At 44.0% G+C, this 72,089-nt stretch overlaps 2 protein-coding genes and 1 non-coding gene across 4 annotated transcripts; 1 reads left to right on the forward strand and 2 right to left on the reverse strand.

Moving 5' to 3' along the window:
• Nucleotides 1-33,013: 33,013 nt before the first annotated feature.
• On the forward strand, nucleotides 33,014-36,655 carry LOC123444073 (protein DEHYDRATION-INDUCED 19 homolog 3-like). 2 transcript variants are annotated; one of them, XM_045120682.1, is made up of 5 exons: nucleotides 33,014-33,498; nucleotides 33,604-33,809; nucleotides 34,873-34,950; nucleotides 35,160-35,359; nucleotides 36,015-36,655. In XM_045120682.1, exons 1-5 carry the CDS (start codon nucleotides 33,423-33,425, stop codon nucleotides 36,124-36,126), a joined length of 672 nt encoding a protein of 223 aa, XP_044976617.1. In that variant the 5' UTR covers nucleotides 33,014-33,422; the 3' UTR covers nucleotides 36,127-36,655. The 2 variants fall into 2 exon arrangements, with proteins under 2 accessions (XP_044976617.1, XP_044976616.1); XM_045120681.1 differs by having other exon boundaries at nucleotides 33,019-33,498; nucleotides 35,073-35,359.
• Nucleotides 36,656-39,490: 2,835 nt separating this feature from the next.
• Nucleotides 39,491-45,623, reverse strand: LOC123444075 (callose synthase 12-like). The gene is given in 4 exon segments (XM_045120683.1): nucleotides 39,491-39,868; nucleotides 39,948-40,021; nucleotides 40,437-41,006; nucleotides 41,009-45,623. Coding segments are annotated over 2 exon segments (5,118 nt in total). The 5' UTR covers nucleotides 45,558-45,623; the 3' UTR covers nucleotides 39,491-39,868; nucleotides 39,948-40,021; nucleotide 40,437.
• On the reverse strand, nucleotides 42,750-42,829 carry LOC123445796. The gene has a single exon (XR_006631168.1). It is a non-coding gene; the product is annotated as a small nucleolar RNA J33 (small nucleolar RNA).
• Nucleotides 45,624-72,089: the final 26,466 nt, after the last annotated feature.

The following is a 72,089-nucleotide window of genomic DNA, read 5'->3' on the forward strand; positions in this document are numbered from 1 at the left end:
TAGGACGTTTCCGGTGCGTCCGATCGCAATCGGAGGGCCCGAAAACGCCCGAAACTCTAACCCTAACCCCTTTGTCTATAAATAGACAGCCAATCACTTCTTCCCCTCAATTTCCGCGCCCTGCCTAACCCTAGCCGTCACTTGGCGTTCCCTGATCCTCCCAGTCTGCTCCTCCCCCCACCTCCAACCTCAGGCCCGTCACGACCCAAATCGGGCCCTGGAAAGCCCATCTGGGCCCGACCCCGAGCTCCCTTGCGTCCCTCCCATGGCAGCCCTTGCCTGCCCGAGAGCCTCCCACGGCCTCCTTGCCCTGTCTCCTCCCGAGCACCTCCACGGCCGTGCGCCACCCTCGCCAGAGGTCCTCGCCGGCCGCCGCCGCCGCGCCCTGCTGCCATCCCGTCGCCGGCCGGAGCCCTCTGCTTCCCGTCAGCGCCAGTTTCCCCGCTCGCCGCCGGCAGGCCGCCGGTTTGAGCCGACCCCGCCCGCGCCAGATCTCACCGCTCGCCGGCCTCCTTCGCCAGATCCCGCCGAATCCCGCCGTCCTCGTGCGCCCCGGCAGCCTGCAGCGCCGCTGCCTCCCTCCTGCGGTTCGTGCGCCATGCACGAGGTCGAAGACCCTCGTTCGCCTGGCAGCGCCCTCGCGTCGGCCGCCCGAGCGCCTGCAGGCGAGTTGTCGCGTGGATTCGGCCCAGGCCAGGCGCCGGCCTGGCTCGCCCCGCCGGCCCAGCTCGCAGCCTCGCCAAGACTGCCTCGCCTCCCGGCCCGAGCAGCTTCTCCTCGGCCCACCACTGCATCGCCTCCACAGCCCAGTCGAGGCCGGCCCAAACCGAGGTGAGCTGAGATCAATCCCTCGCCCCCGTGCAATTTTCTTATGTAACACCCTTGCCTCTGTAGCCCATTAGGAAAGGATTTCGGCCCGCTAGTAATTTTTTCTTTTTAAGTTATTTTCGGAATTTAATAAAATTCCAGAAATAGACATATATTAGAGTCCCCGTATCTTTTAATCCGTTGATCGGATCGCGACGTATTAGATATGTTTTTCTTGTAGTTTTTCGCGTAGAATCCGAATATTTAACTTGCTTAAACGTTTGATGATATTTAGCGTGTTGAGTGCATGGATTAACGTGCTGTCCTATAATGTTTGTGTCCCGTATTATTTTTTTCGCGCGTGCCCGGACTGCCCGTATACCGTAGATTAAATGTCCACGTTTTAGGAATCATTTTTGCATGTATTTTAGAGTGGTCGCGTATTTTTGTGTGTAGGGATTTGCCGCTAGATTATTTCTCGTGCTTAGGACAATGTCTCGCATTTATGTGCGGTATTATTTTGTGTTGCAAACCCCATTTATTTTATATGTTTCCGGGGTAGAAAAATCCCATTGATTTTTCTGTGCAATTAGTTTTAGCTTTCGAGTAAGTTAGTTCGCGAGGTATTTTGCTATGTTGCCCTTTTGATTAATTCGTAGGATTTATTCTGTGCGTCGTTTGACGGAGTTGTCAACTAGAGAGTTGATCTGTTTTGTTTAGCCGCTGGTATTTTTGGTTGCCATAGAAATGCATGTTTAGGTGTTGCTTGCTTGCTCTCAAATTGCTAGAAATAGTGCTGTTTGGAGGAGCTGAAATATTTCTAAGTCTGGAATCTGTTATATTTTGTTGATGTCTTGTCCTGCTTGCATCTTGTGATCTGTAGCTCTTTTGAGGTTGGTCCGATGGAGTAAGTTGTAGCCCTTGTGTTTCTCTAGCATGCTGTGAAGTTTCATGCCGTTTGGAGTCCTGTAGATATAGGTTTTTCTGCTGTCAATATTGCTTCAGATCGAAAACTGCACTTTCATGAGGTGTTATTTTCACTAAGTCTGAAATAGTGTGTGCGATGCCATGTTGTGTCTTCTTTTCCTAGTGTTCCTTGCTGCCATGCTAGATGATGTTAGTTGTTTGTAGTAGTGCTTCTTGCCCTCTTCCGTGCCATGCTTTGCTTGAGTTTATCTGAGTTGTGTAGCCGTAGTTGTGGGGCGTAGAAAGTGCTATGTGGCTGATTTTGGCAGATTGTAGTCAGTTCTTGTTTTGCTCGTAGTTTTCGGACCGTAGCTCCGTTTTGATCGTGTCCTACATGAAACTTGCTTAGAATCTCGGGTAGTTTCATGTTCTCTTGCTGTTTGTATGTTTTGAAGCGCCCGTGACCGTCGTTGCACACATTTTGCATTCATGCCATCATATCTTGCGGTGCTTGTATCTTTTGATCCGTAGCTCCGTTGGAGATGTTCTTTATGTGTAGATTGCTTGAAATGACACGTAGAATCACGTGAACCTATTTGGTTTGCTGTTTAACAACTAATTAAAAGCATTAGTTCAGATCTGGACAGAATTGTAAATTAACATGTGAGGTCATCTCGGAGGTGCTATATGTCATTTCCGACCTCATTTGAAATGCCTAGATAAGTAGTTTAATTACGCTTCACCTTTTGCCATGTTTAACAACATTTAATATTGACGTGTACCCAATCGGGATAGAACTAAATAATTAAACGTGGAGTTTCGCCAATATGCAACTCGTTGCAAATTGAACTTCACTTAATGTGTAGTGTTTGATTGTTGTGATTGTCATGCCTTGCATTAGACCGTTCATGCATCATATGTGTTGTGCACCGTGTGGTGAATTCTCTGTGTTGATGCTTGTTTCTGTTTTCCTCCGTCTCGATAGAGTTCCGCAAGCGTGTCGGATGTGAGGACCCGTTCGACTACGTCGGTTCGTCTGCTTCACAGAGGCATTCTTCTTCCAAGCGGGATCTCAGGCAAGATGATCATTTCCCCAGATACCATTACTATCATTGCCATGCTAGTTTTATCGCTTCTACCATTCATGTCTCGATGGCTACCACATGTTAAATATCAGCCTCTCAACAATGCCATGAAACCTTCAACCTGTTCAACCTAGCAAACCACTGATTGGCTATGTTACTGCTTGCTTAACCCTGTTGATAGCGTTGCTAGTTGCAGGTGCAGATGCTTCCATGTGAAATCATGGGTTCCTTGTTATATCACCCTATTAATGCTATTTAATTTAATGCACCTATATACTTGGTAAAAGGTGGAAGGCTCGGCCTTCCTAGCCTGGTGTTTTGTTCCACCTTTGCCCCCTTAGTTTCGGTTACCGGTGTTATGTTCCATAATTGAGCGCTCCTAACACGATCGGGGTTGTTATGGGGACCCCCTTGATAATTCGTTTTAGATTAAAGCTGGTCTGGAGAGGCCCAACTTTGGTACTACATTTGCCTAAACACCTAATAAAATTGCATAAGGACTTTCCGGACCCCGAGGATAATTTAATCAACCCCCGGCCAGTGCTCCTCATGAGTGTTGGTCCCACCTGAGCGATGTCCGGCGCCCCTCTGGTCACTCGGAGGTTTAGCGATCCCGACGTCTAGCTCATCCGCCGTGTCCTGAGAACGAGGTACGCGACTCCTATCGGGATCGTCGACACGTCGGGCGGCCTTGCTGGATTAGTTTTACCTTCGACGAGATATCTTGTGCATCGGGATTCCGGTGATGCTTTGGGTAATCTCAGAGTTGAGGTTTTCCACTAGGGAATCCGACGAGATCGCGAGCTTCGTGATTGAGGATTTCTATGCGGCTTGTGGTAATTTGTGATGGACTAGTTGGAGCACCCCTGCAGGGTTTAATCTTTCGGAAAGCCGTGCCCGCGGTTATGTGGCAACGTGGATACTTTGTTTAACACTGGTTCTAGATAACTTGAAGTTAATTTAATTAAAACTTGCCAACTATGTGCGTAACCGTGATTGTCTCTTTCGTGAGTTCCTTCTCCGATCGAGGACACGGTGGGGTTATGTCTGACGTAGGTAGGTGCTCAGGATCATTCATTTGATCATCTGTAGTTCACGTCCGCTATGCATAGATCTTCCCCCTCTTTATTCTTGTACTCGTAAGTTTAGCCACCAAATATATGCTTAGCCGCTGCTGCAACCTCACCACTTAACCATACCTCACCCATTAAGCTTTGTTAGTCTTGATACCTTTGGAAATGAGATTGCTGAGTCCCCTGTGGCTCACAGATTACTACAACACCAGTTGCAGGTACAGGTAAAGGTTACTTGACGTGAGCGCGTTGATTGTTCATTTGGAGTTGCTTCTTCTTCTTCGTCGTCATCGATCTAAGATGGGTTCCAGGCCGGCAGCCTGGGATAGCAAGGATGGACGTCGTTCTTTCTTTTCTCGTTTGTATTCGTCCGTAGTCGGACCCTGCTCTTACTCTTGATGATTATGTAATGTACTGATGTGACTCTGATGTAGCTTGTGGCGAGTGTAAGCCAACTCTTCATATATCTCTTCTTTTCAGTACATGTACTTGTAACGATATCCATTCTTGCGACACGACGAGATGCGCTTCTATCCCTGACGAGGCCCTCGTGCCAAATTGAGGATAGGGTCGCATCTTGGGCGTGACATCAAGGCCCCCGAATAGGAAAGAAGCGCATCTAAGCGTTTCGCAAGCAAGTAACATAGCACAAAATAATACAAGTAGACAATTCGGGATTCAACTGTCTTCTTATTAATAACTCAGAGTACATCACAGATACAATCAAGGTAGTTCCGCTACGGACTACAAAACATGGAAATGATATGCTACCCTGCCTGCAGGCCCACGATCACGACCAAGCCTCAGTCCTCTGGATAGTTCACGTAGAGGCGGTCTGTCTCCTCGTCGTACTGCCACGCCAGCTGCGTGCCGTCGGGATCATCTGTCTCTAGGGTACCTGTACCTGCTGGGAGTTTCGGAGGAATACGTGAGCCACGGGGACTCAGCAATCTAAGACCTTGGTGCCAGAACTAGTCATGTCATTGGGTAGGGTAAGGGTGAAGTGTATCAGGCTGCAGCATCCTAAGCTGATTAAGTGGCTAACTTACGCGAAGTAATTGTGAAGGTGGTCTACACTAGCGGTCGGAACTACTTGATCAGTAAGTGATCCTCAACACCTACCTACGGCATTCATAACCCCACCGTGTTCCCGATCAAAGAGAGATTTTCGAAGGGACAGTCACGGTTACGCACACAGTTGGCAATTTTATTAGCTTATGTTTAAGTTCTCTAATACCGGATGTTAACAAAATATTCCAAGTTGCCACATAACCGCGGACACGGCTTTCCGAAAGATTAAACCCTGCCGGGGTGCTCCAACTAGTCCATCACAAACGAACACAGGCCGCAAAGGCATCCTCTATCACGAATCTCGTGATCTCGTCGGATTCCTTAGAGGAAAACCTCAACTCTGGGGGAAACCAAAGCTTCACTAGGATTCCTATACGCAAGATATACCGCTAAGGTAAGACAAGGCTAGCAGGACCTCCCGACGTGTCGACGACCATGATAAGAGCCACGTATCTCAGTCTCAGGACACACCGGATGAGCGATGGTTACCACGCCAAAACACCGAGTTGCCCCGGGGAGCGTAATAAGCTGCTCTGGGTTGGACCAACACTCATGAGGAGCACTGGCCCGGGTTGTTGATTAAAATCCTCGGGGTAGCTATTCCCTATGCAGTTTATTATTAAGTGATTAGCAAGTTAACACCAAAGTTGGGTCCTACCGGACAAGCCTTAGCACTACGCGATTTATCAAGGGGGTCCCCATAACAACCCCGAACGTGTTAGGAGCGATCATTATGGAATCAAACACCGGTAACCGGTAACTACGGCGGCAATAACGGAACAAAGCACCCGGCAAAAGGCTAGGCCTCCCGTCATTTACCAAGTATATAGGTGCATTAATTAAATAACAGAATATAAGATAGTGATATCAAGCTCATGTTATCACATGAGTCAAAGCACCTGCATCTAGCAACGCTATCATTAGTAGCAGAGCAAAGCCTACTTAGCCATACAAGTTTTGCTAGGAAGGGGAACGGTGTTTGGGCTCATGGCATATCAAGAGGCAATTTAATACAGTGGTAGGCAGCGAGCAATATGACATGGAAACGAAACTAGCATAACAAGTCTAGAGATGGAATCAAGGTCATATCATCTTGCCTGTGATATCCTCAGCTTGGAATGGTTCTGGTTCGTCCTGCACGTACTCTCCTGACTCCACGTATTCGTTCTCCGATCCCGGTGCTACCCAACATGAGAATAACACTCAATGAACAGCAGCACCACAAGATGCAACAATCACATGATGCATGAGATGAAAATTGAGCATGCACCACTATCTCTATCTCTAGCACAAGCAAATAAGACTACTGCAAGCTTCTGGACAGAACTGTACACTAAGCTATTTTGACATGCATGAGGATAGAATGAACAGATGCGGCTCGTGAAAACGATGCAAAACCATATAAAGAACATTGCAAACGGAGCTATGGATCAACGGGAATAAACGAAAACAAGATGTGAGGCTCTACGTGGAAGAATCAACACCACACTCACAATTGGCACAAATCTGGGATTCCCAGGTTGCCAAGACATGTATCATTCCAACATGAATGGAATGGAGCAAGGAATAATACCACAACATCCCCTAAGCTCACACAATGATCAAAATGACAAAACTACATAATCTGCCATAATCTGCATCTTAGCTCTTTGGGAGCTACATGCAACATAGCTACAGGCCTCCAAACATGACAAATAATATATGTGTCTGTAGCCCACCAAGAACACTACAAGCACCAGCAATAATCACAGCAAAAGGAATTAAACTCTAGAAGATACAAGGCCACAAACTTTCCCAAAACCATCAGATCTCAGGGACTTAGTGAAAATTCCTGCACCTGAGTTTCTGTCTTTATACTGAAGCTTTTTGACAGCAACCAAAACACAACGTACCGGACTCCAAATTATTTGAAATTTGACAGGGAGCTTCACAAACCTATCAGGTCCAAAATCCTAGCACTGAGCTAAGGATAGTTCTCAACACAATGACCAGCACATCCTCATCTATAGGAGAAGAAAATGTTTCCAGAATCTCAGACTTAGTGAAATTCCAGATTCCACTAAGCTGGACTTTTTCAGCCACATGCCCACTTTGTCTAGGCATAGTTTGCACACAAATAGCACCAAGTGATAAATGACACCACTATGATGTAGAGCAAAACTCCTACTACTACCACACAAAATCTCATGCCCTTGGGCTCCACCTATTCCATGGAATCAAGGAGCAAACTTGCAACAAATCTGAATATGTCAACTCCACAAAGTATCCTAGTGGCAAAACTAACTTCACCACTAGATTCCTTGGGATATTCTACCCCAAAATCATATATAATATGTGGGAACTTACTTGGAACAAGTGGCCACAAATTTAAGGAAGAGGAAACTACTCCAAATCATGCCTAGTAATTAGTGCATCATTTCATCTAGTTCCTACTAAGACAACAACTACAAAGGTTGAGTTCATGTGCACAATGACAAAGTGACATGGGGGTTTTAACCCCATGTTTGTCTCATGCACATCAACTTCACAACCACTTCTACCAAGCTATCCACACATACAAATCACCATGCCCTCTCACATATGGTCATGTGAAGGTGCAAAGCTTGCTTGCAAAGGTGGGATGCTTCTCACACACACATCTACTCCACATAACCCACAAGAACATCATGCTCTAGATCAAAACACATACCTACACATGTTATCATAGCAATCATCACTAGAACAAGCTCACACACACAAGGTATATGTGGTGAGGGGGAGACCCTCCACACACACATACACACTCCTCTAAAACTTATAAGATCACTACACAAGAAAAATGGGCAGCACACATGATCAAGCTAGACTTGCATTCCTACTAACATAAAACAACCTACACAACTCTACTCAAAGCAACTACATACACACACAAAGTATCAACACCATGTATGCCCACATAAACACACATACACCACACCACCTATGTTGCCATCAACAAAATAAGTGTTAGACAGGGAAGAAAAAGAAGATGCACAACCTCATGTCTATTATTTAGTCACAAGGTGTAGCAAGCATATAGCAAGGCAAAAAAATAAAAGAAAGAAAGGAAAATTAAAAGGGCAGGCCTGGGTTTCGAACCCCAGTGCCCCTGGTACTGCCCTGTGGTGCAAACCACCCTGCTACCATGCACAAGCAAGACAGGGAAGGTTAGCTAAGCAGGTAAAATTGCACTGCTGCTGTAATCGCTACTATCAGGATAAAATGCAAAAAAAGGGGGAGGTGTATCCCCTGGAAATCGAACTGACAACCTCTCGAGAACAAATACTGGCTGCTACCACTGCGCTACGATATGGACTACTGACATAACAGGGATCTGTAACAAGGTAACTAGCACATGATCCATACCCTGCTCTACACCAGCAAGCCGGCGACAGAGAGATCACCGGTGTTGGTCTCTCTCTACAGCTCAACGTCGACGAGGAGAACCAACCTAGCCTCGGCGCTGCTACCACGAGGGGGGGGAAGCCCTTCTCTTGCACCCATGCAACCGAACGCATGTAACAGAACAACACGATGCATTGGACCGATCTACCTCTCGGAGCAGAGAAACTCTGGCGAACTACAAGCGATCCTAGCGAGGAGGAAGGATAGAGGAGAGATGCCTCACCTTGGGATGGAAGGGAAGACGCCTCCCCGCTCGAAGGAGTAGCCAGAGGGGAAGAAGACGCGTCGGATCACTATTGCCGACGAAGTAGAGGAAGACGACGGAGAACTCCGGGGCCGAGGTGATGGCGAGCCCCTGGCCGTCGTTGTGCTCGCTCCTCGACCTCAACGAAGGCGGGAATGGGGCACGGGGAGCCTCCCCGAGCTCCTGGACATGGCGGCGACGCCGGACGCCGACGGGAACGGGGGAAGACGCCAGCGAGGCTTCCCTACTCTCTCTGATCTGAGGGTGCAGAAGCTTACCTACGGGGAAGGAAGAAGAGAGGGAGATGGAGAGAGGTGGCGGCGGCGGATGGGGAAGGATGGAAACCCTAGGGAGGGAGAGGGCACGGCCATCCACTTATATGAGGGGGGACCTCGACGGTTATGCCCTCACGGCGTAGCTCGTGCTCTCTCTGGTGATGGAGACGGAAAGAGGCAGAGAGGGGAAACGCCGTCAGGGAGGACGAGGGGACACGCTTGGGCTGCCAGCGCACACGGGAGGGGAATTGGGCCAAGCTGCGCGGGAGTGAGCCCACCAGTGCGCCACTTAGGAGAAAAATAATTCCCTGGTGCTTTTCTTTTTAACAGAAAGTACCAGAGAAGATAGAATTGCACAAGGGAATCTACAAGAGCAAAAAATAAGGCTAGCACGTCCCTGGTCATGAAAATTCATGACCTATTTGAATAAAATGCAACATGAATATATGGGGCAAATTAATATTTACAAAACAGCCATTGTTTGACCTGTTTTGTAATTATTTGCACCTCTTGAACCCCTCCTTAAAACAGCATCTATACACTACAAATCCACCACAAACAAGAGCTAAAACAGCAACTTTTTAAAAACAGAAAAGGAAGAAGTGAATCTTGACATAGGAGGAATAGAAAGAGGGGTGAAGATGATTTGAAACCTAAGCATTCTCATGGTATCCTACTAGCACAAGCAACCTAGTAGAGTTGCACCACACCACACATATGTCCGCAAGATCACAAACACCACATGAAAGCATAAGACCACAATGCAACATCACAAGACATGGGCATGAAATGTTATGCTATGCATGAATGCAAGGGAAGGAAAAGTTAAGGGACATCACATGGAATCATGGCATTAATCTCTCTCATAGCATTGACATGGTGGTCCCACATGGAAGGTTCCATATAGGGAAGGCTTTACACTTGGGGCACTACATCATAGTTATTCGGATTAGTGTCAAAGCTTGCATCGACATAACCCTTTATGACGAACTCTTTAACCACCTCCATAATCGAGAAAAATTCCTTAGTCCATTAGTTACTAAGGATAACTTTGACCGCTGATCAGTGATTCAATCCTGGATCACTCTGTGTACCTCTTAACAGACTTGTAGCAAGGCACACATCAGGTGCGGTACTCAGCATGGCATACTTTAGAGTCTACGGCTAAGGTATAGAAGATGACCTTCGCCTATTCTCTTTATTTTGCTGGGGTCAGGTTTTGAGTCTTACTCAAATTCACACCTTACAACACAACCAAGAACCCCTTCTTTGCTGATCAATTTTGAACTCCTTCAAAAACTTGTCAACGCATGCATCTTGTTGAAACTTCTATTAAGCGTTTCGATCTATCTCCATAGATCTTGATGCTCAATGTTCAAGTAGCGCAATCCAGGTATTCCTTTGAAAAACTCCTTTCAAACAACCTTTTATGCTTTACAGAAATTCTACATTACTTCTGATCCACAATATGTCAACCACATATACTTATTAGAAATTCTATAGTGCTCCCACTCACTTCTTTGGAAATACAAGTTTCTCACAAACCTTGTATAAACCCAAAAGCATCGATCAACTCATCAAAGCATATATTCCAACACCGAGATGCTTGCACCAGTCCTTAGAAGGATCGCTGGAGCTTGCATGCTTGTTAGCATCCTTAGGATCGACAAAACCTTCCGGTTGTATCACATACAACCTTTCCGTCGAGGAATACAATGTTTTGACATCCTATGTGCAATATTTCATAAATAATGCAGCAACTGCTAACATAATTCCAACAAACCTCTAGCATCACTATGAGTGAGAAAGTCTCATCATACTCAACTCTTTGAACGTGTCGGAAAACATCCTTGCGACAAGTCGAGCTTTACCTAATGGTGACGACACCATCATCGTATGTCTTCCTTATATAGATCCATCTTTACTTAATAGTCCTACGACCATCAAGTAGTTCTTCCAAAGTCTATACTTTGTTCTCACACATGGACTCTCTCTCGGATTTCATGGCCTCCAGCCATTTGTCGGAATCCGGGCCCACCATTGCTTCTCCATAACTCGTAGGTTCATTGTTGTTCAACAACATGACCTCCAAGACATGGTTACCGTACCACTCTGTAGTAGTATGCGACCTTGTCAACCTGCGAGGTTTGTAGTAACTTGATCCAATGCTCAATGATCACCATCATCAGCTTCCACTTCAATTGGTGTAGGCGCCACAGGAACAACTTCCTGCGCCCTGCTACACACTGGTTGAAGTGACGGTTCAATAACATCATCAAGTTCCACCACTCTCCCACTCAATTCTTTTGAGAGAAACCTTTCCTCGAGAAAGGATCCGTTTCTAGAAACAAACACTTTGCTTCCGGATCTGAGATAGGAGATGTATCCAACTGTTTTGGATATCCTATGAAGATGCATTTATCCGCTTTGGGTTCGAGCTTATCAGACTGAAACCTTTTCACATAAGCATCACAGCCCCAAACTTTCAAGAAACGACAGTTTAGATTTCTCTAAACCTCAGTCTATACTGTGTCATCTCAACGAAATTACGCGATGCCCTATTTAAAGTGAATGCGGTTGTCTCTAATGCATAACCCATAAATGATAGTGGTAACTCCATAAGAGACATCATAGTATGCACCATATCAAATAGGTCGCGGCTATGACGTTCGGACACACCATCACACCATGGTGTTCCTGGTGGCATGAATTGCGAAAAAACTTCTACATTGTCTCAACTGTGTACCAAAACTCGCAACTCAGATCTCTACGATCATATCGTAGACAGTTTATCCTCTTGTTACGACGAACTTCACTCTGAAACAGAATTGAACTTTTCAAAATTTTAGACTTGTGATTCATTAAGTAAACACTCCTGTATCTACTCAACTCGTCATTGAAGTAAGAACATAATGATATCCACTGCGTGCCTCAGCACTCATTGGACGACATACATCAAAATTTATTACTTCCAACAAGTTACTTTCTTGTTTCATCTCAATGAAAACAAGGCCTTGCTCATGTGGTATGATTTGCATGTCTCAAGTGATTCAAAATCAAGTGAGATTTAAAGATCCATCAGCATGGAGCCTTTCATGCAATTTACACAAACATGACTCAAGCGGCAGTGCCACAAGTAGGTGGTACTTATCATCATTACCTTCTATCTTTTGGCACCAATATCATGAACATGTGTAACACTACGACCGAGATTCAATAAACCATTGAAGGTGATTATTCAAGCAAATAGAGTAACCATTATTCTCTTTAAATGAATAATCGTATTGCAATAAACACGATCCAATCATGTTCATGCTCAACGCAAGCACCAAATAACAATTATTTAGGTTTAACACCAAACCCGATGGTAGAGGGAGCGTGCGACGTTTGATCACATCAACCTTGGAAACACTTCCAACACGTATCGTCACCTCGCCTTTAGCTAGTTTCCGTTTATACCGTAGCTTTCATTTCGAGTTACTAATCACTTAGCAACCGAACCGGTATCTAATACCCTCGCGCTACTAGGAGTACTAGTAAAGTACACATCAATATCATGTATATCAAATATACTTATGTCGACTTAGCCAGCCTTCTTATCTAGCAAGCATCTAGGGTAGCTCCGCCTGAGTGACCGTTCCCCTCACAACAGAAGCACTCAGTCTCGGCTTTGGGTTCAATCTTGGGTTTCAATAGAGCAGCAACTGGTTTGACGTTTCATGAAGTATCCCTTTTAGCCCTTGCCTTTCTTGAAACTTAGTGGTTTTACTAACCATCAACTATTGATGCTCCTTCTTGATTTCTACTTTCGCAGTGTCAAACATCGCGAATCGCTCAAGGATCATTGTATCTATCCTTGATTTGTTATAGTTCATCACGAAGCTCTCACAGCTTAGTGGCAGTGACTTTGGAGAACCATCACTATCTTATCTGGAAGATTAACTCCCACTTGATTCAAGAGATTGTTGTACTCAGACAATCTAAGAACATGCTCAATGATTTGAGCTTTTCTCCTTTACTTTGTAGGCAAAGAATCTTGTCGTAGGTCTTATACCTCTCAACAAGGGCATGAGCATGAAATCTCAATTTCATATCTTTGAACATCTCTTATGTTCTGCGACGTTTTCAAAATGTCTTTGGCGCCTTGCTACTAATCCATTAAGTATTGCGCACTGAACTATCATGTAGTCATCAAAGACGTGTATGTCAGATGTTCGCAACATCCACAGACGACGCCCGAGGTGCAGCACACCGAGTGGTGCATTAAGGACATAAGCCTTCTGCGTAGCAATGAGGACAATCCTCAGTTTTACGAACTCAGTCCGCAAAGTTGCTACTATCAACTTTCAACTAAATTTTCTCTAGGAACATATAAAACAGTAGAGCTATAGCGCAATCTACATCGTAATTTGCAAAGACCATTAGACTATGTTCATGATAATTAGTTCAATTAATCATATTACTTAAGGACTCCCACTCAAAAAGTACATCTCTCTAGTCATTTGAGTGGTACATGATCCAAATCCACTATATCAAGTCCGATCATCACGTGAGTCGAGAATAGTTTCAGTGGTAAGCATCTCTATGCTAATCATATCAACTATATGATTCATGCTCGAACTTTCGGTCTCATGTGTTCCGAGGCCATGTCTGTACATGCTAGGCTCGTCAAGTTTAACCCGAGTGTTCCACGCGTGCAACTGTTTTGCACCCATTGTATGTGAACGTTGAGTCTATCACACCCGATCATGACGTGGTGTCTCGAAACGACGAACTGTCGCAACGGTGCACAGTAGGGGAGAACAAAATTTGAGCTTGAAATTTTAGTGAGAGATCACCTCATAATGCTACCGTCGTTCTAAGCAAGATAAGGTGCATAAAGGATTAACATCACATGCAATTCATAAGTGACATGATATGGCCATCATCAAGTGCTCCTTGATCTCCATCACCAAAGCACCGGTATGATCTTCTTATCACCAGTGCCACACCATGATCCCCATCATCATGATCTCCATCATCGTGTCGCCATCGAGGTTGTCGTGTATGTTATGCTATTACTACTAAAGCTACGTCCTAGCAATATACTAAATGCATCTGGAAACACAAATGTTAGTTTAAAGACAACCCTATGGCTCCTGTCGGTTGCCGTAGCATCGACGTGCAAGTCGATATTAACTATTACAACATGATTATCTCATACATCCAATATATCACATCACGTCGTTGGCCATATCACATCACAAGCATACCCTGCAAAAACAAGTTAGACGTCCTCTAATTGTTGTTGCATGTTGTACGTGGTTGCCATGGGTATCTAGTAGGATCGCATCTTACTCACGCAAACACCACAACGGAGATGTATGAATTGCTATTTAACCTCTCTCCAAGGACCTCCTCGGTCAAATCCGATTCAACTAAAGTTGGAGAAACCGACACTCGTCGGTCATCTTTGAGCAACGGGGTTGCTCGTAGCGATGAAACCAGTCTCTCGTAAGCGTACGAGTAATGTTGGTCTGAGCCGCTTCGATCCAATAATACCGCGGAATCAAGAAAAGACTAAGGAGGGCAGCAAATCGCACATCACCGCCCACAAAAACTTTTGTGTTCTACTCGAGATAACATCTACGCACGAACCTAGCTCATGATGCCACTGTTGGGGAACGTCACATGGGAAACAAAATTTTCCTACGCGCACGAAGACCTATCATGGTGGTGTCCATCTACGAGAGGAGACTTGGATCTACGTACCCTTGTAGATCACACAGTAGGAAGCGTTAAGAAACGCGGTTGATGTAGTGGAACGTCTTCACATCCCTAGAACCGCCCCACGAACTGTCCCACGAACCATCCCGCGATCCATCTCGTGATCCGTTGCATGAACCGTCCTGCGATCCATCACACGAACCGTCTCGCGATACGTTGCACGAACCGTCTTGCGATCCGTCTCATGATCCGTTCCGATCTAGTGCCGAACGGACGGCACCTCCGTGTTCAACACACGTACAACGCGACGATGATCTCGGCCTTCTTGATCCAGCAAGAGAGACGGAGAGGTAGATGAGTTCTCCGGCAGCGTGACGGCGCTCCAGAGGTTGGTGGTGATCTATTCCAGCAGGGCTCCGCCCAAGCTCCGCAGAAACACGATCTAGAGGAAAAACCGTGGAGGTATGTGGTCGGACTGCCGTGGCAAAGTTGTCTCAAATCAGCCCTAATACCTCAGTATATATAGGAGGGAGGGGGAGGCCTTGCCTTGAGGCTCAAGAGAGCCCCAAGGGGTCGGCGGAAGCAAGGGAGGAGGAATACTCCTCCAATCCTAGTCCAACTAGGATTGGAAGGTGGAGTCCTTCCCTTCCTTCCCACTTTCCCCTTTTTTTTCTTTTCCCTTTGATTTCTTTATCTCCTACGCAAGGGCCCTCTTGGGCTTCCCACCAGCCCACTAAGGGCTGGTGTGCCCCCACAAAGCCTTTGGACTTCTTCCCGGGTGGGTGAGCCCCTCCCGGTAGAACTCCGGAACCCATTCGTCATTCCCGGTACGATGCCGGTAATGCCCGAAAACCTTCCGGTAACCAAATGAGACAAACCTATATATCAATCTTCGTTTTCGGACCATTCCGTAAACCCTCGTGATGTTCGTGATCCCATCCGGGACTCCGAACAACATTCGGTAACCAACCATATAACTCAAATACGCATAAAACATCGTCGAACCTTAAGTGTGCACACCCTGCGGGTTCGAGAACTATGTAGACATGACCCGAGACACTCCTCGGTCAATATCCAATAGCGGGACCTGGATGCCCATATTGGATCCTACATATTCCGAAGATCTTTATCAGTTGAACCTCACTGCCAAGGATTCATATAATCCCGTACGTCATTCCCTTTGTCCTTCGGTATGTTACTTGCCCGAGATTCGATCGTCGGTATCCGCATACCTATTTCAATCTCGTTGCCGACAAGTCTCTTTACTCGTTCCGTAATACAAGATCCCGTGACTTACACTAAGTTCACATTGCTTACAAGGCTTGTGTGTGATGTTGTATTACCGAGTGGGCCCCGAGATACCTCTCCGTCATACGGAGTGACAAATCCCAGTCTTGATCCATACTAACTCAACGGACACCTTCGGAGATACCTGTAGAGCATCTTTATAGTCACCCAGTTACGTTGTGATGTTTGATACACACAAGGTATTCCTTCGGTGCCAGTGAGTTATATGATCTCATGGTCATAGGAATAAATACTTGACATGCATAAAAACAGTAGCAACAAAATGACACGATCAACATGCTACGTTCATTAGTTTGGGTCTAGTCCATCACATGATTCTCCTAATGATGTGATCCCGTTATCAAGTGACAACACTTGCCTATGGTCACGAAACCTTGACCATCTTTAATCAACAAGCTAATCAACTAGAGGCTTACTAGGGATAGTGTTTTGTCTATGTATCCACACAAGTATTGTGTTTCCAATCAATACAATTATAGCATGGATAACAAACGAGTATCATGAACAAAGAAATATAATAATAACTAATTTATTATTGCCTCTAGGGCATATTTCCAACACAAACCTCCTTGTGCATCTATCATGAGGGCTACTTATGGGTGGAATGTCAAAGATGGCAACACTTGAATCATATGCATTATGCCTAGCTAGGGGAGTAAAACTATAACACTAGTTGGGAGGCAACCCAGTAGTTATGTTTATATCTTTGTTTTTAATTTTTGTTTGTGTGTCACAACATGATTTCCGCCTCTGTAATAATTGTGTTTTTGTGTTTAAGTTAGTGTTTGTGACATTTAAATCCTTTAGGATAATTTGGATAATAGTAGAATTGATGCGGTGCAAAAACAAAAACTTTAGCGTTCATCTGATTTTACTGGAACATCGTTTTGATCTAATTTTTTTACACTGTATTATACAAATTCCCCAGGTCTTACTAAATTTTAAGATTTTTCGGAGTTACATAAGTATGGTAGTTACGTATATCATTACAGATTGTTCTTTTTACACAGATTTTGTTTTTGTTTGCATAGTTTGCTTGTTTTGATGACGTTATGGATTATATCAGGGGGTATAAGTCATGGAGAAGTTAGAATAGAGTACCTTTGCAATAATAAAATATGAATCAATTTATAACAGTACCTAAATATTTGATATGTTTATTATACTAACGGATCTCATGAAGTTTTTGTTGAGTTTTGTGTGCTGACGTTTTCAAGTTTTGGATGTTATCGCGATGGACGAAGGAATAAGGAGCGGCGAGAGACTAATCTTGGGGATGACTGATACGTCTCAAACGTATCTATAATTTTTTATGGTTTCAAGTTGTTATCTTGTCAACTTTGGATGTTTTGTTTACCTTTTATATCTTTTTTGGGACTAACTTATTAATCCAGTGCCAAGTGCCAGTTCCTGTTTTTTTATGTTTTTGACTCTTTTCAGATCTGATTTTGGAACGGAGTCCAAACGGAATAAAATCCCCGAAATAAATTTTTCCAGAACGGAAGAAGATCGGGAGGCTTGGGGGCAAAGGCAGGGGGCCCACAGGGAGCCCAGAGGCCCTGTTGCTTCGGGCAGTGGGGCCGCGGCAACCAGGCTTGTGGCCTCCCTGGCGCTCCCCTGCCCTAGCTCTTGGGCCTATAAATTCCCTAAAAATCCAGAAAAAATCAGGGCATCCACGAAAACACTTTTCCGCCGCCGCAAGCTTCCGTTTCCGTGAGATCTCATCTGGAGACCCTTCCCGGTGCCCTGTCGGAGGGGACTTTGGAGTTGGAGGGCTTCTACATCAACATCGTCGCCTCTCCAATGACTCGTGAGTAGTCCACTTCAGACCTACGGGTTCGTAGTTAGTAGCTAGATGGCTTCTTCTCTCTCTTGGATCTTTAATACAAAGTTCTCCATGATCTTCATGGAGATCTATTCGATGTAATCCTCTTTGGCGGTGTGTTTGTCGAGATCCGATGAATTGTGGATTTGTGATCAGATTATCTATGATATATATTTGAGTCTTTGCTGATTTCTTATATGCATTATTTGATATCCTTGTAAGTCTCTCCGAGTCTTGGGTTTTGTTTGGCCAACTAGATCTATGATTCTTGCAATGGGAGAAGTGCTTGGTTTTGGGTTCATACCGTGTGGTGACCTTTCCCAGTGATAGAAGGGGCAGCAAGGCACGCATCATGTTGTTTCCATCAAGGGTAACAAGATGGGCTTTTATCGTAGATATGAGATTGTCCATCTACATCATGTATCTTGCTTAAGGCGTTACTCTGTTCTTTTGGACTTAATACACTAGATGCATGCTGGATAGCGGTCGACGTGTGGAGTAATAGTAGTAGATGTAGAAAGTATCGGTCTACTTGTTTTGGACGTGATGCCTATAGATATAATCATTGCCATAGATAACGTCACGACTTTGCGCGGTTCTATCAATTGCTCGACAGTAATTCGTTCACCCACCGTCTACTTGCTTTCATGAGAGAAGCCACTAGTGAACACTACGGCCCCCGGGTCTATTCACAACTATCGTTTCCACTTTCACTTTTACTTTGCTTTGTTTACTCTTTGCTTTCAGTTCTCACTTTGCAAACAATCTATAAGGGATTGACAACCCCTTCATAGCGCTGGGTGCAAGCTCTTTGTGTTTGTGCAAGTACTTGTGAAACGCTCCTCCTACTGGATTGATACCTTGGTTCTCAAACTGAGGGGAATACTTACCGCGGCTGTGCTACATCACCCTTTCGTCTTCAAGGGAACACCAACGCAAGGCTCCAAGGCCGCGGGGAAATCCTTTGCATATTTGCCAAGGAAGTCCCTATAGGCGTAGCCGTAGCAGCAGGATTCCTAGCGCCGTTGCCAAGGAAGGTCTATTGTCGCAGTAGCAAAAGGATTACTAGCGTCATTGCCGGGGAGGAGAGATCAAGTCAAGATCTATCCAAGTAGGTGTCACAAACTCATCTCTTGCATTTACTTTGTTTGCGAGTTGCCTCTCGTTTTCCTCTCCCCCACTTCACCAATTTGCCGTTTTCATTTGACTTTTTTGTTTGCCTTTTCCGTTTGCCTTTTTCTCTCGCTTCCTTTCTGTTCGCTTGTGTGGCATGTGCCTTCAATATGCTTGCATCTTCGCTTGCTGAAAATCTAGTGATATGGATCCTCATCCACTTGCTAATCTCTTTAAGAGATCCACTTATGTGGAACCAATTGCTAGTGAATTGAGTGCACTTGACTATCTTTATGGAGTTTTGCTTGAGATGCGTGAATCTGAAAATCGTGATGAAGAAACTTATGAAGTGATTCACAAGGGCTCCTTGAATGAAAAGCATGATTGCAATGGTTTCACTATAAATCCTATTAGTGGCAATCATGCTAAAAATATGTGAAACCCTAAGCTTGGGGATGATAGTTTTGCTATGTCCCCTACTTGTTGCAATAATCATGATTGGGGTGATGATCTTGAAAATTTGTTCAAGCCTCATGATGAATATGATATTTGCAATAATATTGAAAGTGGGTTTGGAGAAGTCATGACTTTAGTTGATGATAATCCCACTATTTTTGGAGAGCATCAACTTTGCATGCATGTGGATCATGAAAATAATATCCTATGTGATAGTTACATTGTTGAATTCGATTATGATCCCACGTGTAATTGCTATGAGAGAGGAAAATATTTTGGTAGAAACTTTCATGTTACCAAATTACCTCTCGTTATGTGGAGATTGCTATTGTCTCTTTCTTCTTCCTTGCATATGGCAACTATTGGTTGTCCTGACAATCTGTCTTCCTATAAAATACCTATGCATAGGAAGTATGTTAGACTTAGATGTGATTTTCACATGCTTTATGATGCTCCCGTTGTGCTTCAATTCTTGTGTTTTGTGTGAGCATCATTGAATTATCAATGCCTAGCTAAGGGCGTTAAACAATAGCGCTTGTTGGGAGGCAACCCAATGAATCTATCCTTTTTATTTCTGTTTTGTGTTTTCCATACTTTCATAATTCAGTTATGATTGTGTTTTTTGTGTTTCTTTTGCGTTTGTGCCAAGTAAAACAGTTATGATTAGTCTTGGGGATGATCGTTTGGTCATGCTGAAAAAGACAGAAACTTTCTTCTCACAAAAAGAATTTTCATTTTTTTCTGTAAGATATTTTGACTTGATTCTTTTTGCTTATGATTTATACACAAATTCTTCAGATTGTAGTAATTTTTCAGAATTTTTGAAGTACCAGAAGTATACAGATTGCTACAGACTGGTCTGCTGTAACAGATTCTGTTTTTGTTGAGTTGGTTGCTTATTTTGATGAAACTATGGATAGTATCGGGGGGTATTAGCCATGTAACATTGAAAATACAGTAACCCAACATAAACATAAGTAGAATTTAAGTTTGCTACAGTACCTAAGGAAGTGGTGGTTTGCTTTCTTATACTAATGTTATCACGAGTTTCTGTTTAAGTTTCGTGTTGTGAAGTTTTCAAGTTTTGGGTGAAGTTCTTATGGAAAAAAAGATAAAGAGTGGCAAGGGCTCAAGCTTGGGGATTCCCAAGGCACACCAAGTTGATTCAAGGATGACGTAAAAGCCTAAGCTTGGGGATGCCCCGGGAAGGCATCCCCTCTTTCGTCTTCAATCCATCGGTAACGTTACTTGGGGCTATATTTTTATTCACCACATGTTATGTGTTTTGCTTGGAGCGCCTTGTATCGTAGGAGTATTTTATTTTTTTGTTGTGTCACAATAACCCTTGCTGCACACCTAGAGATAGAGACATGCACTCACCGTGATTTTGTCGAGCTTCACTTATATCCTTTGGTTAGACAATTCAGCTCACATGTGCTTCACTTATATCTTTTGAGCTAGTTGATTTTGCTCTGTGTGATTCACTTATATCTTTTAGAGCACGGAAGCACGTGGATTGGTAGCTTATCTATGCTATGATAGTAGTCTCAAAAGGGGTAGTTATCCAAAGGGATATGAAAACTTCCACCTTCATGTGCATTGAATAGTTAGAGAAGTTTGATTCATCTCAATTAGTTTTGAGTTGTGGTTGTGGTAATATTGAAGTTGTATTAGTAAGGTGTTGTAGATCTAGAAATACTTGTGTTGAAGTTAGTGATTCCCGTAGCATGCACGTATGGTGAACCGCTTTGTGATGAAGTCTGAGCATGATTAGTATATTGATTGTCATCCTTTGTGTGGCGGTCGGGATCGCGCGATGGTTTATACCTACCAACCCTTCCCCTAGGAGTATGCGTTGAATGCTTTGTTTCGATTACTACTAAAACTTTTGCAACAAGTATATGAGTTCTTCATGACTAATGATGAGTCCATGGTTTATATGCACTTTCATCTTCCACCATCACTATCTTCTTTAGTGTCGTGCAACTTCCGCCGGTGCACAAAAACCAGCATTAGCCTCCCTCAAAACAGCCACCATACCTACCTACTATGGCTTTTTCAAAGCCATTCCAAGATATATTGCCATGCAACTACCACCATGACATGTGCCACCACTTCTACATTGCCATTGCATGATCATAACATAGCTAGCATGATGTTCCCATAGATGTCTATGCCATGCTAGATCATTGTCACGGTACACTACCGAAGGCATTCCATATAGAGTCATTATTGCTCTAAGTTTTGAGTTGTAAGTGTGATGATCATCATTGATGGAGCATTGTCCCATGTGAGGAAATAAAAGAGGCCAAAGATGCCCACCAAAATAATATATATATATATATATATATATATATATATATATATATATAAAGAGAGGCCAAACAGCCCACCAAAAAAATGAGAGAAAATGAGAGAAGGGACAATGCTACTATCTTTCCACACTTGTGCTTGTAAGCACCATGATCTTCATGATTGAGAGTCTCTCGTTTTGTCACCACAATATAGCTAGTGGGAAATTTTCATTATGTAACTTGGCTCGATAGGCTTCCTCAAAATTGCCTTAGGTCTTCGTGAGCAAGCAAGTTGGATGCACACCCACTAGTTTTCTTTAAGAGCTTTCACATACTCTTAGCTCTAGTGCATCATTTGTAAGGAAATCCCTACTCATTCACGTTGATATCTATTGATGAGCATCTCCATAGCTCATTGATATGCCTAGTCAATGTGACCATCTTCTCCTTGTTTGTCTTGCAACCTCCACCACACTCCACACCACTTATAGTGCTAAAACCATGGTTCACGCTCATGTATTTTGTGAGAGTTGAAAAAGTTTGAGAAAGTAAAGGTGTGAAAACAATTACTTGGCCAATACTAGGGTTGTGCATGATTTAAATTCGTTGTGCAAGGATGATAGAGCATAGCCAGACTATATGATTTTGTAGGGATAACTTTCTTTTGGCCTTGTTATTTTGAAAGTTCATGATTACCTTGCTAGTTTGCTTGAATTATTATTGTCTCCACGTCAATAGCAAACTATTGTTTTGAATCTAATGGATCTGAACATTCGCATCACATAAGAGGAGTTACAAAGGACATCTATGCTAGGTAGCATGAAAGCATCAAAAATTAATTCTTTATCACTTCCCTACTCGAGGACGAGCAGGAGTTAAGCTTGGGGGTGCTTGATACGTCTCAAACGTATCTATAATTTTTGATGGTTTCACGTTGTTATCTTGTCAACTTTGGATGTTTTGTTTACCTTTTATATCTTTTTTGGGACTAACTTATTAATCCAGTGCCAAGTGCCAGTTCCTGTTTTTTTTTGTGTTTTTGACTCTTTTCAGATCTGATTTTGGAACGGAGTCCAAACGGAATAAAATCCCCGAAATAAATTTTTCCAGAACGGAAGAAGATCGGGAGGCTTGGGGGCCAAGGAAGGGGGGCCACAGGGAGCCCACAAGCCCTGTTACCGCGGCCAGGGGGCCCGCGGCAACCAGGCTTGTGGCCTCTGAAAGGACGTGGATGTCGCCTAGAGGGGGGTGAATAGGCGCTTTAAAATAATTAAGGTTTAGGCTTGAACAAATGCAGAATAAAACTAACGTTTAATTTGTTAAGCACAAAACCTACAAACAACTAGGCTCACCTATGTGCACCAACAACTTATGCTAAGCAAGATAAACAACTAAGTGATAGCAAGATATATTACAATAAACAATATGTCTATCACAAAGTAAAGTGCATAAGTAAAGGGTTCGGGTAAGAGATAACCGAGGCACGGGGAGACGATGATGTATCCCGAAGTTCACACCCTTGCGAATGCTAATCTCCGTTGGAGCGGTGTGGAGGCACAATGCTCCCCAAGGTGCCACTAAGGCCACCGTAATCTCCTCACGCCCTCGCACAATGCAAGATGTCGTGATTCCACTAAGGGACCCTTGAGGGCGGTCACCGAACCCGTACAAATGGCAAACCTTGGGGGCGGTCACCGAACCCGTACACGTGGCAACCCTTGGGGGTGGTTACCGGTACCCGTACAAATTTCTCGGGGCAATCTCCACAACCTAATAGGAGACCCCGACGCTTGCCCGGAGCTTCACACCACAATGATTGAGCTCCGAGACACCACCAAGCTTCTAGGACGCCAAAGCATCCACGAAGAACAATATCTAGGGTACTAAGTACCAAAGGTAGTAAGCTTCTCAACTTCTCACTTCCACGTATCACCATGGAGAACTCAAACCGATGCAACTAATGCAATGGCAAGAACACACGAAGTGGTCAAGTCCCTCACACTCAAATCCCTCCACAACAACGAAAGCTATGGAGAAATATGAGAGGAAGAACAAGGAGCTCACAAAGAACTCCAAGATCTAGATCCAAGGGGTTCCCCTCACATAGAGGACAAAGTGATTGGTGGAGATGTGGATCTAGATCTCCTCTCTCTTTTCCCTCAAGAACAAGCAAGAATCATTGGAGGGTTGAGAGTTAGCAAGCTCTAAGAATGTCAACAATGGAGGTAGAACAAGAGCTCAACTGATGAATAAGACCAAGGGGGAAGAAGACCCCCTTTATATAGTGGGGGAAGGAATCAGACCGCTACCCCCACTTACAGCCCGAGCCCAGCGGTACTACCGCTGACCCTCCGGCGGTACTACCGCTGGCTGCAGCGGTACTACCGCTGACCCTCCCGCGGTACTACCGCTGGCTGCAGCGGTACTACCTCTAAGCCCATGGTAGCGCAAAGATACTACTGGGCCAACCACCGCCAAGAAAGTCTTCGCAAAAAGTCTGACGCAGTACAACCGCCAAGATGACGGTACTAAAGTCCTGGAGCGGTACTACCGCTGACCAGGGGCGGTACTACCGATGGGACAACGGTACTACCGCCAGCTCTAGCGGTACTACCGCTAGGGCCAGCGGTACTACCGCCAATTCTAGCGGTACTACCGCTAGGTCCAGCGGTACTACTGCTAGGTCCAGCGGTACTACCGCTCGCCACTGAAACAGCCATAACTTTCGCATACGATCTCCGAATCGAGCAAACCCAAGCTTGTTGGATTCAGGACGACAAGAGCAATCTTAAGACCATGCGGATATGAAAATGCCAATGATATAGAGATGTGAGTCCTCTATGAATGAAGAACCGGCAAAAACTCCAACATCGAAAACAACATAGTAGATGCATATGGACTCCGTTTTCGATGAACTCGAGCTTGTCACGAAGATGACCATAAGCTCTAAAACTCACAAAGAGAAACACCAAACAAGAACCAAGAACTATGATGCAAGGATGCAAATGGTTTGAGCTCTCAACGAACGATACGATCAAGCTACTCACTTGAGAGCCCCCCTTGATAGTACATCAATCTATCCTAAACAGAAACCCTATCAAGCGCAAACCTATACCTTGCACCTCGTCCTCTTGAGCTAGATGATGATGATCTTGGCTTCCTCAAGATGGACCACCTTTCTTGATTGTGTTGGCTTGATGAAGACTAGTTGATTGCTCCCCCATACTCACTATGGGTGAGCCACTCTTCAGCATATCTTCACAAGTCCATTGCCACCACAATGGACGGCAAGCTTCAAGCACGATATATTCGTGTTGATCCTATTGAACTTGCACACCGCAATCTTGATGACGATCACCACTTGACGTCATCCTTCATGGGTTGTATGAGATCTTCCTTTTGATGCAAGCCCATGGAAACACACCTAACCCACACATAGAACTCTCACGAAGACCATGGGTTAGTACACAAACACGTAATGGAGAATGCTTACCATACCATGGGATAACTTGATCCCTCTCGGTACATCTTGTACGCTTTGTGTGTTGATCATCTTGATTTACTCTTTGTCTGAGATCTTGATCAACCTTGTGTCTCTATGACCATTCTTTGGATAATACCTTGAATACCATCTTGATCATCATATAAACTCCTTGAACCCAACAGATGGACTTCAAGAAGTGCCTATGGACAAATCCTATAAATATAGCAAACTCCTTGAACCCAACAGATGGACTTCAAGAAGTGCATATGGACAAATCCTATAAATATAACTTAAGGCAACCATTAGTCCATAGGAATTGTCATCAATTACCAAAACCACATATGGAGATATATGCTCTAACAGCCTCCCTGGCGCTCCCCTGCCCTAGCTCTTTGGCCTATAAATTCCCTAAAATTCCAGAAAAAATCAGGGCATCCACGAAAACACTTTTCCGCCACCGCAAGCTTCCGTTTCCGCGAGATCTCATCTGGAGACCCTTCCCGGTGCCCTGCCGGAGGGGACTTTGGAGTTGGAGGGCTTCTACATCAACATCATCGCCTCTCCAATGACTCGTGGGTAGTCCACTTCAGACCTACGGGTCCGTAGTTAGTAGCTAGATGGCTTCTTCTCTCTCTTGGATCTTCAATACAAAGTTCTCCATGATCTTCATGGAGATCTATCCGATGTAATCCTCTTTGGCGGTGTGTTTGTCGAGATCCGATGAATTGTCGATTTGTGATCAGATTATCTATGATATATATTTGAGTCTTTGCCGATTTCTTATATGCATGATTTGCTATCCTTGTAAGTCTCTTCGAGTCTTGGGTTTTGTTTGGCCAACTAGATCTATGATTCTTGCAATGGGAGAAGTGCTTGGTTTTGGGTTCATGTCGTGTGGTGACCTTTCCAAGTGAGAGAAGAGGCAGCAAGGCACGCATCATGTTGTTGCCATCAAGGGTAACAAGATGGGCTTTTATCGTAGATATGAGATTGTCCATCTACATCATGTCATCTTGCTTAAGGCGTTACTCTGTTCTTTTGGACTTAATACACTAGATGCATGCTGGATAGCGGTCGACGTGTGGAGTAATAGTAGTAGATGCAGAAAGTATCAGTCTACTTGTTTTGGACGTGATGCCTATAGATATAACCATTGCCATAGATGACGTCACGACTTTGTGCGGTTCTATCAATTGCTCAACACTAATTCGTTCACCCACCGTCTACTTGCTTTCATGAGAGAAGCCACTAGTGAACACTACGGCCCCCGGGTCTATTCACAACTATCGTTTCCACTTTCACTTTTACTTTGCTTTGTTTACTCTTTGCTTTCAGTTCTCACTTTGCAAACAATCTATAAGGGATTGACAACCCCTTCATAGCGTTGGGTGCAAGCTCTTTGTGTTTGTGCAGGTACTTGTGAAATGCTCCTCCTACTGGATTGATACCTTGGTTCTCAAACTGAGGGAAAGACTTACCGCCGCTGTGCTACATCACCCTTTCCTCTTCAAGGGAACACCAACGCAAGGCTCCAAGGCCGCGGGGAAGTCCTTTGCATATTTGCCAAGGAAGTCCCTATAGGCGTAGCCGTAGCAGCATGATTCCTGGCGCCGTTGCGAGGGAAGGTCTGTTGTCGCAGTAGCAATGACCAAGGCACCCCAATGTAATATTCTAAGGTAGACTCAATCGTCTAAGCTTGGGGATGCCCCGGAAGGCATCCCCACTTTCGTCTCAATCCATCGGTATGTCACTTGAAGCTACATTTTTATTCATCACATGATATGAGTTTCCCTTGGAGCGTCATTTTACTTAGTATTCTTTTTTGTTTTTATTTTTCCTCAATAATAGTTCTTTGAATACACCCACTTGAGAGAGAGACACGATCACCATGAATTATTAGAATAATCTTGTGCTTCACTTATGTCTTTTGACCTTAGCAGTTGCTCTAGTACTTCACTTATATCTTTTAGAGCACGATGGCGTATAGATTTTATAGGAATAATTGCACTCTCGTTCTTCACTTATATTTGTATGAGAGTTAATAAAGAGCGATGGTAATTTTCATGGGTTTTAAGTTCAGTTCAAAAATAATAGGTATTCAATGAGTGCATAATCAAAACCACATCTAGCACATAAAAGAGAAATCATGGTTAATGATATTAATGTGGTAATGTGAAAAAACATGAGTGCATGATCATTGGTTAATATAGGTATCGTGAATTAGAGTCTTAACTTGCTGTTCATCTAAATATTTTTATGGCATGGTGATGATGTGTAAGCATACATATTCTACACTGAAATCCTGGTGTTGTTTGAGTCGGGGCGCGCGATGGTTAACTCCTACCAACCTCCTCCCTAGGGGCATGTGAGTAGTGTTTTGCTTCGAGAGAGCTAATAAAATCTTGCAATAAGTATGTGAGGTCTTCATGACTAATGTGAATCCATGGATATACGCACTCTCACCTTCACATATTTGTTAGCCTCTTTGATACCGTGCATTGCCCATTCTCACCTCGAGGATTTGTGCAACCTTCACAGGTGCATTCAAACCCGTGACATGATACACTTTGTTGCACATAAGCCTCATTGTATCTTCTTCAAAACAGCCACCATACCTACCTATCATGGCATTTCCATAGCCATTATGAGATATATTGCCATGCAACTTCCACCGTCACATCATATGACTTATACTTCCATTGTCATATTGCTTTGCATGATCATATAAGCTGACATAGTATTTGTGACAAAGCCATCGTTCATAATTTTTTATACATGTTACGCTTGATCATTGCACATCCTGGTACACTATCAGATGAGTTCTTATAGAGTCATATCATCCTATCAATTTTCCATATCGAGTTGTAAGTAAATAAAAGTGTGATGATCATCATTATTTAGGGCACTGTCTGAGTGAGGAAAGGATGGTGGAGACAATGATTCCCCCAAAAGTCGGGAAGAGACTCTGGACAAAAAATAAAAAAAGAAAAAGAAAAAGGAGAAAAAGAGAAAAGGGAGAAAAAATAAAGAAAAAAGAGAAAAAGAAAGAAAAATAAAAAATGAGAGAAAAGAGAGAAGGGACAATGCAACTACCTCTTATTCCACACTTGTGCCTCAAAGTGGCACCATGTTCTTCAAATAGAGAGCCTCATGTTTGTCACTTCCATATGTGAGCGAGAATTTTTCATTATAGAACTTGACTTGTATATTTCATTGATGGGCTTCCTCAAATGCCCGAGGTCTTCATGAGCAAGCAAGTTAGATGCATACACACTTGGCTTTACTTGAGCTTTCATACACTTAAAGCTCTAGTGCATTCGTTGCATGGCAATCCCTACTCCTCGCATTGATATATATTGATGGGCATCTCCATAGCCCATTGATATACCTAGTTGATGCGAGACTTTATTCTCCACTTTCACCCCTTTGAAACTTATCACCATATTCTATTACACCTTTATGTTATATCCATGGTTCACGCTCATATATTGCGCAGGTAATAAAAAATTGAAGCGCATTAAAAAGTACAATCCAATTGCATGACTTGAAACCATGGTGCTTAACATTTTTATTTATGTGGTGAGAACGGAGCCATGCTATATTCATATGATAAAATGAATAGGGGGTAAATGTTCTTTAAGGATCGTATGCTTTGAAACTTGATTATTATGTCACTTATGTTTATAAGCATGTTGGATAGCGGTTGATGGGTAAAGTAACACTAATAGGTGCAGGCATGAGTCAGCCTATTTGCTTATGGATGTGATGCCTATATACACATGATCATTGTCGTGAATACCACATAACTATGCGCTTTTCTATCATTTGCCAAACCACCGTAAGCGTGCTTTCATGAGAGATGCCACTAGGAAAAACTATGGCCCTCAGGTCTATTCACTTATAAGTTTACAAACTCTACAATTTCCTTGTTGCCTTTATTTACTTTTTATGTACTTTTCACTTTGCAACTTCCAACCACGCTTCTTACTTTCTTGCAATAACGAGACAAGGGAATTGACAACCCTTTTGCCCGCGTTGGGTGCAAGTGTTTGTTTCTCTTGTGTGCAGTCGCTGAAGACGGGGGTTTTTTGTTACTCCTATTGGTTCGATAAACCTTGGTTCTCTACTGAGGGAAATACTTACCTATATTGTGTTGCATCACCCGTTCCTCTTAATGGAAAACCCAACGCAAATCACAAGTACCAGCCCCTCATTCGAGTCAACCTCATAACGTTCATCATTATCATCATCATCTTCTTCTTCTTCACTAACATAATCATCCCTTACATGCTTGGCCTTCAAGGCAAGGTTTGTCTTGGATGATGAGGAACCATGCATGGCAAGGTGTCTTGTAGCATTGGTCTTGGATTCTTCAAATAGTTGGAAGGTTGAAATGACATCATCGGTAGACATGGCCTTGACCATGTTTTGTTCTTATGTCCCATACCATTTGATGGTGATATGGGGCAAGATCATTTAGCAATTTATCCATAAGAAACTGCTTGGTCAAGTTGAATCCATCTTGGCTCTTGTCACAATCATACGACTCAATGTCGGCGGCAAGTGTGAGATGCTTGGGGTTCTCACTTTTCTCCATGCAAATATATTGTAATGCCTCTTTTGAAATATCATATTGCATAGGACGAAGTGAAGACGTTCATGTCTTGGTCATCACAATGATATCCCATAATTCCTTTGCATTGGGGAGGTGAATGTAGGGCCTTTTCTGCTTGTCAGACATGCCCTTTCTTATGAGCATAATTGCGGTGTCATTGAGGTGCTTGTCATTTCCTTCACCCGGTGTGAGATTCTTGGGGTTCATGGGGTTGTAGCCTTTCTCCAAGATCTCCATCATCTCATCGTTGGTAAACCTAGGATGATCCTGCACACCAACTCTCCAGGATACAAAACCGAAAGTGTCATCAAGTAAAGGAGGGTTGCCCCTAGCATTATACTTTGGTTTCTCCACTCTAGATTTTGCATATAACCATGGAACCCCGATGTTATCACTCACTTGAGGTTGTTGGCACAAAGTAGGAACATATGAATTTGGTTGTTTTTCACACGCAATGGGTTCCGTGGTGTTTTTTTGCAACCAACACATCCCACCTCATTTGGACCAAGGCCTCAATAGAAGCATCATGTTCCTCCTCTTGCTTAACAAGGGCCCGTTCTAAATCCTCCGTTGTGAAGGACTTGTGCGGTACCAAAGATGTTGCACCCTTATCACGAGGAAGTGTACTAGTAAGGTTCCCTTTCGAGTCCATCTCACTCTAGGGTGGTTAAGCCACATGATTAGAGCATGAGGCTCTAATACTAATTGAAAGGATTGAGATGGATCTAGAGGGGGTGAATAGGTACAATTCCAAATTTTAATTGTTACTTAGCGATTTTAGCCAATATCATGGAATATGAAAATGAGCCTAACAATTGCTAAGATGATAACGGTGCTAAGTAGACTAACAAAGCGACAAGTATTTAGATAGGCAAGCACAATGTAATACAAGTAAGTACACAGAGACAAGTAACCACAAACAGGTAGTTAGGGTTAAGAATAAACACAACTCCGAGAGACGAGGACGTATGTCGATGTTCACTTCCTTGGAGGGAAGCTACGTCACCGTTTAGAGAGGTGGATGTTACCACAAAGGCACATCAATGCCACGAAGGCTCTCCATATTCTCTCCTCGAGACAACAACACGAAGACGTTTCTCAACTACTAGTGGTAGACCTTGGGGTGGTCTCTAAGCCCTCACAATTTTTTTGAGGAAATCACAATGGTTGATTCCTCACCAAAGAACTCCTACCGCCTAGGAGTCTCCAACCTCCAAGAGTAAAAAAGAATGATGGATAAAAACTCAAGACTTGCTCAAATCACAAATTACTTTGGTCAGGAGAAGGGAAAGAAGTGGATCTATCATTTGATTGGAGCATTTTTCACAAATACTCTCAAATATCTTCGGGATCTTGAATTTGGTGTATGAGAATGTGAGAGAAAGGGAGTAATATGTGTTCTAGGGTTAGTTCAAAATGAATGGTTAACCTTATTCGTGGTGGGAGAAGGTTATATATAATGAGGGAACAAATATGACCGTTATAGTTTAAGTGCGAGCGATTTGAAAGTATGCCCTATGTTCATTAATGCATGGCGTTTTGAAAGTAACACTCCTTTCGTTCCTAAATATAAGTATTTTTAAAGATTTCACTACGGGATTATATACAGAGCAAAATAAGTAAATTCATACTCTAAAGTATGTATATATACATTCGTATATAGTCTCCTAATGAAACATCTAAAAAGACTTAGAGCAACTCCAACGGACCGACCCAAACATCTAAAAAGACTTAGTCCGTTTTTCGTTTGTTTGGGTCGTCCGTCGGCCTGTCCGTGTCCGTTTTTTAAAATAGGCCAGCACATGCAGGCAACGGGAAGTAAGTGGACACCATCACTGTGGCAATATAATAATGAAACAGAAGTGAATGGGGTGGGCCAACAAATTAAATAAGCAGATAGAGGTGGTTGGATGGTTGTGTGACAAGTGGGTCAGGCCGGCCACATGCGGACACCGAGAGGGCGCGCGAGCGTCCGCTTCGCGTCCTCGTCGATCCATTTCAGTTCCAAATTTGAGCCAGAGATGGGTCGACACGGACGCGAAGCGAACGCATTTTAGGAATGGGTCCGCGCTTTGGGCCACAACTTTTATCCGCGCAGACTCGAACGGACGACCACAAACGAAATGGATCACCTCATTAGAGTTGCTCTTATATTTAGGAATGGAAGAAGTACTTGTTTATGGGAACCGTTTTCATCCGGTGCGTCGGCCGAATCGTTCGGCCGGTCGCGTGCGGGCTGCGCGCTCGCTCGCAGATGCTCGCTACTTTTTTCGTTAAATTTGCAGCAACCGTATGTTTTTTTAATACAAACGTTTTTTCATGCAGCTTTTTTTCGCATGTAAATTTATTGCAACCAGCGTCATATTTGCTGCATATACGTTTGGTTACAACTCGAGTTCTTCAAATTTTTCTTACAATCGATGTTTTTTACTTTTGCTACAACCGTGTTAATTTTTGCTACAACCGACATCATGTTTTGCTGTAACCGTTCACTAAAAAAGTTGCATACACGTCACGTAAATATTTTGCTACAACCGGCGTTTAACTTTTGCTACCACGCACCATCAGCTTCGTTTTTTTTTGCTACGATCACGTAGATATTTTTTTTGCTACAAATTTTGTTTTTTGTTGCAACCGTTGAAAAAATTGTTGCATCGCATCGAAATTTTGCTGCATGGGAAAAAAAATGTTGCATGCGGATCCAACGGTGCAGACAACCCGGGGTTGGTGGATCCTGCGGTTCGCGCGCGGCCGGCCGAAAGTTTGGGCCGGCGCGCCGGCGCAGATCAGTCCCCTTTGTTTATTTATTTTATAGGAAACAAAAGAAAAGGTGCATGTATTAAAAGCTCCGGCCTGCTGACAACAGTGCTTTCCATTCTTATCCTAGAGAGAAACGGTGCGCATTCCGCGTGACGGCGATTGACGCCAGCGACGAGCGCACGGCACCACAAATTCCTCCTCGTTTCCCCGCCCGCGCTCGGCCGGCCCCGCGTCCCCATCCTCCCTCCCTTCGCCAGCCCCCGGCCGCGTTCACCAGAAAAAAATACTAAAAAACAAACCCTCCCCCGCGGCTCCACCCTCCGCAACCAACCACGCAACGCGACACCTCTCCCTCCCCCTTCATCTCTTTTTACCCCGTGACGAACGAGCGAGCCCACCAGAACCCACCACCGCGACGCGGTTTCCCTCCCTCCCTCCCGCAGTTAACGTCGCGCACTCACCGCGGCCCAACCCACCACCGCCGGCCGGGACCCGGACGCCCCGTGCGCCCACTCGTCATCGCCCTACCACCATTCCGACCCCGACGCCACGGGGTAGCTGTCGGCCCGGCCGCTGCTGCTGACCGACCGGTACTACGCGACTCTGCTCTGCTACCCTGCACGAAAAGGCCCCGATTTCTCACCCATTTCCTCTCCTCCCCTCATAAGAAGAAGCTTCCTCGTCGCCTCCTCCTCCTCCTCCTCCTCCTCCGTCAACCGAAAAATCCATCCCCCTTTGAGGTCCTGGGTCACTGCCGCGCTAAGCAACACGGCCAACCGCAGCGCGAATCCCCCGAAGAAAAAGGCTTCGTTTCGGGAACCGCCGCCCGTCGTTGGTCTCTCGCTGTCGGAGTTCGGCGGCGGAGGGAGACGGAGCGACGGGTCTAGGTGGTGTAGCTGAGGAGGTGAGGACCGGCGGAAGCGGCTGGCTGAGTAAGCGGACCAAGAGGAGTTCCGGAAGAGGAATCCATTCCAATCATGGACTCGGAGCACTGGATCTCGCGCCTCGCCGCCGCCAAGCGCTTCTACGCCGCGCAGCTCGGCCACATCGACGGTGCGTGCGCCCTTCTCGTCTCACCTTGCCTCTTCGCCCTCCCCCCCTTCACTGGATTTACTTACTTAGCTTCATGTTACTGATTTCATGTTGGACTGGATGCAGATATGGCGGGGATGGGGATGGGGATGGGGATGGAGGAGGTGGACATGGACATGGAGGACGACGGGGAGATGGACATGGAGATGGAGATGCAGCTGGAGGAGGCAAGATGGCCGGAGGTCGCCTGCCCCTACTGCTACGAGGACTACGACCTCGGCTCCCTCTGCGTCCACCTCGAGGAGGACCACCCCTACGAGCCACACCCCGCGGTCAGTCAATCGCCACCGTGCCCGACCCTCATAGTTTCATCTTTGATGTGATGCACACAGCTCGTCTCATGATCCTTCTCCGATTAGAGCTGTACAAAATGCTCTGGCTTGAGGGTTGACCCAGCGGATTAACTCAGGATGTTAGCTCCTTTTACCTATTTTGATTGATTGATCGCAAGCTCGCTATGTTTTTACCCAAATCTCCTATGCTCTACTGATGAATGAGTGCTAACATGACCCAAGATGTAGGGTCACGTATTCATCTGTCCATTGTCAGTACGAAAGGTTGTATCTTGACACAGAAATCAAGAGGCTCACTCGCTTGCGTCAGATTGTAATTTAGCTAGCCTAAGGTTTCGGGTCAATTGCTAACTTCCATGGTCTGAAATTTCTTGTGTTCTCTACTTGAACTTGAAGGTCTACTCTTAGATACAGGGTCGATATCTGAACTTGAACTTGAAGGTCTACTCTTAGATACTGGAACTTGAACTTGTCATTGTCAAGGCGACCCCCTTGGTATTTGCTTGTCATTGTAGTACTTGAGCTATGCTCAGTGGGCATACAAGTATTCCCAAATATCAGGAGTTAAGACACAAGAGTAGTAATCCACCTATGGCGTGCCTGGTAGCTACTTGTGCTAGGGGAAAAGGAATCTAGAAATGACATGTCTGAAGTCTGAACATTTGACAATTCATGACAGCACTTTCTACCTGCTAGGATGCACAATGCGATTTATTTTGTCTGGAGAGATTAAAAATGAGATGATGGCTTCAGCTGCTATATTTGATCCATCGCGTTCAAGTGGGTGCAGTGCGTACTCAAGAAGCTACCAAAGTATTGTACATATCACAAGGATACTGTTACCTGAAACTCACGTTCCAGAGATTATCCATTTCCAAATAAATATCCCAGAGATTAACTGCAAACTTCCTGGCAGCTAAAATAACTACTTATGTTAAATTTTGCATATTATCTTGTTTTTGTCGTACAGTCAGACTGTTCATACCATACGTATTGTTTTTTTTAGTATCTTCTCCTAATTGTTTTTCCATTGTTATTTCAGCCTTGCCCCATCTGCTCTGAAAAGATTACAAGAGATATGCTAAATCATATCACCATGCATCACGGTTACTTGTTCAAGGTCTCTCTCTCCTTCTCTTGTACATGAATATGCTAACCACTCATGGATAACTTGGCTGAAAAACAGTTTTCCTGTCAAGTCAGTAAGGTTTCTGATGCCTTTTTTATTCTTGGCATCTACAGAATGGCAGCCGGTTGCGCAGATTCGTTATTCCCGAGCGCCGTGCACTTTCTTTACTGAGCCGAGATCTACGTGATGCTCATTTGCAGGCGCTTCTAGGAGGCGGTCATAGTCATAGGTCAAGGAACACCACCACCACCACTACAAATATTTATGCTGATCCGCTGCTTTCATCGTTTGGCCTGGGCTTTGCAACATCAGATGCCGAGGAGCCATCAAAATCATCAGTTCCGGTTCTTGATGATACTTCACTTCTTAAGGAGGCGCCTCCTCAACCTTGGGAATCAAGGTATATATAATTATCCTGGTATCAGGCCCAATTGTCCTACCAGTTCTATTCCTGTGGGTTATTTTAGATATATTATCTGCACACAGTTTACACACTTTTTACGGCAATAGTAATATACATTCTCAAAATCAAAGCTACTGCTGTTGTGATCCAAATCCGAATATCCTAGGTATTGTTTGAACCGATTCCACAGCTTTGCATCTAGAAATAATTTCTCTCCTGCTATTGGAAAATTTCACTGCATTTGTGAGCAGCAGTTCTCTTATTTTGAATTGCTCCTTGTTCTTTCAGTAAGCTATTGGTTAGCTGACTCTAATAGTTTCACATAGCCAAAACTGTCTCTTCAGTAACTATATTCCTTATTTCCCCAAAAAGAAACTATTGAATGACATATAGAGTAGCCGTAATCATGAGAATACACACAACATATACCGTTAATGGTTAGAGGCAGTGCATTTGGGCCATTTGAGGCAAAATGATTCCGTGTCCTATAATTGTGTGGTTACACTTCTCACTCATATATGTGCTCAAGTATTGTGTTGTGCCCCCAAAGCAGCTTTATAGAATCCCTCAAATATACATACTTTATTTCATTTTAGCGACTTTTATTGCCCTCGTCCGATCTGCAAACTGAAATTGTATTTTTCCATGACAGTATCGACTCGTCCCTCACAAGCGAGGAAAGGGAACAAAAGCGGAAACAAGCCACTAGCAGGGCGACCTTTGTGCAAGACCTGGTCCTCTCCACTTTATTTGGAGACGACTGAGTGCTCAAATGGCCCTACATTTTCCTTGTTAGATGGGTGCTTCCTTCACGCTGATTCAGATAGAACTGCAGCACTCTGCCTTGAGTTGGTCAATCTTAACTTGGGCGACAGGGAGAAGTGCGTCTGGTGGTGCACCGTTTCTTCGTGTCAGTCAAGTGCGGATTTTATTTGGGCTTGACACATACACCTTAATTTATGGTAGCTTGTCCCGTATTTCTCTTTGTCGCCGCATTATCGGACAGCGGTTCCTTGCCTTGTACCATCCTTTTCATCGTCAAGGGACAATCGTCTGTACCAACATCACAGGGCTGTTACATACGCTACACAATGCAATGAGAAATATAGAAGTTCCACCTGTGTGGAAGAAATAAGCAGAACTCAGGTCCTTGTATGTCACACAAGTGTTGTGCTATGGACAAGGAATGTGTGGTGAGGATGGTGTTGCTCTTTGTGTGAACGTTAACTGCTGTGGATTTCCACACGCTGACAATGGTAACTGGCAATGGGAATTCCACGCTGAGTCGCTGAATGACTTTGTTCGTGTGACTTTGAAACTTTGAATTCCATGCTGAATGACTTTGGAACTTTGAATTCCACGTGACTTTGAAACTTTGAGTTCCACGCTGAATGACTTTGGAACTTTGAATTCCACGCTGGCTGAACATGTACGTTTTTGGTTGCCTGTTTTCTTCGTCGACTAGAAATGGGTCGCTCTCTTTCGTGGTCTCCTGAAAACACCATGGGAAAGAGATGAGACGCTGAAATTCGCTTTGCCACCAGAGTCACAAAGTTAGCGATGTATTTTTTGACATGGAAAGTCCAACGTTTTTCATGGCAATATTTATAGGCACGAGGACCACAAATTTACTTTACAACCGCGGCAATTTTCTGATAAAAAAAATACGGATTTACCATGCTCGCCAACTGAACTTGTCATTCTCGATGAACATAACTTTTCATGAAAAAGTTTGATTTGCCATGCTTAAAATCTGACGTTCATTGGATATTCGGGTCCCTCTTCTATGTGTCCATACATATGTTTGAATGTGTGCGTGGACACTCTGCTTATCTCTCGTTGGAGAGGTAGAGAACGGTGTTCTTCATTCTTTTTTTCATACTTGTCCATCTTTTTTTTATCAAACTCGACTTTTGAATTTGACATTGAAATAATTCAAACATAAATATTAGGATCCAAACATAGTTTCTAAATTACTAGTCTAAATTTAATTTCAATTTATTAAGGCACACATGATCTGTTTTTTTCCCGTGGGTCGTCCACAAATGCTCAACCAGATTATGAAGAAGTTGTGTATGAGTCTCTCAACTATGAATCATCTGACAGATTTAGAGAAAACCCTCAAAATCATCGGTGTCTCATTGTGGAAGGTTGATAGGATCATTCATGTGGTTAAAATTAATAGTAGAAACATCATTTGTAGGGAACATGTTACGCAAGAAAAAAAGTTATGTTACACGATCACATTCAGGAACACTATGAAGATGGCGGGTAACGGTCAAACGCAACAACTAGCAAAGTAGCAAAAACAGTTAAGAAGACGGTGAAGCACGACGATTCCCGCAGCTATATTATACCTCCCAACCATGAGAATTTCTCCGAGACGGACCGTTGATAGAGTCGAAGTGTACGACCCGTCCGAGGTATCCACGTGTTCCAAAGTAGTAATCCGGCGGCACTTCAACGTCCAGGAAGAAGGGCTAGAGCCCAATTCCATTTGTCGCGTGTTTCGTTAACATCGACCTAGTGTCTTAGTCTGCCTGCGAGCCTTAGCAAGGCCAGTTACATACACGAGTGTAGCAATTCAAGTGGAGTCGCAAGCAAAGCCAAGATGCATCTCAGTGAAATCACTAGTTAAGGGATACCCCTTGCAATGGCCACTCACACCTCCTCTAATGATGACAAGTGGCAGAATGCTTATGTGCCATTTGTTGTAATTATGAAGTTTGGTGGATTTCTTCTCATGGGCAAGGAGAGATGGGTGGGTTTATTTTTGCATTTTCGTAGATTCAGTTTATAAAATGGTTTATCTCTCGAACCGTGTGTCCCAATCATGAACTGTTTTCATTATTGCAATAATTGCGTTGAGATTGAAACTATATCCAATATTAACGGGTTTCAATATTCTTTTGACAAAGTTCAAGTCCCCATGGACGCGAATTTGGGTTCTTATTATTTAAAAAAAACTCGTTGTGGGGGTTTTCCTTCAAAAAACATTCTTTTGACAAAACAATGCTACAAAATTGTACTAATAGTGCTTCAGTTTTGGGAAGCACAATTATACTTTCACGTGAGTAGGAAAGCACACATGTGCTTGGAAGCACAATTGCTCTTCATGCACAAGCACAAAAATGAAAATAAAATAATATATGGATAATAATTGAAAAAACGAAAGAACCATGTGGCGATGCTGGGACGTGCCACATGATGCGTTATGACGCTCACGCGCAAGGAGAAGTGACCCCCCCCCCCCCCCCCCCTCCCGACTCCCGAGACACCCTCCAACTAGTTGCTCCCGCATCTGAGGAAGGGGATATGGCTCGCTTAATGCAAGCTATACTTCACGCTCATCTACAACGAGGAATATTTGGGCGACCCCAATACATGTGCGCATGCATCAACGGCTTCAACGCCTCCCATCTACAACACAAGTTTTTTCTTCCTTTTTTAGTTTTATTTTCTTTAGAAACTTTCCAAATATTGATATTTCAATCATTACATTAGTTAAACTTCTGAAAAGTTCATCGCACACTTCAAAAATGTTTACGCAATATAAAAAAGTGTTTGTGAAGTTTTAAGAAATGATTGTAGATTTAAAAATAATATTTGTGACATTGAAAAAAATGTTTAAGTGTTTCAAAAGAATGCACGTGATTTTATAAAAACATTTATACAATGTAAAAACTGTTCATGCCATTCAAAAAGGTACACAATTACATTTTTATAAACGTTATGAGTTTTATTAATATTGACATTTAATAAAATGTTTATAGAATGTGGAAAATAGTGACATAGTTTTTAAAAAATGTTCAGCACGTATTAAAAAAAATGGGACCACATCTCGCAGCTGGAAAAAAAAATAGCCCTGCCGGTGCATATCATGCACGCAAGGCGGAGCAGAGAGCATGGCACAAGCCCAGGCCAGGCTCATAAAATTCAACCCATAAACACAAGACGACATGAGCTGATGAGGCACATCACCGCACACATAATCATGCGCACATGATCAGGATCCAAACTGCAGCTTGCATAAACCAGACAACAATTGATAAGAGCTGCAGAACATGATCAGGATCCAGCCTGCAACAACATGCATAAATAAGACACAATAATTGACATGAGAAGTGGTACATCCCAATTTGGATCAGCCAGCAGCACCACCGGAGAGACTCAGCCGATGACATTTCCGATAACAATTGGTGTACAAGATTACAATCTCCCCACAAATATAGATGTATGTGCAGGTAAAAGCAGGAACAACGATTCCCGGCTTTACAACAAAAATATGGCAGCACCCGGAGAAATGTCGGCATGAGAGGCCCATTCAGGATAAAGTTTGTACAGCTCTGCTTCACTACAAAACTAGCAAAATCTCGAACCATGAATATGCATAATTTCTACTACGGAAATCCATGTGTACATCAAGTTACGAAGAATCAAGGTAAGGATGTCGCCTGTACAGAAACTATAGCATCCATCTACTCTAAACCAGAAGCCTCTGTGAACCTGCAGAGTAGTCTCAATGTTAGTGTGTTTGAACAGCTTTACCTACACTACAGTGCTTGACCATGTGCCATCCACGTACCATATATCACTGTGAAGAACTGGACCCTCCAGAATAATGAAGCAGATCACTTCCAGAAATGAAAATGGGTTGAGCTGAAAGAACAAAAAGGTGAATTTAGCTGAAGAACAAGTATCTGATTGCAGGTTAGAACACATTTATGATTCAAATGAACATTTTATTCCCTTATACACCTATTAAAGGAAATAAGGTTAGAGCAGGCTGTGTTAGCAGGCTGTGTTAGCAGGCACTGTAATGTTTCCCTTTTGTTTCACTGAGCTCTAAACAAGTGTTGTATGGTGCTATTTCATTCAACGAACGAAACGGTTGGATAAAAGAACTAACATGGAAATAAGGGATAAGGAAGTTCAAGAAAAATCAATGAGTTGTTATCTTTAGAAGCAATTCTAGACATTAAGCTAACATGTGCAGAGTTGGACCACTTGCTCCTAAAAGGTTCATAGGCATTATAACTTACAAAGAGGAGACACAAGTACACACATATCATACCTTAAACTCCATGTCCTTTTTTGCCAGTAAACATTTGAGAAATATGAAGGCCCCTGCTGAAGGCTTCATTAAACAGGATCCTTGTCTGCATTTCCTGGAGCCCCGGCAACCATGACAGCACAGCTACAGGTGTCATAACAATCACTCCAAACAGTATATCATACAGGCGCGCCACGGTAACTATAGTTTTCCAGACTGTCTCAGACCTCCTCAGGTATGGCTTGAACACCAGAGCAATAGATATGATTCCCCAGCCAGTTGGCAGAAAAGCCAAGAGACTAGTAAAGAAATCAATCAACTGGAAATTTGTGAACTCTATCAACAAGACAATACCAGTCACAGTGGCACCAACAATGACAGCTTGGACAAGCCGATACCGAATGTGCTTCTTTGCTGCATATCTGTCTCGGAAGTAAGCAACTGCGACAAGAGCCACAAAAGCCAGCAGTATGCATGTCCATGAAAGAAGATAGACAAGGATGCTTCTACTCCCACTGGCAATGTGAAGCCGGTAAACAATTGCATACTGAAAGAAGAAATAGCGGAGGTCTATAATAATTTCCAAGATGCTCCCCAGAGACCAGAGGTCCTAAGGTGATCAGTTTCCTCCTCCCACCACTTTTCCCAGCTTTGATCTGACTTCACTGAGATTCCACCCTGGAACCAAATCCAGGTTAGGAAATCCTCAAAATCATTAAAATTCTTTAGCCAGTCCAAACCTGATGGATTAAAGATGAAGGGTGCCAGAATCCATGAGGATACCAAAAACCAACTGGAAAGCGTCAGCAGGATATACACAAATGTATTCCCAGCGCTGCTGCTGTAAGATGCATAGACAACCAATATCACGCCAAGCTCTATTGCTTTTAGAAAATGGCTACGGGCATATAGCCTGTAGTTCTCGGCGAATTTCTTGTGCTCCACAACAAATCCACGGCCAGTAGCTCGATACTTTGCACCTCCATGAAGGATTGTCCTCCCATAATAATGTGTCTTGGTTCCCATGGAGAAGGTGTAGAAAACAGATGCAAACTGCAATTGCATTTTTAAGAAATCCCATACAGCATTGAGGAAGCCATGCTCAAGTGAATTTTCAATAATCATGGGCAATGCTGTGAACAGGCCCAGCTGTATGACAAACTGCTGATTCAGGACAGCTCCCAGGGCTGCATTATTAGTAGTGCTAGTGTTCCTGGTGATGTACTCCTCGAGCCCACTAAGTGCAAGATAAAATCGCCCCCAGACAAATGCATAGACAGTTAGCACAACCATCATTGTGTTGAAATAGAATCCAATGGTTGTATAAAAGAACGAGAGCATCCGAAAGAAATCCAATCTGTGGCCCAGTCTGTAAACATCACGGCTCAGAGTTTGCTCACCATTGCCACTAGCAACCTTGGCTTCAAACATAGAAACCTGGTTGAGCCCCACATCCCTTCCTTTACCAACCTGGATGTACTCATGGTGTGTAACATTGCCCCCACGGAGGGTACAATTGAATCCAGCAAAGATATCCTCACTGATGTTGATTACTCTTGATGCTTTACTAATACCACCTCGGCCCAAGAACCAAAGACGATCAAACACATCTGGGTGGCCATAATGCATTCTAACCTTGAGTGGGTTAGCTAGAACTCGCTGCCCCAGAGTGACAAAACTTGTTTCTTGGGCAGACATAAACCAAGCTAGGGAAGATACAGAGCCAGTGAACACATGTTCCCGAACCCCAAGGATTTTTGGCTTGCGAATTCCATAATGGCGATTGAACTCTTCTAGCAGATTTCTCATCTTCAGAGCCTCTTCAAAGTAGTTGTCCTGGTTCATATCAATAGTTTGAACTGCATCACCCCTTGTGAAGATGAGTGCGTGGTTCTGGTTCTCTGGCTTGCCTTCACCAAGCTTCAATGGTCCAGGCAACTTCACTCGATAAATTTCAACCTCTTTCTGCAACTGCTGGTCATATTTCACAAGGACGGAGAAGTACTCTGGTTCGCCACCAGTCGAGTGTTTTTCGTCAACATAGGCAACACGAAGTGCTTCATAATTCTTCATTAGCTCCAATATCTCATAAGCATGCGGATCATTTTTAGCTTTCTGCTGGCCATAAATTTGGCATGCAACCACATAAGTGTATTTCATAAGGACAGTCCCATACTCGCTACCTTTAAACAGAGAGCTCACGCCACTGGTTGCTCTGCTCAGTGTGTGTGACGAAGAGGCCCTGCTATAATACCCTGACCCACCAGCACTCCCTTCTCTTCTCGAGGATCCAAATCTTGAGGAACCCATTGTAGCAAGCTCCCTCGATCCAGTTCTTAAGTCATGTTCAGAGGCAGAATCCAGAAAGGTCAGCATCTTGAGAGCATCATAATAGTACATCATCCCCCTCACAGTACGTGATAGTGTCTGTCCCCTGTATGAGACCCAGTGCCGAAGATCTCTTAACCTTTGCTTTTCACTATACAGCTCCTTCATATCAGACATCCCCTCACGCTTCATGCGCTCAACAAAGAACTCCCACTCATCTGGGTAGATCTGTTTCAGATAGTATAGTATTGAGATGCCATCTTCGTTCTCCTTATAGAGCTGGTCCTTGTTGTACAACACCTCTTCGTTATAATATGGTGTCAAGACACTGAAGGCCATCATCTTCTCCACCTGGGTTGCCCGTGGTATGTTCATGAACAATGAATTGCTGAAAAAAGCAATCCTCCGCCGAGCTTCAAGGTTCTTTGGGACATTGACCATAGAGTCACGCGAGGTCAGGATGGTGTGCATGCGCCGCACCTGCTTATAGAAGGTGGTGTTCTCCTCATCAGGCAGCACAATGGTGTCCACAAAAAGAAGGCTGGTTGGCCTTGCCTGTGCCAGGCCTTCGTTCCTCAGCTGTTCCATGCTCCTTTTCTCAGCCTGGAAGTCACGAATCACAACATCATAGAGAGTCTGAAGAGCATTGACAATCTTTGTGATATCCTTGTTGGGCTTGAGAAGTAGGCTTAGTAGTGCTACAAGCTTTGCATGGACGTTTTGCAGCACAGACATCTTATACTCCACAGTGAACTTATCCAAATTCATTGATTCATCAAACTCACGAAACAATTGCGTCACAATGCCATGTTCCTCGGTCCTTTCCTTAATGATCTGTAGCAGCATGTATTTGGTACTATCATACACCTCAATGACCGCACAACGACGATAATCATTCTTGCAGATTTTCTTCCAGAGCCTGCGATCAGGTCCTTGGACCTCCTTTGCCTGCCCAAGTGCCAGTGATAGCTCATTACAAAGCAAGAAGCACGGCCACCGGATCACGCGCACATTCCACAGCTCAGGTGGTAGCTCAAGGAGCTCTACTTCAAGATCACTTACAATATCCTCCTCCCGGAACTTGGTGATAATCTCATTCCAAATAAGTGCAAACCTCCGTGCCTCTACCTGATTTGACTCGATCTTACGGAACGATCGACTGAACCCATACCGTAGCTGCAGTCGCTGCCAGAAATTCCGAAGCCGGTTGGGCAAGAAAGTGCGCTCATTCACATGCTGCTCCTCTGGCATGATGTTGAATGACATGGCACTTGCAAAGAACTGGAACCGGAGCCTCAGTTGTTTCATGTCCCGGATCTCCCCCAAGTGTGCAAACAGCCCCACAAATGCACCGGCCATGGAAGAGAAGATTGCATACCAGATCTGGATATCCATGAGGTAGATCAAAACTACCGGCAACCACAATATAAACACAGCAAATCTGTTGCTCTGCCCAAAGAACTCATGCCAAGCATATGTGACCTTACTCAGCCTGTATATCTCTTTTGTAGGTTTTACAAGTGGCCTGATCTGGAGGAAATAGCTGAAGGCAAACTTCACAGCAAGCAGAAGCACCCAGAAAATAGAATATTTCACATTGTCCAAGGTGCCCTCACGAAGCCCACGGCCAACGAAGCTGCGGCTCTGAAACCACCAGGTGAGGGCATAGCAGATCTTCCAATTTGTCTTCTCCAATGCATTCCGCACCCAAGGAATAATAAAGAGCACGATGGCAAGGACCTCGGGGATCAGAAACGCTGCTGCTGCATACAAGAACTTCATGATTCGAGAATCGGTCCCCCGCGACCAGCCACGGTCACTGTCCCTCTGGCTCCAGATTCCCTTGTACATCACAGCAAATACAACAACCCACGCAGCTGCCACAATGGCCTTGAGCACCATGCGCACTGCAAGCATGCGTCCATCCCTGAAGGCACGGCGTAACTGTGTGCCGATGTCCAGCAGCGACTGCAGGAAGCGTAGTGCCGCCCAGGTGATGAAGACGGTGAGCAGACGCACCTGGGCTTCACGGTGGTTTCCCGTGAGATTCTGCCACGGCCAAGTCTCACCATCCCAGGCAACAATTGCTGCGGCCTGCAAGTAGAGCACCAGCATGACCCACAGCCTGTCGAAGCTCCGGTAAATGTTCCAGAAGGAGCGGACCTCGACGAAGCCCGTCTTGCGCACACGGCCGCGGTCGGGCGGCGTCCGGAAGAATTGGCGGGACTGTTCCATGGGCCAGCCGAGGCGGTCGAAGACATCACGGCGCCAGAAGTACTCGTTGATGTCGTCGTAATTCCGCCAGGCGGCATGGGGAGCGGTGCCGTTGCGGCTGGACTCGACCTCGGAGCGGATGACGGCGTAGATGGGCGTGACGACGCGGGCGAGGAAGGCGTTCTCGCCGTGCACGGCGGGGTTGGCGGGCTGGCCCGTGGTGGTGTCGATGTACCCCTCGAGGATCCGGTGCAGCTCGAGGGCCATGTGGTGGTAGATGTAGCAGATGCACTCTGGCATGAAGCGGAGGTTGGCGGCCTCGCCCCATACGAGGAGGTGGAGGCCCGCGAAGAGCAAATCTGCGCGGGGGTCGGCGTCGGGGACGTAGACGTTGGGGCGGCGGCCGAGGAAGCCGCACCAGGAGGTGTAGTTGCGGAGGAGCTTGCGGCGGAGGGAGCGCGCGATGCGGGGCTCGAGGGTGTCGGAGAAGTCGGCTGAGGAGAGGCGCATCTGCGCGTTGGCCAGCAGGAGCACCAGGTGCTCGCGCTGGTTGCGCACGTTGTCCCGCTGGAAGCCGAAGAAGGCGCCGAGCCAGTCCATGAGGTCCTGGTCGGCGCGCCACTGCGAGTAGGGCGGCGGGCGGAGGCCCCCCACGGCCCGGAGCGCCGCCGCCGCGGCCCGCACCTCGGGGAAGCGCAGCGACGGGTGCTCGGCGAGGAGGTCGTGGATGGGCAGGATGTTGTAGGGCTCGCCGCCGGCCGCGGCGGCGGCCGACCCCACGCGGCGCGGGGCGGTGGCGCGGGGCGTGGTCATAGCGGCATTTGGGTTTAGGGTTAGATCTGGGCGTGCGTGGTGGATGGGGAGTTCTGGGAGTGGTTTGAAAAATTGAAAATCCTGCGTGCGACCCTGGCGTGCGGGAGGGGAAGGCGGAGGAACTGAAACCAAACGGTGCGGGCGCGTGCGAGCCGGCCGCGTGCGGGACGGGGGGTGAGGGAAGGTGGGACGGTGCCGGGGCGTGATTACCCGGAAATGATAGGGGCGCGCCGGCGAAGTGGACGGACCGGAGAGAGGGGTAAGATTTCGCGTTGATTGATTCGGGCCGAGGAATCTTCCAAATGGATTACTGACCTCCCGTTTTTAATCTCCGTCGCCGTGTGCCGTGCCGTGTGCGCGTGTCTTTTTGGTCACGACTTCAATGGTTTCTTTGCACGAACTTAAAAAAAAAAAAGTTTCTTCCCATCTAAGTACGTTTCTCCTTCCTTTGCTGGATATTGATTGAACCGATGATGTCATTTCTCGCCCGGTACAAACGAGACAGACACGAGGACGCTAGCAACAGCTGTGGTACTACACTACTACTTGATCGTGGATGCATCATTACACATCTCTGCTGTCTAGCATCAATACATCGTGGTTAACTAAGGGAAAGTGGGTCACCCAAAGCTGTCCCCCATAAGTGCATATACAAATGGTAGCATATGGATACTCATCCTCATAAAAAATTGAGGTATATGTATATTGATTTTTTTCATTTCAAATGCAAGTTATCACTAATGGGTCACGTCAAAGAACAAAAAATAGACACTTCATTGCACATGCATTTCGGCTCTTTAATTCAACTTTATCAACTTTCTTACATCGAATCACACTTTTCTTCCAAGCACCAGTCTGTCGTTGAAACCTATTTCTTCTAACATCAGATCCTACATAGCATGTGTGACATCATTGTGAAGCTATGCATTGGTCACGTCCTAACATAGCTGGATCCATTGAAGAGACAAGATGAAAAAAAAACCAGCTAGGATGCCTTACTCGTCTTGTGCTTGTACTGCAAAATGAACACCTATTCGATGCATTTATTTATTTTTGACTGAGTTACAAGTGGTATTGCATATAATATGCATATTAATTTTGCCCATTTGGCCTTTGAGAGCTAAAAGGAAGGCGGTAATTCATTTAGGAGGGTAATCAATGGCACAAGTTTGTTTAAATTGGGTGGAACTATGAAAAACTGCTAAATAAGGTAATTGTTGCCATAAACATGAAACTAGGTGGGAAAAAGTGAAACTTACTCTATAACGTTTCCAAATGTTAAAAGTTATACGCATGACTTTTTGTTTGTTTTTTGCGACTTTTGAACAAACGTTCTCACGCACGTGGGATTCCATGTATGAATCATAAAGCGTTTGTTGAAAACGCATCGACGACAATAATTACTTCGCTCAAGATAACAATTTGAACGAGCACATTAAGGGTTGAAAAAAATTAGAGCTTAGCAAATCCCCAAAAACATGGCAATTACTCTCTTGCAGCATGACAATTTTGTGACATTCTTTTTACTAGGTGATACCCCGCGCGTTGTTGTGTGAACTTGTTGTGATTTTTCTTACCCGTATATAGCAAAAAGTTTGAACAATGTTGTGGTACATTAGCATGCCAAACTACGTAAAGAGATAATATATTAAAGTTTGGGGAGGCAAGGAGAAGAGAGCATAAAACATTGGGTATATTGGGAAGCTTCTGAACTTGTTCATACAATTAACTGTTCTATTGAGCATACAAACAAATTCCCTGTTCTATTTCAAATTCATCATTCGATTTAGGGTCCTTTCTATTTACTATGAATGGCGATACAGTTGAGAAGGTCTTCAACTTTCAACTCCGAGGAAAAACATCAAATGTGAAATGACTAAAAATATATTAACTTAGTTACGGACCAAAGTCACGCTCAAACACCATGAGGAAGCCATAAATATGCCATCATTAGAAAACCTCAAAATAGCATGTTTTGACGACAATCTCTAACAAATTAGTTGACACTTGACACAATGTTATTCAATTGCATAAATTCTCTGTTACTCAATTGCATAATCTTTGATGAGAGAAATATGTGTACTTTTACATATGAGAAGATAGCAACAGGTTCAGTCAGAAGTTATTAGTTTCTTCTGTGTAATTTTCATTAAAGGTATACGCTACCGTTACCAATTTTTGTCAGATATAGAAATTAAAATTGATGCAATAGTTTCTGGATGCAGATTGTGCAATCATGATAAAAGAACATGTTGTTTGCATACTTGTCCCAAATACCCCCAAAGTGTATAATTTTATTCCCGTCAACTGAAACATTAATGTTAATGAAAGAATAACATCATAACCTGGGATAACCCAGCACTGTGATTTGAGAATCAATAATGTAAATTCTTACATCAGAAAAATTGAGGACCCTAGGTTGTACGATGCCAATGTATTTTTTTTCTTTTCTTGTTCAATCCAGAAGAGATCAAGATGGACATGCCCCCCAACAAATGCAAAGTATGATACTCATGTAAGCCATGTGCCAGATCCCATATTGTATTGCCATGTCTTTTGGATAACCTGGAATATGTCAACGTGGTTTAAAAACCGTAATACTTTGGATTACTTGCTATCAAGATAAAAAATGGTTTAACTCGCAAAAAAGATAAACATAGTTTAAACCATGCACTTTGTTGCATCCCCAAAATCCCATGGCTAAAATTCCGAACACGTATTCTTCATAAAAAACAATTATGGGACCTCTCACCTTCTCAAATTGTACATGGTCATGATTTTACAACACTACACAAAATTTAAAGAAGAATGGCAGGGGATAATTGCTGCTCCTTGCTGTCGATTCTGGGGATCACGAGGGCTGACAAGGTCAGATGCGGACTCATAGCCATTGTGTAGAGAAGATCTGAAGGCATCCACCGATTCATAAAAGAGAGGGAGATATGAACTACAGACCAAGAACATCGATCAAACAAATATATAGGCAGAATTTTTTTCAATCGTGGCAAATGATGATGATTACCTTGTGATGAGGCGACGCTGATCCACTCGATTTGAATTAGAGAGGAACAAATAGTTGTTGCCCGTTCCGAAAGAGATATGTAGGAGAGGGAAGGAGAAATCACCCCTATGCTCATCTTCCTCGTGTCCTTCTGCACGATCTGGACATCAAATGTGCGATGCGTGGCCACCAGTGCCATTGACAGCCTCCTCCGGCCTCTGAACATGCCTTACCCCAACCCCTCCTTCCCGATGTCATCTTGCTGGATCCCGCACGAACTGGGGCGGTGATAGGGATGGCCATATCCGCCACCTCCGATACCGCCGCCACGAGGAGGACCCGGGGCCGAGAACGACATGAGGGAGCAGTTGTTGGATCATGCACGAACTAGGGCAGCCACGGGGATGGTTGCGTTCAATGCGTCGATCGTTGCGTCAGATACCTTCAACGTGAGGAAAGCACGGGCCCAAGGAATGACATAAGGGAGCGGCTCTGACCACCGGCGTGGGGAGGCCTGCGCCGAGACCGCACGAGGAGAAGCCGAAGGAGAGAAATATTCGCTTTCGTGGGCAGATATGGGCTTCTATCGGGCTTGGTTAGTATGCTCACTCTTCGATTACGAAAGACCAAAGAGGCCTCTTCGGTTTCTAGAGAGTTGAATCACGCATTTTTCTTAAAAATGAATGCTGACGTGATGAGTTGCATGGCCAAAATAATTATGAGAACTGATGGTGTGGCAAGGTTGCTGAGGTGGACAGGCTGCATGTCAAGAGAAACAGGCTATTGGGGGCTAGCTATTTAGATATAGAAGATGTAACAAACAAAAATTACCTTAGAATATGGGGAATCCTTATGTAATAGCATGTTAAATTTACCCGTTTGCGCATTGCAGTTCTAGAGCGTTCGTCGGAGGTGGAGTTTTTGAGTGAACGAAAACATTCATTCGTTTCTACTCGACACAAAGAACGATAGTTCGCTCGGCTGACCTCCCTCAAAGAATGTCAGCTCGTTATCGTGGCCCAAAAGTTGTGATAGTCGTGATACTCCACCTTGAACTATATCTTTGTCATGGCGTCTAAATAAAAAAATTAAATGTATCATCTTATTTAGTAAAAAAGACTTTGTTGCCATATCTTAATCTAGATGAGATGTCAATGATACGTGAACTTAAATTCTTACTTGGTTCCTTTTTTCTCAAACAAAGTATGCCAAAGACTTGTTTAAGAAGTTAAACATGCAAAATTCCAAAGGCATGAAGACACCCATTTTTACTAATGGCCATACCTCACTAAGGAGGAAGAGTGGGTTGACCAAAAGTTTATCTATCTATGATCGATTCATTGTTTTACCTTTTATGCTTTTCGTCTGGGCATTATACTAAGTGTGTGCATGTGTGCACGATATCAAAGTGGCCTCGAAATAATGTCACTTAATGGTCATGAAATATTTGTGAGATACTTCATATATACACCAAATTTGGGCATATGATATCCTAAAGGATCTTCTTTTGATCTCGTTGGCTACTTCAATTCGGACTATGCCGGTGAAAATATTGATAGAAAACACACTTCGGGTACTTATAAATTTCTTGTGAGGTCTTTTGTGTCTTTATCCTCCAAAAAGCAAAATTCAGCATTGTCTACCGTCTCAACAGAATACATTATGGTCGGATCATGTTGTGCTCAATTCTATGGATGACACAAACACTCAAAGATTATGTCATGAATGTGAGACATGTCTGAAAGCATAACTTATCCCTAGGTGGTTTTGATAATTAATAACTACATATATTTCATTGGACTAATGATTCTACCAAGTATATTTCAGGAGAAGTCCAATGAATGGATTGGCTAAGTATTGTGAGGAGATCCCCTAGATGCAAGGAACAAATGTTGGCAACAAGCTTCAAGACTCTACATTTTGCATTTTGTGAGAAATCACACTTGACTTAATAGGAAAGCCAATAGTCTTAAAAGGGGTGAGGTGTCTATGATGATCTGGTTGCTCAAAGTGCTTAGAGTTAGCCACCAAATACCCTCATGAAATTATCCCACAAATATCATGTTCGAAGCCTAAACACTCAAACTTGGTGCCACCAATATTTCCAAATCGGCCCTACCGAGTTTTACCCTGACAGAATCCATAGCCAACCCAACAATCTTGGTACCACCGAGTTTGTTTTTGGCCTGACCGAAAACAGTGACCAACTCCCTCGTTATCCATTTGCTAAAATCGGAATCTTCGAGTTTTGCAAATTTGTGCCACCGAGTTTGGGTAACTCCCTACGCTAGCCAAAATCAGATCCACCGAGATTTATATATGGTCTCACTGAAACACCACAAGTTGCCACATTTTGCACTAGTCGGTGCAATCGAGTTTTTTACTTCGGTTCCACCGAGTTGGGCAATAATGTTGTAACGGTTGGGTTTTTGGAGATTCATATATATACCCCTTCACCAACCTCTCTTTCAAAGGGAACCACTCAGAACGAACCAACACTTGCCCCATCCATTTTCTGAGAGAGAGGCACCTACTCATGTGTTGAGATCGAGATATTCCATTCCTACCATATGAATTTTGATTTCTAGCCTCCCCAAGTTGCTTTCCACCTAATCAATCTCTTCTACCCAAACCAAATCTATGATAGAGTGATTGAGTGTTGAGGAGACTATCTTTTGAAGCACAAGGGCAAGGAGTTCATCATACAACCGCACCTATTACCTTTTGGAGAGTGGTGTCTCCTATTTTGGTTAGACGTTGCTTGGAATCCTCCGAATTTGTGTGGAGTTGAACCAAGAAGTTTGTAAGGGCAAGGAGATCGCCTACTTCGTGAAGATCTACCCCGAGTGAGGCTAGTCCTTCATGGACGTAAGCCATGATGGAATAAACAAGGTTGCCTCTCTCTGGACTCTTCTTGGGTGGAGACTCCATGGACTCTCGCGGTAGTTACCCTTTGTGGGTTGAAGTCTCCATCAACGTGGGCGTACAATAGCACGACCTATCGAAACCACGCCAAAAATCTCTGTGTCATCTTTGTGTTTGATCTTCCTATCCCTACCATCTACTTACATGCGCATGTCGTTACTTTCTGCTGCTATACTCTTAGACTTGTATGTGTAGGGTGTGCTTGAATTTCTATAATTGCTAAAACTTGCCCACAACTAAAATTGAGAAAATGCTAAGTTTTTATTTGGTCAAGTAGTCTAATCACCCCCTCTAGACATACTTCAAATGCTACCAGTGGTATCAGAACTTTGGTCTCCATTGCATTAGTTTCACAGCCTAGAAGAGTATGGCGTCTAATGAGGGAAATTATCATCGGAGAGGTCCATATATTGATGGTACAAACTTCGCTAGTCGGAAGCATAAAATGAAAATGCATATTCTTGGTCATAACACCGCCGTTGGGCTATTGTTCGTGTTGGATTGCAAGGTGAATTCTTTGGTGATGGAAGGGAACCGGATTGTGAAGCGACTACATAAGAATTGAAGATGTTGCAATACAACGCTCAAGCATGCGATATTCTATTCAACTGCATATGCCCCCAAAGAGTTCAACAAGATTAACCGTCTTGAGAATGCTAAGAAAATTTGAGATACTTTGGTTGATATGCTTGAAGGTAACGAATCCATCAGGGAATCTAAGTTGGATGTGTTACAAAGTCAACTTGACAAGTTCAAGATGAAGGATGGTGAAGGAGTCATTGAAATGTACCATAGGCTCGCTCTCATCACCAATGAGATTGCTAGCTTAGGAAGCGTAGAGATGACCAATAAATTCATCATCAAGAAGATCCTTAGATCCTTGGAAGGAAAGTACGACACAGTGTGCACATTGATCCAAATGATGCCAAACTACAAAGATCTCAAACCAACAGAAGTCAATGGAAGGATTGTTGCACATGAGATGTCACTCAAAGACAAAGAAGGACTTCATAACAAGTCAAGAGGTGTATACAAAGCTTCAAGTGACGCTCCCGCCACCTAAATTGATAACCTTGTTACAAATGAAGAGACAAGCCTCATGGTCAAGAAATTCAACAAGTTCTACAAGAATAGAGGCAAAGAGAGAAGCTCCAACTCAATGTATGAAGAGAAGCATTCATTTAGTCGTGACTGGAATTGTTATAATTGTTGGAAATATGCCCTAGAGGCAATAATAAATTAGTTATTATTATATTTCTTAGTTCATGATAATCGTTTATTATCCATGCTATAATTGTATTGATTGGAAACACAATACTTGTGTGGATACATAGACAAAACACTGTCCCTAGTAAGCCTCTAGTTGACTAGCTCGTTAATCAAAGATGGTCAAGGTTTCCTGGCCATAGGCAAGTGTTGTCACTTGATAACGGGATCACATCATTAGGAGAATCATGTGATGGACTAGACCCAAACTAATAGACGTAGCATGTTGATCGTGTCATTTTGTTGCTACTGTTTTCTGCGTGTCAAGTATTTATTCCTATGACCATGAGATCATATAACTCATTGACACCGGAGGAATGCTTTGTGTGTATCAAACGTCGCAACGTAACTGGGTGACTATAAAGATGCTCTACAGGTATCTCCGAAGGTGTTAGTTGAGTTAGTATGGATCAAGACTGGGATTTTTCACTCCGTGTGAACGGAGAGGTATCTCGGGGCCCACTCGGTAATACAACATCACACACAAGCCTTGCAAGCAATGTAACTTAGTGTAAGTTGCGGGATCTTGTATTACGGAACGAGTAAAGAGACTTGCCAGTAAACGAGATTGAAATAGGTATACGGATACTGACGATCGAATCTCGGGCAAGTAACATACCGAAGGACAAAGGGAATGACATACGGGATTATATGAATCCTTGGCACTGAGGTTCAAACGATAAGATCTTCGTAGAATATGTAGGATCCAATATGGGCATCCAGGTCCCGCTATTGGATATTGACCGAGGAGTCTCTCGGGTCATGTCTACATAGTTCTCGAACCCGCAGGGTCTGCACACTTAAGGTTCGACGTTGTTTTATGCGTATTTGAGTTATATGGTTGGTTACCGAATGTTGTTCGGAGTCCCGGATGAGATCACGGACGTCACGAGGGTTTCCGGAATGGTCCGGAAACGAAGATTGATATATAGGATGACCCCATTTGGTTACCGGAAAAGTTTCGGGCTCATCGGTAGTGTACCGGGAGTGCCGGGAGGGGTGCCGGGGACCATCGGGAGGGGTGTCACGCCCCAAGGGGTCTCATGGGCTATGGGAAGAGATAAACCAGCCCCTAGTGGGCTGGAATAAGTTCCCACTAAGGCCCATAAGGTTTGAGAAGGAAAAAACACAAGGTGGAAAGAGTTTCCAAGTGGGAAGGTGGAATCCTACTCCAAGTAGGATTGGAGTAGGACTCCTCCACCTCCAATTTCGGCCAAACCTTGAGGGTTTGAGGCTGCCTCTTCCCTCCCCCTCCCTCCTATATATACTAAGGTATTAGGGCTGATTTGAGACGACTTTCTCACGGCTGCCCGACCACATACCTTCATAGTTTTTCCTCTAGATCGCGTTTCTGCGGAGCTCGGGCGGAGCCCTGCTGAGACAAGATCATCACCAACCTCCGGAGCGCCGTCACGCTGCCGGAGAACTCTTCTACCTCTCCGTCTCTCTTGCTGGATCAAGAAGGCCGAGATCATCGTCGAGCTGTACGTGTGCTGAACGCGGAGGTGCCGTCCGTTCGGTACTAGATCGTGGGACTGATCGCGGGATTGTTCGCGGGGCGGATCGAGGGACGTGAGGACGTTCCACTACATCAACCGCGTTCTCTAAACGCTTCTGCTGTACGATCTAGAAGGGTACGTAGATCACTCATCCCCTCTCGTAGATGGACATCACCATGATAGGTCTTCGTGCGCGTAGGAAAATTTTTGTTTCCCATGCGACGTTCCCCAACAGTGGCATCATGAGCTAGGTTCATGCGTAGATGTCTTCTCGAGTAGAACACAAAAGTTTTTGTGGGCGGTGATGTGCGTTTTGCTGCCCTCCTTAGTCTTTTCTTGATTCCGCGGTATTGTTGGATTGAAGCGGCTTGGACCGACATTACTCGTACGCTTACGAGAGACTGGTTTCATCGTTACGAGTAACCCCCTTTGCTCAAAGATGACTGGCAAGTGACTGTTTCTCCAACTTTAGTTGAATCGGATTTGACCGAGGAGGTCCTTGGATGAGGTTAAATAGCAACTCATATATCTCCGTTGTGGTGTTTGCGTAAGTAAGATGCGATCCTACTAGATACCCTCGGTCACCACGTAAAACATGCAACAACAAAATTAGAGGACGTCTAACTTGTTTTTGCAGGGTATGATTGTGATGTGATATGGCCAACGATGTGATGTGATATATTGGATGTATGAGATGATCATGTTGTAATAGAAATATCGACTTGCACGTCGATGGTACGGTAACCGGCAGGAGCCATAGGGTTGTCTTTATACTAACGTTTGTGCTTGCAGATGCGTTTACTATTTTGCTAGGATGTAGCTTTAGTAGTAATAGCATAAGTAGCACGACAACCCCGATGGCAACACGTTGATGGATGATCATGGTGTGGCGCCGGTGACAAGAAGATCGTGCCGGTGCTTTGGTGATGGAGATCAAGAAGCACGTGATGATGGCCATATCATGTCACTTATGAATTGCATGTGATGTTAATCCTTTTATGCACCTTATTTTGCTTAGAACGACGGTAGCATTATGAGGTGATCTCTCACTAAAATTTCAAGACGAAATTGTGTTCTCCCCGACTGTGCACCGTTGCGACAGTTCTTCGTTTCGAGACACCACGTGATGATCGGGTGTGATAGACTCAACGTTCACATACAACGGGTGCAAAACAGTTGCACACGCAGAACACTCGGGTTAAGCTTGACGAGCCTAGCATGTGCAGACATGGCCTCGGAACACATGAGACCGAAAGGTCGAGCATGAATCGTATAGTTGATATGATTAGCATAGAGATGCTTACCACTGAAACTATTCTCGACTCACGTGATGATCGGACTTGAGATAGTGGATTTGGATCATGTACCACTCAAATGACTAGAGAGATGTACTTTTTGAGTGGGAGTTCTTAAGTAATATGATTAATTGAACTAATTGTCATGAACATAGTCTAATGGTCTTTGCAAATTACGATGTAGCTTGCGCTATAGCTCTACTGTTTTTATATGTTCCTAGAGAAAATTTAGTTGAAAGTTGATAGTAGCAAACTTTGCAGAGGATTGTCCTCGTTGCTGCGCAGAAGGCTTATGTCCTTAATGCACCACTTGGTGTGCTGCACCTCGAGCGTCGTCTGTGGATGCTGTGAACATCCGTCATACACGTTTCTGATGACTACATGATAGTTCAGTACAAAATACTTAATGGCTCAGAAGCAAGGCGCCGAAGACGTTTTGAAACGTCACGGAACATAAGTGATGTTCTAAAGAGATGAAATTGTGATTTCATGCTTGTGCCCTTGTTAAGAGGTACGAGACCTCCAACAAGATTCTTTGTCCACAAAGTAAATGAGAAAAGCTCAATCGTTGAGCGTGTGCTCAGATTGTCTGAGTACGACAAACACTTGAATCAAGTGGGAGTTAATCTTCCAGATGACATAGTGATGGTTCTCCAAAAGTCACTGCCACCAAGCTGTGAGAGCTTCGTGATGAACTATAACATATCAAGGATAGATACAATGATCCTTGAGCGATTCGTGATGTTTGACACTGCGAAAGTAGAAATCAAGAAGGAGCGTCAATAGTTGATGGTTTGTAAAACCACTAAGTTTCAAGAAAGGCAAGGGCTAGAAGGGATACTTCGTGAAACGGCAAAACAGTTGCTGCACTAATGAAGAGACCCAAGATTAAACCCAAACCCGAGACTAAGTGCTTCTGTAATGAGGGGAACAGTCACTGAGGCGGAGCAACTCTAGATACTTGGTAGATAAGAAGGCTGGCAAAAGTCGAAAGAAGTGTATTTGATATACATGATGTTGATGTGTACTTTACTAGTACTCCTAGTAGCATGAGGGTATTGGATACCGGTTCGGTTGCTAAGTGATTGGTAACACGAAATGAAAGCTACGGCATAAACGGAGACTAGCTAAAGGCGAGGTGACGATACGTGTTGGAAGTGTTTCCAAGGTTGATATGATCAAACGTCGCACGCTCCCTCTACCATCGGGATTGGTGTTAAACCTAAATAATTGTTATTTGGTGCTTGCGTTAAGCATGAACATGATTGTATCGTGTTTATTGCAATACGATTATTCATTTAAGGAGAATAATGGTTACTCTATTTTCTTGAATATTCACCTTCAATGGTTTATTGAATCTCGATCGTAGTGTTACACATGTTCATGATATTGGTGCCAAAAGATACGAGTTAATGATGATAGTACCACTTACTTGTGGCACTGCCGCTTGAGTCATGTTAGTATAAATTGCATGAAGAGGCTCCATGCTGATGGATCTTTGTACTCACCTGATTTCGAATCACTAGTGACATGCAAATCATACCACATGAGCAAGGCCTTGTTTTCATTGAGATGAAATAAGATAGTAACTTGTTGGAAGTGATACATTTTGATGTATGCAGTCCAATGGGTGCTGAGGCACGCAGTGGATATCATTATGTTCTTACTTCACTGACGATTTGAGTAGATACAGGAGTATTCACTTAATGAATCACAAGTCTGAAATGTTGAAAAGTTCAATTCCGTTTCAGAGTGAAGTTCATCGTAACAAGAGGATAAACTGTCTACGATATGATCATGGAAATGAAAATCTGAGTTACGGGTTTTTGGTACGCAGTTAAGACAATGTGGAAATTGTTTCGCAGTTCATGCCACCTGGAACATCATAGTGTGATGATGTGTCTGAACGTCATAGCCACGCACTATTTGGTATGGTGCATACTATGATGTCTCTTATCGAATTACCACTATCGTTTATGGGTTTTGCATTAGAGACAACCGCACTCACTTTAAATAGGGCACCGTGTATTTCCGTTGAGATGACACAGTATAGACTGAGGTTTAGAGAAATCTAAACTGTCGTTTCCTGAAAGTTTGGGGTTTCGACACTTATGTGAAAAAGTTTCAGTCTGATAAGCTCGAACCCAAAGCGGATAAATGCTTCTTCATAGGGTATCCAAAACAGTTGGGTACATCTCCTATCTCAGATCCGAAAGCAAAGTGTTTGTTTCTAGAAACGGATCCTTTCTCGAGGAAAGGTTTCTCTCGAAAGAATTGAGTGGGAGGGTAGTAGAACTTGATGAGGTTATTGAACCATCACTTCAACCAGTGTGTAGCAGGGCGCAGGAAGTTGTTCCTATGGCGCCTACACCAATTGAAGTGGAAGCTGATGATGGTGATCATTAAGCTTCGAATCAAGTTACTACAAACCTCGTAGGTCGACAAGGTCGCGTACTGCTGCAGAGTAGTACGGTAACCCTGTCTTGGAGGTCATGTTGTTGAGCAACAGTGAACCTACGAGTTATGGAGAAAGCGATGGTGGGCCCAGATTCCGACAAATGGCTGGAAGCCATAAAATCCGAGAGAGGATCCATGTGTGAAAACAAAGTGTAGACTTTGGTAGAACTACTTGATGGTCATGGGACTATTGGGTAAAATGGATCTTTAAAAGAAGACAGACGATGATGGTGATAAGTCACTATTAAGAAAAGCTCGACTTGTCGCAAAGATGTTTTCGACAAGATCAAACAGTTGACTATGATGAGTCTTTCTCACTCGTAGCGATGCTAAAGGTCTGTTAGAATTATGTTAGTAGTTGCTGCATTATTTATGAAATATTGCACGTAGGATGTCAAAACATTGTTTCCTCGACGGTTTCCTTGAGCAAACATTGTATGTGATACAACCAGAAGGTTTTGTCGATCCTAAAGATACTAGCAAGTATGCAAGCTCTAGTGATCCTTCAATGGACTGGTGCAAGCATCTCGGAGTTGGAATATACACTTTGATAAGATGATCAAAGATTTTGGGTGTGTACAAGGTTTTTGAGAAACTTGTATTTCCAAAGAAGTGAGTGGGAGCACTATAGAATTTCTGATAGGTATATGTGGTTGACATATTGTGGATCAGAAGTAATGTAGAATTTCTGTAAAGCATACAAGGTTGTTTGAAAGAAGTTTTCAAAGGAGTATCTGGATTACGCTACTTGAACGTTGAGCATCAAAGATCTATGGAGATAGATCGAAAGCGCTTAATAGAAGTTTCAACAAGATGCATGCCTTGACAAGTTTTTGAAAGAGTTCAAAATAGACCAGCAAAGAAGGAGTTCTTGGTTGCGTTGTGAGGTGTGAATTTGAGTAAGACTCAAAACCCGACCACGGCAGAATAAAGAGAATAGATGAAGGTCGTCTTCTATGCCTTAGCCGTAGAATCTAAAGTATGCCATGCTGTGTACCGCACCTGAAGTGTGCCTTGACTCAAAGTATGTTGAGAGGTACAGAGAGTGATCCATGTTTGAATCACTAGCAGCGGTCAAAATTTATCCTTAGTAACAAATGGACTAAGGAATTTTTCTCGATTATGGAGGTGGTTAAAGAGTTCGTCGTAAAGGGTAACGTCGATGCAAGCTTTGACACTAATCTGAATAACTATGAGTAGTGAAACGGATTCATATAGTAGAGTGGATATTTGGAGCATTTCCGAATAGCACGTAGTAGCAGCATCTATAAGATGACATAAAGATTTGTAAAGAACGCACGGATCTGAAAGTTTCAGAACCGTTGACTAAAACCTCTCTCACAAGCAAGACATGATCAGACCCCATAACTATATGGGTGTTGGATTCGTTGGAATCACATGGTGATGTGAACTAGATTATTGACTCTAGTGCAAGTGGGAGACTGTTGGAAATATGCCCTAGAGGCAATAATAAATTAGTTATTATTATATTTCTTAGTTCATGATAATCGTTTATTATCCATGCTATAATTGTATTGATTGGAAACACAATACTTGTGTGGATACATAGACAAAACACTGTCCCTAGTAAGCCTCTAGTTGACTAGCTCGTTAATCAAAGATGGTCAAGGTTTCCTGGCCATAGGCAAGTGTTGTCACTTGATAACGGGATCACATCATTAGGAGAATCATGTGATGGACTAGACCCAAACTAATAGACGTAGCATGTTGATCGTGTCATTTTGTTGCTACTGTTTTCTGCGTGTCAAGTATTTATTCCTATGACCATGAGATCATATAACTCACTGACACCGGAGGAATGCTTTGTGTGTATCAAACGTCGCAACGTAACTGGGTGACTATAAAGATGCTCTACAGGTATCTCCGAAGGTGTTAGTTGAGTTAGTATGGATCAAGACTGGGATTTGTCACTCCGTGTGAACGGAGAGGTATCTCGGGGCCCACTCGGTAATACAACATCACACACAAGCCTTGCAAGCAATGTAACTTAGTGTAAGTTGCGGGATCTTGTATTACGGAACGAGTAAAGAGACTTGCCAGTAAACGAGATTGAAATAGGTATACGGATACTGACGATCGAATCTCGGGCAAGTAACATACCGAAGGACAAAGGGAATGACATACGGGATTATATGAATCCTTGGCACTGAGGTTCAAACGATAAGATCTTCGTAGAATATGTAGGATCCAATATGGGCATCCAGGTCCCGCTATTGGATATTGACCGAGGAGTCTCTCGGGTCATGTCTACATAGTTCTCGAACCCGCAGGGTTTGCACACTTAAGGTTCGACGTTGTTTTATGCGTATTTGAGTTATATGGTTGGTTACCGAATGTTGTTCGGAGTCCCGGATGAGATCACGGACGTCACGAGGGTTTCCGGAATGGTCCGGAAACGAAGATTGATATATAGGATGACCCCATTTGGTTACCGGAAAAGTTTCGGGCTCATCGGTAGTGTACCGGGAGTGCCGGGAGGGGTGCCGGGGACCATCGGGAGGGGTGTCACGCCCCAAGGGGTCTCATGGGCTATGGGAAGAGATAAACCAGCCCCTAGTGGGCTGGAATAAGTTCCCACTAAGGCCCATAAGGTTTGAGAAGGAAAAAACACAAGGTGGAAAGAGTTTCCAAGTGGGAAGGTGGAATCCTACTCCAAGTAGGATTGGAGTAGGACTCCTCCACCTCCAATTTCGGCCAAACCTTGAGGGTTTGAGGCTGCCTCTTCCCTCCCCCTCCCTCCTATATATACTAAGGTATTAGGGCTGATTTGAGACGACTTTCTCACGGCTGCCCGACCACATACCTTCATAGTTTTTCCTCTAGATCGCGTTTCTGCGGAGCTCGGGCGGAGCCCTGCTGAGACAAGATCATCACCAACCTCCGGAGCGCCGTCACGCTGCCGGAGAACTCTTCTACCTCTCCGTCTCTCTTGCTGGATCAAGAAGGCCGAGATCATCGTCGAGCTGTACGTGTGCTGAACGCGGAGGTGCCGTCCGTTCGGTACTAGATCGTGGGACTGATCGCGGGATTGTTCGCGGGGCGGATCGAGGGACGTGAGGACGTTCCACTACATCAACCGCGTTCTCTAAACGCTTCTGCTGTACGATCTAGAAGGGTACGTAGATCACTCATCCCCTCTCGTAGATGGACATCACCATGATAGGTCTTCGTGCGCGTAGGAAAATTTTTGTTTCCCATGCGACGTTCCCCAACAATAATTGTGGAAGGCCCGTACACTACTCCAATGAGCGCATGCCCCCCCCCCCCACACACAAAGAGAATAGAAGGGTCACCTAGAAGAAGATGATCAAGAGATGAGTCACCTCATAGAGAGAGAAGGAGTAGACAAGATCGCTATGAACGAAGACCCTCCCAGAGAAGCAAGGACTCAGAGAACAAGGACAAGTACACCAATATCCACACAAGAAGAAGACATCAAGCTCATGTTGATGAATGGGTATCCGGCTCCGAATTCGACAACCAATCCGAGAGAAGCTACCACTCCAACTCCGACTATAGACAAGATGAAGGTGTTGCCGGACTAGCACTCATATCCTCCAATTCCTATGACATATTTTATTCACCAAATGAAGGTAGTGGAAGTTGCTTCGTGGCTAGAGGCCCCAAGGTATCACACCCCAAATTATTTGACTTTAATAGTGATGAGGATGACTTATTGGAGATGATGACTTGCTCCTTGGTAAAACAATTAATGTTAATCAAAATGAACTTGATAATAATCATGCTAGTCAAGATAAGTCGTGTGATGATAAGAAGGAGATTGAGAGTCTAACTAAAGAATTAAACACTCTTAAGTTAGCTCATGAATCTACTATAGAAGATCATAGAGAGCTTGTAAGAACTCGTGAGAAGTTGTGCTTTGAGAAGCTAAATTTAGAGCAAGAACATGATTTTATTAAAGCTATCAATGACGATCTTCGAAAGAAGAGTTCTTCTTATCTAGCCAAACATTTACTCTTGTATACTTTTGTTCCACAAGTTAAATCTAAGAGAACTAGTAACAAAAGCAAGAAAGGTTCTTCATCTAGTAACAACAACACTAATGCTAAATCCAATGATGTTGTTTCTAGTAGCTCTATTGATTTCGCTAATGATTCTCTTAGCCAAGTTACACTTGAGCAAGTAAACGACGTATTGAAAGGTATTATAGAGAAAGGTGTCTAGAAGAGTCTTGCTGGAAGTTAGCAATTTGAGGAGATTGTATGCAAGCAAGGAGGGGACCAAAAGAAACAAGGCATTGGATATTTTAATGCCAATGTAGTTTACTGGGAAGAAGGTCAATACCCCAAGACAAAGTTTGTTCCCCAAAAGGAGAAGTATGATCCTACTCTCCCCGAGGGAACAAATGCTCTAGATGACCTTCCACAACAAGACCACAAGCTAAAGAGCAAGGACAAGCTTCAAGAGGAAATTGACTTATTTGAAGAAGAATCCCAAACCATGGTCAAGTGGGTTCCCAAGGCCACCACTAGCTCTACTTCATCAAGTGCCAAATCAACTCTGAGGATCCCCATCAAGTTGATGTGGGTCCTCAAGAAGAAGAAGTAGAGATTTTCTTGAGGGGTGACTCCGCCAACAAAATCCACTCTCCTTCATTTTGGCAAGAACTATTTGCAATCAACTCCAACTTTATGCATTAGTTCAAGGAGTCACATATTCCCTCAAAGGTAAGCAAGGGACAAGATAATTAATGAATCAATGGACATCATCTCATATGTTCTTTAATCCATGTTCATAGACATCCTTGCATTTGTTCCTTGTGTGGGACTAACCCATGTAGGTGATATGAGTACGAAACAACAAGGATAGCTCCCAACTCAAGATGATCTTCATCAACTATGAGCATCCACCACTACAACACCTACATGAAATCTTCAACGACAAAACCCAAGGTTAGTTTATCCGTCTTAGGGGGATGTCACATCAAGTGGTAGGTTTACTCTAAGACTTTAGTCAAAGCCTCTCACAAGATGTGAACACGTTAAAAGCTTTATGTAAAAGTGGTAACCCCACTTGTGCTTAAATGATGAGCATGACCTATTATCAAGTATTCTTACTTGGCTCCATAGTCAGTATACTCATATATAGATGACTTCGTCATCGCCAAAGTGCTTGGTAGATACTAGAGTGGTTGCGCATGTTTGCCATGTTTTATTTGACATATTATCATGTGAGCATGTTGGTATGCATATTGTTACCCATTCAAGGAAATCCAATTTTTTTATTTGGCTTTCATTTTTTCTCGCCAATCAGATGTACAAGAATGACTAAGTACCCTCACTAGCTATCCATGCTTTCTCGTCTCAAATTCTATTCATGCTTCATCACAAAATTTGAGCAAGCACTTTTGGACCCTCTATGTGAGGAGCACTCGGAGATCCGTTTCGACAAGGGTTGACTTCCAAAACCTCCCACGCGCCAATCGGTGTAACCAACTCCAAAAATTCGGTTTCACCGAAGCACTAGAGTTGATCTGGTTTTTGCACCTCAGTACGAACTAAATCAAAATCTCGGCCTCACCGAGTTTGTGTGTCCTCTCAGAGTTAAGAAACTCGATGGCACCGAAATTATGAAATTGGTTCTACCCACAATAGAAGGGTATAGATACCCGCAAACCCAAAATTGAAAATTACTTCAATCTCTTGGCCTCCTGCAGCCCTCTCTTGCCGCCGCTCATGTCTACAAACGTCAACCTCACTTCCTGTGTGCCCTCGCCTCTGGAGTCCGCCACCGTCGACAACAATCCACCCCGCCATCGTTGTCGTAGCGAGTTCTTCACCGAATTATGGTAAGAACTCGACCCCTTTTGCGCTCCAAGCTCCTAGTATTGCGCAATAGGTCATGTTCATCATCCTGCCACCGATTGCAATATTCCTATCCGTGAGAAAACTCCATCATATTAGTAAAACAAACAAAAATAGGTTTAGGGTTCTACTATATGCGTCTCGGTGTCACCGAGTGCAAACGAATCAGTACCATCGATTTGGGTTTAGGGTTTCTCAGAACATTCACGGTGAGACCGAGCTACCTTTCTCGGTGAAACCGAAAAGGTGACCAAGTTTCTATTAAGGAGAACAGTCTCGGAAGCTCCGAAAACTAAAACTCGGTTGAACCGAAACCCACACAACATATTTTTGAAACTAAGATTTTTAGTTCAAACTTTGCAAAAATAGTTGTGTTTTGTGATGCTTATCTTTTTCACTCTTCTATATCTATTCACACGATATGTTTTCAGCAATGTCAAGATCAGATGATAGTGTGAATACTTTCAGAGATCCAAGTGTTGATCTTGAGGTTGACACTAGCCGAGAAGCTAGTTTTTTGGACCCAGACACCCCCAGTTCACATGGCTTGACCAAGGCAGTCACCGGGGCATGAGGAAGTTGAACCCTGACGAAGAGGATGAAGATTTCGTACGAGATGATGATTCTTCCAAGAGGAAGACTATCATAAAGGAGTATGCTTGTTCAGATGCAATGAGAGCTCTAAAGACAGCCAAGAGTGTTGAGAACCCCACTTCTTCCAAGCAACCTTTGGGTAAGAAGTCTAGGAAGAAGAGGTAGATAACATGATTTGTAAAAGATGTTGTGCACCCCTCCACTCGAGAATATCTTGATGAGGAGGGAGAGGAAGAGGAGGTCCCTGCTGCAAACACACCTCCTTCCAAGCAAAGGAAACTTATGAAAGATGTTATGCCAAATAAGCCTGCATCTAAGGCTAAACCTCCAGCTCCTAAAATCAATAAGCGAGCTGCCACCAAGCCCAAGAAGACCACCAGAGATATCCAAGTAGGCGAGAAGAAGAAAGGAACAACCTCCGGGGAAGTTGATGCAAAAGAAGAAGAGATTGTTGTTTTGAGGAAGTTGAAACCTTATTTGCCAGAGCACAATGATGTTCATCATATAGCTGAGAATATGAAGGATAGGAAGGATCAAGGGCTCAGGAAGTGGAGAGCTGCTGATCCCCATGCTATCAGGAGAAGGACTATTGTTGATGCTCACTTCCATGCCAAGGAGCACCAAGGTTTCTACGAGAATGTCTTGTTAGACAAGAACCCAACTTTTAGTGACATCACGTATGTTGACTAGAAGTATATCAAGGAGAATGAAGAATGTTTCCCTCATGTGCAAGAGAACTTCACGACCATAGACATTGAGAACTTTGTTGGCAGAGAGATCTTGTCACACCCTATTCTTACCTCACTTCAACTATAGTTTCAAAATCTGTGTTTATTAAAAAATTCAAAAAAATGTTGTGAGTGCCATGATTGTCATTGTGTGTATGTATGCTTGAATGAGTGGATTCAAAAACCATATTTTATAACATGATTATTCTCAAAGATTCCTTTTCTTATTTTGACTATTTTAAAACCTTGCTTTGGGTTTGCACTACAAGTCCTTGATGACAAGGGAATGCCTTTAACCAAAGATGGTAATCTGGTTTTAGAACTATTTTAACTCCCCAATATGATAAAATAATCATTTTTTAAAATATTTTCCTATTTTATATGCATGTCCATTTATGAGGCCAGAAATGGTATTTCTATATGAGAAATTATTTTCCTGCCTTAGAAAAATCTGAGAAACTTTGGAGATACTCAGAGGACATACATTTTCCATACATAAGATTTTCAACAACTATTTGTATTCAAAATATTTGAGAAAACCCTTGAAAATCCACTCTGTATGTTTTGACCCTTTGAAATATTTCCATCCAATAAATCCCTAGAAAATTCTAGCAACCTTCCCAAACTATATTTGGTGGCCACACCAACTTTCACCTCATTCCAAGGTGGTTTGGTTCACTAAATAATCCTAAAACCCTCTCTAGCCAGAATCAAGTTGAAGCAACTCTACATAGAAAAGTTTGTCCAAATGGCTTGAAACTTTGCAGGAGTGCTCAACACCCCAAATAAGGAGTCTCTCCCAAAAATGGGATTTACAGGGGGTAATCTACCCACATTCTCTTTGGAAGGGACAGATCTGCCCATTTGGGGGTGATTTCAAGTTTGCATTGCCAAACTTGTCCAATGAAGCTCAAATTTGGTGGAGCATCCTATTTTTGCATCGAACTTAATCCGGTTAACTTTAATCACGAGTGGTGAAGTGTAGCTAACCCAAACACCTGTCGAACACCCTCTGCCAGATTAGTAAAACAACTCCTACCTCACTCCACACCCACACACTTTCCTCCAAACTCATAGACCAAACAACCAGCACCACTCCCCAACTACAGGTGAGTGGCCCCTCCTTGAATCCAAGCAGAAGAGCCAAAAACCCCATTCTAATTTCTGGTTCAAGTCTGGCATCCCCTCTTTAATCACTTCCCTTGACCAGCAGGGAGTCTCTCGGCTCTCAAACGGCTAAGGATCTTCCAACCCAGCCCCAGGACACACCAGACACGGCCAAGGCGCCCCACAACGCGCCAGCATGTTGTGGCATGCCAAAACTGTGCTTTGGGCATGCTACAGGGCGCACCCGAGGCAAAGGTGGCCAACCTCGACAGGTTCAAGCCTCCCCCCGTTGCCCATTCGCATCCCCGACAACCCCTCTACATCAGGGCAGCCTCACGGCCCCTCTCCCTCGCTCTGTTGACCGGAGCGACGCATACCCGTGAGCGCCAGATTCAGCCAGAAGACCGCGGCCACACATGCACGCTCCTCCTCGCTCTCTCTCCATCTCAGTGAGTCATAGGGGTCCTAAACCACGTCCGCAATACCGTGGTTTCGACCTCGAGCTCTCACTGCCCATCCTGCGAGCCACGATGAAACCACCGGTGCTTCCCGCTTGGTGCACCGTCGAGGGCCTATAAATAGGCCTCCCCCTTGCTCCAGCACCCTCATCCCACTCCTCCAGAGCCTAAATTGAACCCCTAGCCACTCCATTCGAGCACAGCGAGCTCCGGTGCTCGAGATCGACCGAGGCCCCGCCGCTTCGGAGCTCTGTCGATCCTGGGCTACAAGCCAGCTCCGACGCTCCTTTCTCCTCCTCCGTGACCGTAGTGAGCTCAGGAAGCTTTCCCCTCACTTCCTCGAGCTAATCCCTTCCCGTAGCACCCATTTCATCCATGTCCCGAATCGGCTCCGCCGCAGCCACCTCGTCGCTGGTGAACTAGGTCCTCCCCGTCGTCCCCTCGACCACCAGCACGTAGGCGACGATGTACTGGTTTCATTCCTGCCATCAGTTAGGCTCGAGGGCGTCGGTATCGCCGCCAGCGTGCCTCCCCTCCCCTCTGTCCAGAGGTGGAAGATGACCCCGACAGGTTTGCCCCACCTGTCGGTGGCTCTTCTCTCTCCCCCTCTCTCCTCTCTGCCGCTGACCGCACGAGCCCACGCGTCAGGTTTGAACCTGGTGGCGCGCGCGCCTGGGCTAGTTGTCTGGCTGGCCAGCTGGGCCGGCCCAAGCCACAGGCCGAGCCAGGCCTAAGCTAAAGCCCTTTTTCTTTTTCTGTTTAATCTTGTTTTAAAAGATTTTTGTAGAATTTGTTATCCAATATAATTTCCATCAAATTCTTCTAAAAATGATTAGAATTTAATAGAGCCATTGCACAAATTTTTACGACAACTTTTCTGTATAGTAATAATTAAAAGGCTATTTTGAATACTTTAGCTAATGTTAAAATGATTTTTAAATTAATCTTTTCACCAAAACCATAGACAAATGTTTTCAAAATAATAATATAGATTTATCAGAATAGGGCAACATTTTTAAAGTGAGTTTGTGCTATGATTTTGAGAGAGATACTTATTTTTTATTATTTACTATGACGATAGATACCACGTTTGACGAAGGAGTTGGACTCGATTTCCCTGGATACTTAGCTGATCAAGGCAAGCAACTCTTTGACCATGTTTGACCAAATATTATATTGCATGCTAGTAGAGCAATTATTCCCGTTGCATACGAACATGAATATTCGATAAATCATTGATACGATGTTTCCGATGGCTCCTCCGAAGCACTTGCATTTTCAGCATGATCATACCATCTATGAGGGTCACACTAATATCATGTTGACAAATAGAGCTAAGCATAGTAGAAGCATGAGCATGATGATGGCAAATATCAAAGGTTTATGAAAACCCCGTCGGGTGCCACTAATGCCCGAGGGTGATGATGAGTTAGGTGGCTGATACGTCCATTTTGCATCATGCTTTCATGTTGATATTTATTGCTTTTTGGGCTGTTATATTACTTTGCGGTACCATATTTATGCCTTTTCTCTCTTATTTTGCAACTTTTATTTGAAGAGGGAGAATTCAGGCAGCTGGAATTCTCGACTGGAAAAGGAGCAAATCTTAGTCCACTATTCTGCACATCTCCAAATGCCCTTAAAAGTTACGTGAAATTTTTTGGGATTATATAAAAAATAATGGGCGAAAGAAGTACCGGAGGGGGGCTGCCAGGGCGCCACAAGCCCTACCACCGCCACCCCCTGCTGGCGGAGTCGGGGCTTGTGGGCTCCCTGACGGCCCACTAGCCCCCCTCTTTTGCTATATGAAGGGTTTTGGTCCAGAAAAAATCATTCGGGAGCTTTTTCGTGGTTTCGCCGCTGCCACGAGGCGGAACTTGAGCAGATCCAATCTAGAGCTCCGGCAGGACGATCCTGCCGGGGAAACTTCCCTCCCGGAGGGGGAAATCGTCGCCATGGTCATCACCAACACTCCTCTCGTCGGAGGGGAGGCATCTTCATCAACATATTCATCAACACCATCTCCTCTCCAATCCCTAGTTCATCTCTTGTAACCAATCTCCGTCTCACGACTCCGATTGGTACTTGTAAGGTTACTAGTAGTGTTGATTACTCTTTGTAGTTGATGCCAGTTGGATTACTTGGTGGAAGAGTTTACGTTCAGATCCTTGATGCTATTCATTACACCTCTGATCATGATTATGATTATGCTTTGTGAGTAGTTACTTTTGTTCCTGAGGACATGGGATAAGTCATGCTGATAATAGTCATGTGAATTTGATATTCGTTCGGTATTTTGATACGCTGTATGTTGTCTTTTCCTCTAGTGGTGTTATGTGAACGTCGGCTACATAACACTTCACCATATTTGGGCCTAGTGGAAGGCATTGGGGAGTAGTAAGTAGATGATGGGTTGCTGGAGTGACAGAAGCTTAAACCCCAGTCTATGCGTTGCTGCGTAAGGGGCTGATTTGGATCCACTAGTTTAATGCTATGGTTAGACGTTGTCTTAATTCTTATTTTGTAGTTGCGGATGCTTGCGAGAGAGGTTAATCATAAGTGGGATGCTTGTCCAAGTAAGGGAAGTACCCAAGCGCCGGTCCACGCACATATCAAACTATCAAAGTAACGAACGCGAATCATATGAACATGATGAAACTAGCATGACAGAAATTCCCGTGTGTCCTCGGGAGCGTTTTTCCTCCTATAAGACTTTGTTCAGGCTTGTCCCTTGCTACAAAAGGGAATGGGCCACTTGCTGCACCGTTGCTACTACTTGTCACTTTTTTCTTGTTACGTTTCACCTCGCTACACCATCACTTGTTACCGCTACTTTCAGTGCTTGCAGTTATTACCTTGCTGAAATCCGTTTATCAGAGCCTTCTGCTCCTCGTTGGGTTCGACACTCTTACTTATCGAAAGGACTACGATTGATCCCCTATACTTGTGGGTCATCAAGACTCTTTTCTGGCGCCGTTGCCGGGGAGTGAAGCACCTTTGGTAAGTGGAAATTGGTAAAGAAACATTTATATACTGTGCTGAAATTTATTGTCACTTTTCACTATGGAAACTGTTCCTTTGAGGAGTTTATTCGGGGTATCTTCACCATGAACGGAAGCACGAGGAGTTGTTCCTCAACCTGAGGCACCTACTGAAAATATCTTTTATGAAATTCATTCGGGTATGCTTGAGAAACTGCTCGCTAATCCTTTTACACGAGATGGATCTTCACATCCAGACTTGCATCTAATCTATGTAGATGAAGTTTGTGGTTTATTTAAGCTTGCAGGTTTGCCCGAGGATGAGGTAAAGAAGAAAGTATTTCCTTTATCTTTGAAGGATAAGGCGTTGACATGGTATAGGCTATGTGATGATACTGGATCATGGGGCTACAATCGGTTGAAATTGGAATTTCATCAAAAGTTCTATCCTATGCATTTAGTACATCGTGATCGGAACTTTATTTATAACTTTTGGCCTCGTGACAGGGAAAGCATAGCTCAATCTTGGGCGAGGCTTAAATTAATGCTATATTCATGCCCCAATCATGAGCTCTCGAGAGAAATCATCACTCAAAACTTTTATGCGCGGCTTTCTCATGAAGATCGTACCATGCTTGACACTTCTTGTACCGGTTATTTTATGAAGAAAGATATTGATCACAAGTGGAATTTATTTGAGAGAATCAAACGCAACTCTGAAGATTGGGAGATGGAGGAAGGTAAGGAGTCAGGTATGAATTTCCAGTTTGATTGCGTTAAATCTTTTGTTGAGACAAACACTTTTAGAGATTTTAGTGCTAAGTATGGACTTGACTCTGAGATAGTAGCTTCTCTATGTGAATCTTTTGCTGCTCATGTTGATCTTCCCAAAGGGAAGTGGTTTAAATATCATCCTCCTGTAGAAAGCAACATAGCCAAAACCAATCTAGTTGAGGAGAAAGTCATTGCTTTTAGTGATCCTGTTGTTCCTTGTGCTTACACTGAGAAACCACCATACCCTGCTAGGATAAAGGATTATTCTAAAGCTCCAACTGTGATACGTAGGGGTTACATTAGACCACTTGCTCCCCCTGAGGAGATTAGAGTTGAACCTAGTGTAGCTATTATCAAAGATCTCTTAATAGAAGACATAGATGGGCATGTTATCAAATTCTGTGAGGACTCCGCTAGAATTGCTAAACCTCACGCGAAAGACAAATACGGACTTGTAGTTGGCTTGCCCGTTGTTTCTGTCAAGATAGGAGATCACTGTTACCATGGTTTATGTGATATGGGAGCTAGTGTTAGTGCAATACCCCGTTCTCTATACGATGAAATCAAAGATGAGATTGCACCTGCTGAGTTAGAACCCCTTGATGTCACTATTACGCTAGCTAATAGAGACACTATCTGCCCTCTGGGAATTGTGAGAGACGTAGAAGTCCTGTGTGGTAAGACGAAGTATCGTACTGATTTCCTCGTCCTTGGTACTGCACAAGATAGCTTTTGTCCCATCATATTTGGTAGACCCTTTCTCAACACTGTGAATGCTCAGATTGATGCATTAAGCAGACTGTCACAGTTAGTTTCGAGGGTGTGTCTCATGAATTTAACTTCTCCAAGTTTGGAAGACAACCCCATGAAAGAGAGTCGTCTGGTAGAGATGAAATTATTGCTCTTGCCTCTATTGCCGTACCTCCTACGGATCCTTTAGAGCAATATCTTCTTGAGCATGAAAATGATATGCATATGGAGGAGAGAGATGAGATAGATAAAATTGTCTTAGAACAATATCCTATTTTCAAGAATAATCTGCATGTTGAACTGCTTGGGGATCCTCCCCCGCCAAAGGGTGATCCTGTGTTCGAGCTTAAACAGTTGCCTGATACTCTTAAGTATGCCTATCTTGATGAGAAGGAGATATATCCTGTTATTATTAGTGCTCTCCTCTCAGAGCACAAAGAGAAGAAGTTACTAAGAACTCTGACGAAGCACCGTGCTGCTATTGGGTATACTCTTGATGATCTTAAGGGTATTAGTCCTACTCTATGTCAACACAACATTAAAACCGATCCTGACTTTAAACCAGTTGTTGATCATCAAAGGAGATCAAATCCTAAGATGGAAGAGGTCGTTAGAAAAGAAATATTAAAGCTTCTGGA

Source organism: Hordeum vulgare, chromosome 3H (genome assembly GCF_904849725.1).
Source record: "Hordeum vulgare subsp. vulgare chromosome 3H, MorexV3_pseudomolecules_assembly, whole genome shotgun sequence".
NCBI lineage: Eukaryota > Viridiplantae > Streptophyta > Magnoliopsida > Poales > Poaceae > Hordeum > Hordeum vulgare.

Bases quoted from the DNA above. Each gene is read 5' to 3' on its own strand.
- LOC123444073 (XM_045120681.1), top strand. From the start codon at position 33,423: ATGGACTCGGAGCACTGGATCTCGCGCCTCGCCGCCGCCAAGCGCTTC. The intron at 33,499-33,603 runs GTGCGTGCGCCC...GACTGGATGCAG, and splicing joins GCAGCTCGGCCACATCGACG to ATATGGCGGGGATGGGGATG. The intron at 33,810-34,872 runs GTCAGTCAATCG...TTGTTATTTCAG, and splicing joins CCTACGAGCCACACCCCGCG to CCTTGCCCCATCTGCTCTGA.